The sequence below is a fragment of the Phalacrocorax carbo genome, chromosome 2 (assembly GCF_963921805.1).
Source record: "Phalacrocorax carbo chromosome 2, bPhaCar2.1, whole genome shotgun sequence".
Classification (NCBI taxonomy): Eukaryota; Metazoa; Chordata; class Aves; order Suliformes; family Phalacrocoracidae; genus Phalacrocorax; species Phalacrocorax carbo.
Window position 1 is genome coordinate 48801224 of NC_087514.1, and position 72089 is coordinate 48873312.

At 39.3% G+C, this 72089-nt stretch overlaps 1 protein-coding gene across 2 annotated transcripts; it reads left to right on the top strand.

Moving 5' to 3' along the window:
- Positions 1 to 6416: 6416 nt before the first annotated feature.
- Positions 6417 to 33377, top strand: DSC1 (desmocollin 1). Of its 2 annotated transcripts, XM_064442813.1 has the most exons (17): positions 6417 to 6828; positions 9332 to 9416; positions 12045 to 12247; positions 12720 to 12845; positions 14190 to 14345; positions 15280 to 15424; positions 16669 to 16835; positions 18545 to 18679; positions 19973 to 20158; positions 21601 to 21860; positions 22088 to 22230; positions 23986 to 24201; positions 25819 to 26049; positions 28059 to 28180; positions 29439 to 29675; positions 30311 to 30356; positions 30441 to 30528. In XM_064442813.1, the coding sequence occupies exons 1-16, from the start codon at positions 6790 to 6792 to the stop codon at positions 30344 to 30346; spliced, it is 2487 nt and encodes an 828-aa protein (XP_064298883.1). In that variant the 5' UTR covers positions 6417 to 6789; the 3' UTR covers positions 30347 to 30356; positions 30441 to 30528. The 2 variants fall into 2 exon arrangements, with proteins under 2 accessions (XP_064298883.1, XP_064298881.1); XM_064442811.1 differs by lacking the exon at positions 30311 to 30356 and having other exon boundaries at positions 6418 to 6828; positions 30441 to 33377.
- The last annotated feature ends 38712 nt before the right edge of the window (positions 33378 to 72089 follow it).

Sequence of the window (72089 nt, forward strand, 5' to 3'; positions counted from 1 at the left end):
TTCCATTCTAATTTTTTTCTCCATTTAGATATACTACTTTCTTAAATAATTTTCTTAATATGTAACTAGGAAAACAGAGAAGAAAGCATGATACAGAACTAAATCCAACCTTTAAATGTGCCCTATGAGCTTTTAAAAAAACCAAGAAATTACATTTGTCTCATATCACTTAACACCCTCACCTCTGCTAGATCTTTGGGAATATTCAACAGATGGACTTCATGAGAGAATAAAATTAAACTGCTTTACCACATCCTATTGAAGGTCCATTAAATTCATCCTATCTCTCACAGCAGATAGTAACTGATGTTTAGAAGGAAAGTATAAGGAGCAAAGTATGCGTGGCATGGTCCTTTCCCTATGTACTCTCCAGCTCTGCAATCAGTATTTAGGGACTTCCAAAATCAAGGGTTCAGACCTGTGTCTCTAGCAACTGCTGCTGAGCACACCCTGTGTTATTTTTTTCTTATCCTTTTTCTGATGTATTTATGCTCCCATATGCCTCCGTAATATGACCGCACTAAGTGGCACCATTTGATTATTTACTGTACAAATAAAATTGCCTGCTTTTATTTGCTTTATCTCTATTGCCTGATCATTTCCTTTGATACCTTCTAAATTCTCAGCTTGCAAGAAACTGTGACTAAACATTCCCTATTTTCCTCTATATGTCACTTGTTACATTGCAAATCTCTGTCATAGTCCTTTACTTCACACATCTGAGCTTCCACCTGCCGTCTTCCATTGCTGATACTACATTTAGTTTCATCATATGAAAACCACTCATTTTTATTTCCATTCTCGATAGCTTCTCCGCCTCCCATAGGAGTTTTCTGAGATGACTGGACCAGCATGCAGTATTCCAAGTGTAAATCTGTAGATTAACACAGTGGCATGATTGCATTTTCTATTTTGTGTCCTCTCTTCCTTTCCTAACAATTTTCAAGATTCCACTTTTTTTTTTTTAAATGCCCCTGAGTAATAACTTAAGATTTTCTGAGAAACAACATTAACCTTTCCTGTGAAGGGTTTCTGCATCAAAAGTTATTTATGCTTTTTCCTGTAATTCAGGACTGAGTGTGTACACTTCTAGAAAACAAATACTTACACCTTGATAACAGTGAAGATTAGTTGGTTATAAATACCATTAGTTCTTATCATAGCTACCACTTGACTGTCTAGATCATATCACCTATGGTAGATCTCTCTCTATCCTTTCTCATATTAAAAGAGGAAGAAGCAGCATTTAGAGCACTTGTTAAACACAAAAAAGCTGCACTGCGTTTCTTATTTACAAGATATATTTTGACTCCTACTGCTGAATTTTCTGCATTAGGTTAGTTTATGACACTTTATCACCAACCACCTTCTTTTAAATTCTTTTGTTTTGGACCAAGTTTTTGATCTGATTTTGAAGAAGCTACTTTTAATATGAGCTTTTTGTTTCCTTTTGTTCTTGGTTTTGGCCTGAAGATGGCACGAAAAACTTTAATATTTCCTTCATTGTCACTCAGAGGTAGAATATTCTCTCTATGGTTCCTCACTTCCAAAGAAACTGACTAAATAAACTGACATGGCAGCCACTATCTTCCAGGCATTTCACCTGAAGAGACATTTTTTTATCCTAGTGTTAAATATGTCAGTGCAATATTAAATAATTTCAATTTAATTTAAACATTCATTGTCTGTATTTAAACAGATTTTATTAAAACAAAACCTATTTAATAAAATTTATCAATTTCTAAAAATGTCTTTTTATATAACGATCTGGAGATACACATATGTAAATGGCAAAGAAAAATTATCTAGCATTTGTCAGATATAGCACAATGAAATATCTCACTATTTCCCAGTTCCTAAAAAGCACATGAAAATCAAGATCTGCTGTCACAACAGGTACACTTAGATCACGAAAACTGCACCTTTTGCTAGGGAAATAGTGCTTTTCATATAAGAATAATAATGAGAATTACTAAGTTCAAACAAGAACAGCTAGCTTAAGTACCAAAGGTGCATTTTATGATTCTGTGATGTAAACCTGATATAACTTAAAATTTAGACAAACATTTAAATGAATGCAATTTCAAATTTGAGATTTCATCTTAAATTTCAGAGTATGCTTGCATTTTATTTTGAGAAAAAGAGAAGTGCAAAAGCATGAGGCTATAGGCTCCATAGTCTTATTCAATCCAACCCTCGTGTGGGAATGAGTAATGTGTAAAGCTTCAGACCACTGATAATAATTATTCTCTAAATTAAAGATGAGCTTTATCCCATCTTCTTTGATGACTAAGAAAGCCAAATTTTCAAAGCTAATTAGTTTCTCAGTTAGGGTCATTGTTGTTTACTGTTCAGGCACCCTTAAGGTAATTAGTATGCCTGACCAAAATTAGGAATATTTAGCACATTTTATTAACAATGCACAGTAACAGAAACCCCTGACCAAAATATGTGCTGCACCTCTGTCTTCTGAGGTGGTCCACCAAGGTAGCAAATTTCACATCCAAGGATGCTTCCAACATAAACATCTGGCTGCAGGTTCTTGATTACTCGACTAGCAAAGAAGGTTGCGCCATCCTGCTGCACAGGGAAAAGTGGCCTCCGTGATTTCCCAATCCTTTGTCAGTGTTGTATTGCTCCACGTGTTGTGAGGAGTTGAGCACAGCCAGCCAGGAAAGTACTCTGAGCTACCTAAGGAAGCAGTTTGCTCTTCTAGCTCAATAGTCTGCTGCCCTCAGCAGTAGAAAGTACCTGATTTTTAAAGAAAAAGAGTAGAAATCAGAAAACACTGAATATTCCTTCTTGTCATATACCCTGCCAGCTTCCAACAATAAGCATTTTACAACTTTCTGCACCAAAGGTGGCACTGCTTTTAATATCCATGGTCTAACTGTTCTGGTACTTGGATTACAGGAAACTCTAAGTGGCCCTTCCCAACTTGTCTTCTCTGTATCATTACAAATTGTGTAGACCTCTGCCATACCACTCCTTTTTGCCAAGCTCAAGAATCCTGCTCCACTTAGCCTTCATAACCACAATCTTTTCTTGCTGCTTTTTTGTACCATTTTTGCATCTACTACTCCTTCTATGAAATGGGGTAATGGAATTGCAAACTGTTTTCAATATATGGAGGTATCTGCGGTTACAGAGGAGTATATAAAACTAAACAGGAAGAGGTTTATGTTGTTTCTTTCCAAATAATTACTCCTCTCTTATTTCCCTTTCATCAACTTTGGACACTGAGCTCACAATATGCCCAGAGAACTATCCCAAATCTATTCTCAGTGAGGTAACGGCAAGGCTAGAGCCTGTCATTCTGTTCTTATCTTAGTTAATCTTTCCATTATTATATTAAGGCAAAATTTCAGTTATCAGTTTAGGACCTGTTCACTCAATACAGTAATATTCTTGTGTAACTTTGGGTAGTCAGCCTTAGATTTGGCTGTCATGAATATGACTAATTCTCCACTGTTATTGTGTTACTATTAATCTCCTTTCCCACATCTTTTATGAATATATGGACAAGTTCCAGCTGTCACCCTCTTCTACAGCAGAACTTCCATAATTCTTCTTTTCCCTATTTTAAACCACCTATGATCACAGTAAAACCTCTCCTCCTATTGCAATTTTCACTAGGATTTTTTTGGAGATGGGCTTTATCAAACTTTTTGAACTGTACTGCACTGATTAGGTAAAACTTAGCAATATGCTTATTGAGTCCAGCATTACCCTGCAGTTGATTTGTGAGATATAATTTCCCTCAGTAAATATATGAATACTCCCTGAGTAGTCATGTGCTCACTGAGCCTACGCTTTAATAATCCCATATACTACACTGGCTCCAAGTTATCCAAATTAAAAGTAAATTTTTTAAAATGTTATTTTTTCCAAGTCTATGATGCATAAGGTTGTCAAAGTTTGACTTAACACTGTTGGAGGATTTATTCTGCAATAATGTGACTCTGTTGTGGACATTTGTAGGGTCTCTGTGCCCAAAGCAGCACAAAACAAAGGATTGCTTTTCCCCTCACATTCTTGTTCCTTGACTCTAGCCCAAAGAATGCCTGCACAGGAACTTTAAATACAAGCATATCCATGCACACCTGTGGTCAAGAACACTGCAAAGGAAGAAAGTGAATTCAGAGCTCCAGCTATGAGAGATTCCTCACCTTCAAACAAAAGTCTTGAAATGTGTCCATGAGCTCATGGATACATAGCAAATAGGGCAGGGATTTACTGCAGTTACACAACATAACTCTTCTGATGGGCAGGCCAGCTCATTTTCAAATACCTCTCTGCTGCACAAACGCTTCCTGGTAATGAAGAAGGCGTGAATGACTCTAAAAAGTGCTGCAACAAAAAGGCATTTACTCACTCATGTGGAATTTCCAATTGGATTTTTAAACAGCAGAGCAACTTTGACGCTACTGACACTAAGGAAGGCTCCCGATTTTCTGGGAGAAGCTCATGGAAGCACAGGAGCACATGAGCGACCAACCATGTTGTGTCAGACCGAACGGCCTAGCCGGCCCTGTGTTACTTTCTCCAGCCGTGGCCGTAAGCTGATGCCCAGTAAGAAAGTAAGAAAAAAGGCTTCCAGCTATGACTCTTCCAACAGCCTTGAGCTGAGGGATACCATGACCCCATCCTGTTGCTATTCCTACCTATCTCTCTCAGTATTTGCTCAGTCTCCCCTTGAACTCCTGCAGGCTTCTTGCAACCACAGGAGCCTCACATTCAGTGTAGGGGTCCAGCGTGTTACTGCAAGGACTGAATGGCATGTAGGAGGAGGAAAACACAAGGAAAAGGAGGAAAAACCAGGCCAGAGTTTTAAGATTGTTAATTAGGCCTTCAGAATAGACAGTCTGGGTCAACTGACTCCAGGCACCTATTCTGACAGATGTGGGTTTGTCCCACACTGACACTAAACAAAAAATTAAAAAGCTCAAAAAATGAAGTCCTGACCACAAGGTTAGTATCCCGGGTTATTACATTTGGAAATGATTGCAGGTCCAGACAAATACATTCCCTTTCTATGTCCACAATTACTTGAATGAAGCACAATGAATAAAATATCTAGAAATTAGGCCCCATGCTTTCTCACCTAGCTGCAAAACCGACTACGGAAAGGCAAAGGGCTGGGTTCAGATGCAGGGGACTGCAGGCTCTCACTGTGTGCTTATGTGACCGCCTGAGGTGGGACACGCCAGGTGACACTAACTGGAGACCAGGGATAGGAAATTGCTTCTTAAGACAAATTGGGCCTTACCAATTGGAATAAAAAAATAAAACATTGCAGCCATTTTTCTTCTGCTCCCACTGAGCCTGTATGGTGGAGCCTGGTGCAATGTTGTATGTTTATGGTGCAACCATCAGCAGAGCCAGCCTGCAACACCAACAAGCCATGGGGTACTGCAGCACACAGCTGTGAATGTTATCACAGGTTATCACGGGTTACCACAGTGCCCTGTGCCCAAGGAACTCTTGCAATCCACCTCTGGCTTTCCCAGCACACCGTGCCCAGGATGCGCTTGTCTGTAGCGCATACGACTAGAGGGGCACATGTCTGTGGTTTCAGCCGTTCCAGCATTTCTCATGCCCACACAAACGTGCAAGCATCCCACTGCAACTGTTTCACGGTTACATCCCCTCTATCTTCTTGCCACCCACAATACTGGTGACCTCAAGGAGTAAGCGAATGCCTTATGCTTCCAGACGCAACCAGATCATTGATCCCCCTTATTAGCTTAAAAGAGTGGAAACCGTGAGGTGCAAAGGCTGTGTAAAGTTCTTTTCTTTTAGGATTTTTGCTTCTTAATGGTGCATTTGAATGTAAATAAATATTGAAATATAGCTACCGATCCACTTCGTCTCCTTTTTGACGTGCTTTATAATCAGCAGATAAAAAAAATCAGTAATAATTGTTTTTGAAACAAAGAGTGAATAAAACCCCTGTATCGACTCGCTCGCAATAGAAACGCCACTCCCCACTCAGGCTGAAAGGTCCTCCATCGCAGGGTGTTTCCTTCGAAAGCCCACCTCCTATACATGCAAGCACATTTCTGGTTTTATTATTATTGTTTCTGCTTTTATTCATCTGAAACCACTCTGGAACCCGGAAGACGAGGAGACATAGGTGTGCACACGCAGCCCGAAAAAAAAAACACCCCAAAACAGCAACACCGCCGACAGCCCGAAGGTTTCGCTCCGCGTAACCACCCGCACCCCCCCGACCGGCTTAGTGCCCTTCCCCTTTTCCCCCTTTCCCCCCTTCCCCCCGGCCCGGCCCGGCCCCGCCTGTGCGGAGCCTGCGCGCTTTGCGCCCCGCTCCGCGCCCCGCCGGCGCCGCGGACGGTCGGGGCGGGGCGGGGCGGGGCGGGGCGGGGCGGGGCGGGGCGGGGCAGGGCAGCGAAGGGCGGGGACGGGCAGCGCCTCGCCGCGAAGGTAGGCGGGCAGGGCCGGGCCGGGCCGGGTCGTGCCGTGCCGTGCCGGGCGGGGTGTCCCAGCGCCGTGCCCGGGACGGGCATTAGTCAAAAGGAGGGGAGGGGAAAAAAAAAAAAAAAGTAATTAAAGTCGCCGCTGCTGCGCCCGGTCCCACCCTCCCCACCGGCCGGCTCCTCTGGCAGACAGGAGGGGACAGAGCGAGACGGCCCGCCGCCGGGACGCGCCACCTCCGCCCGCCTCCTCCCGCACCGCCACCGCGCACTCGCTCGCTCGTCGCGGCAGCACCGACGGCGGCGGCGGCGGCGGCTCCCCCTTCCCGCGTAGCCCCGCGCAGCCCCGCGCACCATGGCCCCCGCAGCCCCGCGCCTCGTCCTCGGCCTCCTGGTGAGTGAGTGGGGGTGAGTGGGTGGGCGCGGGGGGACGCGGAGACGGGCCCGCTCACGCACCTGGCCGTGCCGCGGCGCTTTCCCTCCGCGCTGTTACTTGCACCACCGCGGGTGCGCAGCGCAGAGAATCTTCTGAGGGGTCGATCTCCGCCTTTTTATTCCCGAGAAGCTTTGGCCTCAGTGGGGGTCCTTGTGGGGGGCGCGCTTGGGTGCGGGCGCAGGAGCGAGCGGCAGCCCGCGCCCCGCGCAGGGGAGCGCGGTGGTTGCGCGTCCCCGGGGCGCATCCCTGGGGCGCATCTCGGGGTGGGGGTGGGGGGTGTCGGGTCGCGTGGGGGGGCTTTCGGCGAAGGCAGAAAACCGGTTGGTGGCCGGGTTAGGTTTCGGACTTGTGGTCGGGTGGCTTTTGGAGCGTGACGTGAGGTTACGCGGCGGACACACGCTCTGGTCTGGTCGATAACGCTGCCTCTGGTTATTCATTGAAAAAATGTTAAGGTGCAGTTCATTTTCTTTAGATCTGCCCCCTCTGCCCGCCGACGGTTGTCCCTATTCCATGCGAAGCGTTTGTGTGTATGGTGTGAAGCGTGTTAAGCTCCGCTGGAGGAGTTAGTTGTGCATTGAACAACTTCAGCGATTTAATTTACCTTCAATTTACTGTATTTGTACATAATTATCAGCTGCAGAAAGGCCATTGTCGGGGAGAGCAGGGGAGTTCCCTTTCTTGTTTGTTTTTTTTTTTTCCTTCTTTTTTCCTTTTTTTTTCCTTTTTTTTTTTTTTAGTGGATGAGTGAAAGTGATTTGTCTTTTGTTTCTTACCCTCTTTCTTCCCTATTATCACTGGCTTCGCAAAAAAAGGGCAGATGATCGTTTGAGCTTGAAAGAAAAATACTCGGTAGTGCTGAAGCACTGAATTTATTGTTTTCATATTCATTAGATACGTGCATTTTAATGGAAGCGTTACTACTCCAGACATTATGTGTGTCTGCCTTTGCTAGGGTATTCATAATAAAACCCAAGCGAGTTTACTCATACATCTAATTAAATAAAGTAAAAGAAATTCCCCTGACAATTAGAAAAAAACAACACCTAAACTCAAGAAACTGCTGAAGTGGCTTCTTTGTACGAAGTGGAAGGGCATCACAGCTTTTTTTTTTACCCGGTGTTTCCTTATATCTTGATCTCCACGAATAACTACGATATTTACATTTTTTTAACTCTTCGGTAGTTCTTTGTACTGGCATCAGTCTGGCTTGGCATTACTGTTTCAAAATTGGATGTCATTGATTCTTAAAATATCCTAGAACAATGTAGTAAGATGGTGTGATTTTAATAATAATTCATAAGACGACTATCGGGAGAGAGTGTTTTTTTAAGCACTGCTAATAAGTGCCTACAAATACATAAACAGGGATGTTTAAATTGTTTTACATATACATATTTTTATATCTCTATATATAAGGAGGAGTATGAAGAGCTTTTGTGTTGCAGTGCAGACACAGCATTTAAATTGCTTTAACGCAATGATTAAATTCCATGTTTTGACTTTGTTTTTTAGCTGATCATAGTTTTTCTAAAAGTTCCTAATGTCTTAAAGATTTTAAAGTATTTTTATTTAAGTATTTTCTTAATAAGAATTACAGGTCATTTTCAGAATTTCCATTAGCTATTTACTGCTTTATACCTTTAATCGTAAGGGAATGTGCCAAATAAAGATGACTTTCCTTGTAGCTAGACTTTCATTCTGAAAGAATAAATGACTTCAAAGGGTGAATACATTTATTTACTTTTCTCTATTTCTTCGTTTAATTGTATGTGTGATTTTTGGATTACAATTTTAAACATCTGGATAGAAACTAGGCAAGATATATATACACATGCACACACATATATATAATCTGAGGTCAGGACTAAACTGCTCTATGCTGAGGATGATCTTGGTACCTCCATATGATTCTTTTTATAAAAACATCTGGTTACTTACTACTCATTTGAATTTTGAGGAGGACTCCATTTTGTAACTGGTTATATGGGAGTGGACTGCTGTGATACACAACATTTTGTTTATGCCATATCTAATTGCTGGAGCTAGATCTAATTAGTTTGTTGAGAATGTACTTTGAAGATGCAAAGTGATATGTAAGTGCAAGTGTCGTCATGTGGTTTTAATAAGACACTTGCTCCTTTAATGTTAAGCATCACCACAGTTCTGCCGAACTGAGTTCTGACAGGTTGAACCTTAATACTTAGAGATCTTGGATATAAACTGGCCAGGAATGCTATTGGAGGGAGTGCACTGTGAAGCTGTATTTTGCCTTTCTGCTGCTGAAGTAATGGTGTAGGTGACAACTATGTGCTGCATAGTACTTGTCCTTTTGGCTGAAGAGTGCTTTCTGTGCCTTTTCACTGGGTTGTCTTAAAAAACAAATGAAAGGCAGCTTCAGTAACTGCAGTTATTATTCAAAATAGCATGTAATTGTTTCCTGATTTCTTAATTTGTTTTCTAGGTACTGAGTTTCTGCTGTGAAGCTTGCAAGAAAGTAACTTTTCATGTTCCTTCTGAACTAGAGGCTGACACCTTAGTCGGCAGAGGTGAGAAACTGCGAGATGCCCACCTTAACAATACAACATTGCACCTTTGCTGGAGATGCTGTTAACAGTGCAGGAGTTTATTTTTTTTTAAATGGAATGAATGGATGACTGGACAGCCAGTTAAACAGCTGGATCAGCTTTTTTATGAAGGATACGCCCTATGTTTGTTACGGATTTGAACTCTGGCTCCATGCATCCATTTGACTTCTGCGTAAACAGCTATTGTCAGCTTTCAGTATTTATTTTAAAACAAGAATGGCAGAGTTTAATGGTTTCAAAATTTGGAGTCTAGGGCTTAGTATTTAAATAAGTGGCTTAATATTCCAGAGTGCACACATAACCCACAGAGTCACATGAAGAAGTCAGTAAGTCATTCGGATAATGGAAGGAAAACAAAAAAAGAAGACAAAACGCACAGAAGCAAAGCACCCAGAAGCTGCTGCTCTGTCTAACACAGATGTGACTTCTCGGCAGTGCTGGGGCAGTCAGGGCGTGCAAGGAGAGGAATTACAAAGGTGTCCTGCAAGCACTTTCAGTGGGGCGAGCACTCCTGTCTGACTGGATGGTCTGTCTTGGTTTAGGGCAGTGTGCAAGTAACTGAGAGGAATAAGGAAGACAAGAAAACACCCCACTCCTTTTTTTTTTTTTTTTTTTTTTTTTCAGACCAGTCTTTGAAAGGCAGCTTTTAAAGGTGTGGCATAGGAGCTGCTACAGGGTTCTGTGCTGCGTGAGACTGATGTTGAGGGTTCAGAGGTGACCTGTTTGACTCCTAGGACAACAGAGGATTATGCTCCAAATCTGCAATCCTAATCCACGTTCCTACAGAAGGAACAAATAAAGTGGACTGGTAGTTCTTCATCACAATAGAAGTACTCAGAATACATAGCTTTAAAAATGAAATTTTAAAATGAAAGGTTGCTACAGCTGTTTAAGTATTTAGCATGTTCTCAGAGACTTTAGCATTCCTGTGTGTAAATAAACCTGATTTATATAAAAAAAAAAAAACCCCTTCATGTTATTACAGTGCTGTTGAAGAAATTGCATAACATTGAACTTAATTTTATTTTCCCAAATGTTTAACAAAACCTTTATAGCTGGCATGTCATTACTTAAACATTTATTGAGAAAGCATAATATATTTTGCATTGGTAAAAGGACCATACCTTCACAATAAGTCAGGATTTTCCTGGCTGTTGTAAAGTTTTTTATCTTTCTGATTTACACAGTGTACACTAGAGGCTGTAAGAAAAACGATCCCACAAAGCTGTGGCTGACTGAGCATATTGTTGATTCACATAACCGTCAGAAACAAAATCTCCAGTCTGATATTTTTGGAAATGCAGTGCTGTAATATGCAGCAGTATGAGACACCTTTAAGTAAGGCAATGATATTCTCTTCAATACTAAATTTTCATTGTCCAGATTGACAAGGGAGAGGAGTCACTACTGCAGTACTATAGCAAGTCTAATGAATGTTTAATTGAGCAGGGAAAATAAAGACTTAAGAAAAGGAAGGAAGAAATAATGTAATATTTAAAATTATGCTTCCTATCTGTTCTTGCGTTCTCGAAAGAGAAATGAAATCTAGTTTCTTGAAAATCTACATAGATTGGGTGAAATTCTGAATCTACTCTGCTCTGGGAATTTTGCAGTCAGCTTTCACGGTCAGTTTTCCCATCCACTATGAAGTCGTTGAAGGAGTATTGAACAGTTTTGATTTTGAGAACATGACACTGACACCTCTTATTATCTGCAAGGGTCATTTGTCTAGAGTTTAGGTCTCTGGCCTTCATCTTTATCAGGGTGCCAAATCATTCTTGGTTACTGCTGTGGTCCTACTGCCGTTCATTATGATTATCCCGATTTTGCTTTTTCTCCAGCTGTAGTGCTGAATTACTCACTGATAAATCAAGTTTATTGGAGTGCATTAAAGTTTATTTTAGCCACAAGTGATAGCAAATGCAGTAATAATACCTGAGAATTATGCTGAATTTACCTGGTACTTCCTAGAGACTACATGGGATTCTATCACGTACATGTTAAAAAATTGCCAATCATTTGTTCTAGAGTTAGTCTTTATCTCTCCCATCTGTCTGCCTCATAATTTAAAGGCCTTTGTCCTCCCAAGACTATTAAATCACATAGTACCAGTCAGTGCTTTCCTCCTGAGGGCAAAACTTCCAGATGTCATGTCTCCATTGGGCATTTGCATTAATTAACCATCTTCACTGATTTTGGGGGGCATGGAGCACACGGCAAATGTAATAGCTACTGATCCAATAATGAGCATGTCTACAATGTTTTTTGCATTTAAATGTATTAGTTCATCTCTGATGCTTCAGTAATTTTACCAGTGTAATAGTGTCTTGTTGAAAGATACCCATGAAGCACCCGTGTCCTTTAGGAAACACTTATGAACACAAGAGTGGAAATTCATGTAAACTTGGTCAAATCTGAGTGCATAAATGGGTTCTAGAATCTATATTTGTGATGCTGAAATATTGAACGATCAAATTTTGAAGACTCCATCGGTCAGTAAATATAACCTTTACTTAGGGAATATTTTTTGTTTTACGAGGAATGTTACTATTTCACTGTGAGTTACTGTCTGATTATTTTTTCTTACAGTTGATTTGAGAGAATGCCTTCCGTCTGTAGAGTTCATCAGTTCCAGTGACGGGAACTTCAAAATTCTAGAGGATGGCTCTGTGTACACAACATCTGCTGTTTCTTTGTCAGCTGAGAAAAAGACTTTTACCATATTACTTAAAGACATTCAAGAACATGTACAAAAGAAAATACATGTTAGTTTAGTGGAAGAAGAAAAACGGGTGAGCTTCTAATTTCAAGATACCTTACTTATTTGTAATACTGTTTTACAGAGTACAGCTTCATGTTGGATAACTTTAGGTGAATTTTGGAATTCAAACAATCAGGCAAAGCACTCTGGTGTAGAGTGTATTTTTATTTAGCAGTTGTTGATTACTGTGTCACTTAAGTCAGCAGACTTTCTTTCTGAAATGGGGGATGCTAGCAAGGAGCTTGATCAGGAATGTCATGAATCTTAAAAGCCAGGTTTGAGCAATCAAAGCAGATTTTATTTGTGGAAAGTATTACAATGAATGAAAAAACTCTTGGAATACTATCATGGGTATAATCAGAAATGAAGACTGGAAAAACAAATGGTCAGTGGGGAAACTGGAGCAGAGGGAAAAAAGATAGAAATGCAGGACAGTAGTTAAGCAAAAATATACACAGTTAAGAATATGCAGTTATTGTCTTACCTGTCTTTTTATCTTCTAGACCCAGACACACAAGACCAGGCATGCTAGAGATACAGTTCTCAAGCGAACCAAAAGAAATTGGGGGCCTATCCCATCCGTTATGATAGAGAACTCACTGGGACCTTTTCCGCTACAAATTCAGCAGGTATATTTTATATGGATCCTAATTTTGTGACACAAGCTAGTTTTGTATGTGACTTTTGTGATAGAAAAAGAACAAAAGTGAGCTCACTTGTATTCCCTACTGATCCCATTCCTGCTATTATTTCTATCTCGTCTGTCCTGTTCATTGTGTATCTTGTGATCTTGTAGCTGAAATAACATGTGATCATAGTTGTTGGGATGAACTGGAAATGTGCAAAAGTTGTAAAAAGGGATAGAGGTATGCTATCAGAGGAGAGCTCTTTGGCCTGGGAATCAGTGAATTGTGTAATTAAAAAAAAAAACCACAAACAAACCAACCCCCACAAAACGTTGCCTAGAAAAAGATTTTTGTAGACACAGAGTGGGGGAAATCTTACCTGGATGTCTACATTGTTTCTGGGGCTCGAGGTGTATACCTGTAGCATTGAAGACTGAGTGTGGCCTATATTATTAGGAAAAGTACTTACTGTAAGAAAACAAGTAGGCGTGACAGAGAAATGCAAGAACTAAAGTTATCATAGATCCATCTAGCCTGCACTAGATTACAGAGTGGCTGGTAGCAGATGTGTAGAGGCAAGTGTAATAACAGAGTCTGTGCAGAGCAATCATTCTTCTACTAATCTTACCTTCCTAACTTCTGGCATTCAGTAGGTAGGGAAAGTATTTGGGGAGGAGAGTGTTTTATAAATAAATAACTGCTAATATTACCTCCTTGGTGCTTGTAATGAGATGCAGAGAGGCTGTCTGAATTGGTGTGTCTCTGGGCTATAGGTAGTCTGCCCTCCTTCCTGCCCTCCTTCCTGCCCTCCTTCCTGCCCTCCTTCCTGCCCTCCTTCCTGCCCTCCTTCCTGCCCTCCTTCCTGCCCTCCTTCCTGCCCTCCTTCCTGCCCTAGTTGCAAATCACATTCACAATGAGTGCATTAAACCCAAAATATCTTGAACAGACAGACATAATAACCCATCTGTATCTGAATGTGTCTTGTATGTTCAGTATTCTAGAGACATTAGATTTCAAAATAATTTTTTATATGCACACTGTCATTTCTTTAATTGTTCAATAGCCCTCAACACTTCTGAGTTTGAATTAACTACCCCTTCTCGTGCACACACCTTGTAAAGGAAGGCAGTTACATGGCAAGCTGCTTTCCTATTCCATGAAGTTTACGCTGGTAAAGAAGTAGAAGTAAATAAAGTTTTGGTTTCTTTTTTTTTTTGTGGGCTTTTTGTTTGTTTGTTTTTGTTTTTCAAGAGTTGCTTCTTGTGCTAAATGTGGTCAAGAAATGGGAAAAATGTACTAGAATGATGCTGGTGTTCTTCCTTGGGCTTAAAACCATGTTCTTTATAGGTCCAGTCAGACACAGCTCAGAACTACACCATTTATTATTCCGCAAGTGGGCCTGGAATTGATCAAGATCCAAAGGGGTTTTTTTACATAGAAAAAGAAACTGGAAATATCTTTGCTACTCGCGCAGTTGACCGTGAACAATATCCAAGCTTTCAGGTACAGACCTAAATTATGTAAATATAATTAAATCTTTTTTTTTTTTTTTTTTCTGTCATGCATATATTTGAAAGCTGGGTTACAGGGGAAACAAGGAACAGACGAGATCTGGAATCAGCTCTCTTTTCAGAGTAATATCTTCGGTGTTGTAGGGTTGAAATCAGTGACAAATGAGGAAATAGCTGTTCACCTAGATCTTGAGAGTAGTTTTGATTTTCACTGCTTAGACTCTAATTACAGCATAAATGTAGCGAGCTATTGGATTTACATCACTTTTGGGAAGAGTTTGAAGCTATCCCAGAGTTTTTCAGGGAAGGCTGAAAAGGTCTGCGTGAAAACAAAATAACAAGAAACTCTAGATGGCTGTGGTTTTTTTGAGCCTCTCTTTCTCAAGCTGTTCAGTTTTGGTGTTTTGTTCACAAGGTACATTGCTCTCTCTGCCGGCCGAGAAGTGTAAGAAGGCAGTTAGTAGAAACAAACAGCTTCTAAATAGGTAATTTCCAGTACCTGTTACTGCATCTTATTAGGTTATGTTGTAATGGGCAAATAGTTTTTCTGTTGTTGATTTTGCTCTGAATAGCAATATTTACATCTAAATTTTTGGTAAGGCTGAGATTGCCTCATAGACACCTGGAAAAATGTGTTCAAGAGACTTGTAAAAAGTGTTTGACAGAGTTGGGGTGGGGGTGGGAAGAAAGTGATTCAAATACTTGTAGTGCGAGGAATGGAAAGGGGAAAGATTGGAAAGCGGTTTTGTGTTGCTGTCATAAGATACGAGTCACTTCCCATTTCATGTGGCTGTAGAGCCTGGGCTTGAGAAGGGTATGCTTGGCATGCTGTATTTATTTTTATTGACTCCTCTGTTGAACTAAAAGTGTAGTAATACTTCACGTTGCATAAGCATGAAGTGAATTAGTGAATTTATGTCTTACAGATCATTTGCTTTGCAACCACTCCAGATGGTTATTCACCAGAGGTACCACTTGTGCATACAATCAGGATAGAGGATGATAATGATAATGCTCCATATTTTACACAGAACCCTTTTGAGTTTTTTGTGTCTGAAAATTCCAGAACTGGTAAGAATTGTTTTAAATCAGTGAACACAGTTACCACTACTCAGCTCAGTTACGTACCAGTATGACTAGGTGTAATCCTGCCTTTTAATCAGTTTCAGTGGGATTTCCTAAGGAGTATTCCTATACAACAAAGGCTAAATTTGCAAAGAGCAGCTCAAGATTTCTTAATGATTAGAAATTCCAAAATGTCATCTCAATCATAGTGAAAAGTATTTTGTAAAAAAAGAAGTTTTTAAAAGCTGAGATGATTCAGTGCTCCTAAAATGGTGTAACAACTTGAAAACATTATTCTTTTCATTTTATCCAAAATCGCCTGTTTCCATAAAACATTTTGATTAACAGAACAGCTGTTTTTAACAGGCTGTTTTCCGAAACAACTAAGTTGGTGGTGTTCTAAGGCCTAAAATACCAAAATACCTTTGATTAAGCTTACAGTGTTTGTCCGAGCTGATAAACTGAGGTAGGGTTTTTCTGTGGGAAAGGGAGGGGAGAATGTCTTGCTTTTGGCCATACCTGTAAAAGGCAGGGATTTGACTGTTACTGACTTCACGTGTCTGTGTGACAGAGGACAGGGAGAAAGGTAGACCCCCAGAGAATGAGGTATGAAAAAGCCATGGCTTGCCATTTCTCGCTCATCTCCCAGGTTGAGGGGTGTAGAGTGGGGAAAGTCTAACTTGTTTCACAAAAAAGGAAGCAAAGCGTCTTCTCCTTCACCCCAAAACACCAGCTACATTTCATTCTCTGAGCTGTTCTACTTATTAATGGGTGAATTACTGATTTTAAATGAAGTTCTGAAACCACTCCGGCTATAGGGACGAAGTACAGCAGCGCTCCCTGAGAGGCAGTACTGCAGTTTGAACCATGTCAGAAAGCACTGCACCTCCCCTTCATCCCCCCTGGCAACTCCTTCAGCCATGTTTGGGATGGTCAATTAAGAGTCACTGTGAAAACCACTAACTGAAATGTAGACTTTTAGTATTTCTTTCGATTATACTTTGTGACAGCTGCAATAATTACAACTTTGTCTAAGAAGGAGAAAAAATAGCCAGAGGATTAAAATAGACAGTTTTACACTGTTACTGTATTTTCACTACTGTGTTACTGTGTTTTCAATATTGTTTTCATTTAGAGCTAAATGACAGAATTGCTATTTTCATGTATCTAAAGTAGAAGTATCTGCTCAAATAATTTTTCATTATTTATAGATTTTTCTGGAACTAAAAATTGATGTAATGTGTTCACAGGTGCAGTTGTTGGAAAAGTGACTGCAGAGGACAGAGATGAGCCTTTTACTCTGCATACTATGCTGAAATACCTCATTTTGTCACAAGACCCACCAGGCGACAGAGCATTTTATGTCAATAGTGAGACCGGTGAAATTCATGTAGCATCACCACGGCTGGATAGAGAGGTGATCTTTCCTGAAGCATCTTTAACTGTCATCTAGGGCACACAGATAGATTCTTAACTCTGAATTGCTGGCACGGGAATCAGCAGATAAATAGTTTCTGTTATCCTTTTTTTGTTTCCCTGTCTAAGGAGCTTCCAAAGTTTTCCAGAGACCTATAATTGGTCCAAAGAGTTTCTGCGTAGATCTACCGTGTTCTAGCTAATCTCAGCAGGGGACCTCCTGCTGCTCTCTTATTCAACCTATGGATTGAAAATCCTATGGATTTTTTTTTTTTTTCTCTGTTCATTCATCCAATGAGTCACTGTTTCCTCCTAATCAAGCTCTACGTGAAGTGCTTCTTGCTTCTTTGCAGGGTAGATGAACCAACTTTTCCAGAAGTAGTCAGTTAGTCAGTCATCCCCTACTCAACAGAAATATCTCCAATACCTGAAACCTAAACAGTAATATAATAGTTCCCAAATTTAAGGTGCAAACCATTTATTCTTACCAGCTAGCTTTCAAGTAAATTAGATACAGGAGGTTTTAGTTTGTATTTTATTTGGTTGCGTTTTTTTATTCATAAAATGCTGCATGAGAGAGATTGTTTACGCTAGAACAGCTGACAGGCATGTGTATTCCAAAATAATATTTCTAGCATGAGACAGTCATTCTAGGAAAAAACACTGCTACAGGCACATCTTTTCTGAGGAGAGAGTTATATTCTGGCATACTTATGTCACTTCATGGCTCAAAATCTGCCTTAGCAGTGTGTTGCAAAATTGTGCACTTGCAGCTACACTGCTTAACTTCTTTAGCAAGAGAAAAATGGAGTGACTGTGAGCATCACCATGCCTACTAAGGAAACAATCACAGTGACTACTAAGGGAAGGGAAGCTTGAAAAATTAATCCACTACCTATCTTTTAAAGGTAAACTTATAAAATTGAACAGGAGATTTCTTTCCTCCACCTGAGAAACCTAATGCTACTTCCAGGCATTCAGAACTGGAGTTACTGTCTTGATTTACAGACACCCACATTTTGTGCCCAGTCATCCCACCTGCCCTGCCCCCAGCCCCTCCCGGGTTGCCCTTCCCTGGGCTGTTCAGTTATTAGTAAGTCTAAAAAAAGCCTTCTGCTGTGGTGACTCAATTCAGGGATTTAAGTGGACTGCTTATCAGTGATCCCCTAGGAACTGATAAGGGCACTGACTCCTTCAGTGCCAGACCATGCCAAATGGGAGGCATTACCTTGTCATGTATAGCCCAAACAAAGGCTGATTGCAGCACCATTTCTGGTCATCCTCACTGAAATAGGAGACATGCACTGAACACTTTACCAGCTGGGAACCTATGGGAATGCTCTGCTGCTCCAAAGTGGAGGCATAGATAGCAGATGGAAGTGCATCGTTTGCATCTTCCAAAACATCAGATATCGGAAGATAAAGCTGACATTGTGAGAATCTTGATTTGATATGGGGTATAGTCTACACATTGCTAACAGATGCTCACCTCAGTGCTGCTTGGCCACTGAAAAATTTTTTACTTGTTTTCCTTTTGGAACGATAGGGAAAAAGCCCCAAAGCTAATTGCCTTATTTTGTAGAGGGAGCAATGAATTTAGAGCACAGTTGGGGAATGGGAGTAAAATATTTAGTTCTACTCTTGTACATAACTATGTGATTCAAAAAATGAGTATGTCAAACTTCTGTATGCTTTTATTCATCTTTTCAGCGGACAGCCCTTTACAATTTGGCAATGGAAGTGAGAGATATGAATGGTCAGTCTTTTGGTTTGTGCAGCACAGGAACAGTCGTCATTAGGATCCAAGATACAAATGACAATGCACCATGCTTTAAACAGACACAAGTAAGTCTTCATAAATGAAATGTCTGTAAAAAGGTAAAAAACCAAAAAGGCTATTTTTATCCCTTTACTAATTTTCTGGTGGTTAGTCCCCCAAATATGAAGTGTAATGCCCTGAGATAGTTAATGCCAATATAGGCATTTTAGAATGCCCTGTTGGTTGTTGTGGTGTTTGGTAATTAGACTTATTGGTCTATTAGTTGTTGTGAGTCATTTGCCTTAAGTCCATTTGGAGAAAGCTGATATGACTCATTCATCCACTTCTGCTGCAATGCATAGTCTTAGAAATCGTGTAATTTAACCATTTTCGGGGAGGGGACAAAAGCACTCCTAAGCATTGTCGTGACCTTATTACCATTTGACCAGCTTTGAATACTTCTGTGTTGCAAATGAAAACGTTAGTGTCAGTGAAGTAGATGCAAGGATTTTCACTGAGATTTTCTATGCTTTTCCACCTTTTTTTTTGCCTTCTACAGAAGTATTATTTAAACTGCTTCCTGTTTACCAATAGCTATAACTCAGCATTAAGTCTTTGCTTGTTGTAGCCACCTGAATTATTGAGGGGAGATAGTATGTGTCAATAACCACGTGTACAGCTCAAATACCACAGGAGTTTTTGTAATGCAAAATTCATGAAAAATAATTCATTATCCATGAGGAATACACATATACCTTATCCATTCCACTCACTACTGTAGAATATCATCGGTAATACTAATTCAGAATCACTGTTACCTGTGCTTCTTGAGCTTGTCCAGAATAACTCTTTAAAAAGTTAAAAAAGTAAGAAAAATCCTTCCATCTTTTGCCATCCAAGTAGAGATGTATTTCATCCTTCTTGGGTTTTCTTCACGTTCTTGTGGTTTATTTATATATATTTTTAATTTACCCCGATACCTCTTCCAATACTCAGCTTGATCATGTTGTACACAAATTAGCACCTGTAGCTGATGTAACTGAGGGGAACTGTGCTGATTTACCTTTCCTGGAAGGAAAATTCCAGACTTACTTGTGAGAGTGATAGTTTGAGTATATGAAGGAGCTGAGGTATGAACTGTGTTGGCAGGAAAGGTTTACTGTTTCACTTAGGGTGTAAGGGAGGAGTGGGGGAAATATGCTAATGCATGAAAACAGAATAAATCATTACAGCAGCTTGGTAAATTGACCCCTTGGGTTTAAGTGGAATATTTAATTACAGTGTTCTTCAGTCCTGCATCGTGGAACAGTATTCTCTGATTTAAATGGAGGTTTGTTTTGTGTTTTGTTTTGTGGTTGTTTTTTTTTGGATATCTCAAGTATGAAACACGAGTGGAGGAAAACAGAGTGAATGTAGAAATACTGAGAGTCTCTGTTGTTGATCCTGATGAACCTAATTCGCCTAGCTCAGTAGCAGTGTATGAAATTATAAGAGGAAATGATGACCGGTCCTTTGAAATTACAACAGACAAAAACACAAATGAAGGAATACTGTGTGTTGTTAAGGTAAGTAAAAATGGAACCGCTAGAGGAAAATTTGTGTGTCTTCAGGTGTTGCTTTGAAAACCAGTAATCTAGAACTGATTTTTATGCAAAGAATTTCTGTAACTATCAGGCAAATCATGCTTTCTTCCCGATCTGAACTCTCTTCTAGAGCAGATTGTGTAATGCACTGCAAACAAGGCTTGGTGGTACCTAATCTAGAAAATTTATCTTCCAGAGAACTCCTCAGTTTTGTGTGCACAGAATTCAAGGAATTCCCTTTGTTTTGTTGTTCAGAAGAGCTTGTGCTTTGCCTGGTTCCATCTTTGGGGTTGTTTAGACTTAGGGATGTAACTGAGGAATGCTTCCTGACTGGGTTTTTAACAGAAATGGGAGTGTGGCAGAAGAGTGGGAGGGATGAGCACCTCCTCCAGTCTTGTTGTCTCTGGGAGTTGATTAAACTTAGTCACTCAGCATAAAATTCTCCAGGTTTTATTTTGCAGGGCAGTGACTTCAGGTTTGCTTTTCTAGGGTGTGAGGGAGTCCACATAGAGATAAGTCTGTGTTAGTTTAGTTACCTGTTACACCCAGCACTTTACAGATGTGAGGTAGAAGGACCCCTGTACCTGTAGTCCAGCATGTTCCTTTGCTTCCTCATGCCTCTTTTTCATTATCTGTTAAAACTGCAATAACAGGTAACTTCTAAGGAGCAGAGAAGATTAATATTAAAAATTTGAAGCTGTAAATCATAAGGGTAGAGACGCCAGTTAAATTTGGGAGTTTTATTTATTATATTTTTGTCACCAGTAATCATTAGAGCTTTTTTCTAAAGCTATGTCCCTGGTATACTAACCCAGTTGAAATTTCTTGTATTTAGTGTAATGCTGTAGTAGACTGGAGAGTATTATGACTTTGGCATATAAATAGCTCTATGAAAGGCATATGATATCCTTGGAGAAGGTGACTAAAGTGTGTAAAGTATGGTAGATACTGATCCAACCCCACAAATTCAGGTGTATTTGCAATGGGGGAAGTCTTAATAGGAAGTAAATGTAGGTGCTAGCAAGAAGCGTGGTTGACTTGTGCTGGAAAAGAAATACATGTAACCTAAAATAATGGCCAGCTAGGTGTGGGAGGAGAAAATCCTCCACCGCATTTAATTCTTATCTCAGTTCTGTTAGTAACTGACTACCAGAGTACTCGTCTGAGATTTTACAGTGGTGCTGCTTACCTTATTAGGGGTAGGTCCTCAGGTTCTTTTTTTTTCACTAACTTAGAACTTAACTTTTTTTAAAAAAAATCATGTCCCTTTATTGCATCTCAAGCTGGATGTTCCAGAAGGATAGCTGACTTCTTTTGTAAATAAATCTGGTACAGTTTTATCTATGTAATAATTGGACAGTGGAAACAATACCAAGTTTGTATTGGTTTGAAGGAAAAAAGCCAACACCCCACCTTTGTTACAGGGCTTGGACTATGAAACCACCAAGCAAAGGAGTCTTGTGATTACAGTCCGCAACGAGGCACCCTACGCACTGGCACCACATTCACAACAACTTTCCCAGAGCACTAGCTCTGTTATAGTGCATGTCCTGGATGTGGATGAGGGGCCCGTGTTTAAACCCTGTCACTTACGCATAGACGTTAAAGAATGTGAGGAGATTGGGACAGCTATTGGGAGATACGTAGCAGAAGACCCAGAAACTGGAAATAGTGAAGGCATATGGTATGAAACAATGTTATCTACTAGTTAATTTGGAGTACAGCATGGGTGGGATACGGGAAGAGGGGAAATAGTTGTTGATGCTGTGTATATATATATATGTGTGTGTGTGTGTGTGTGCGCGCACAAATCTCAGTGTACATGAATGCATGCATCTATATGTGTATGTATGTACATATATACGTGTACATATATTTGAGATCTTTAACTAAACAACTTATTCTTGACAGCTACCGTATACCGCCTAGCCAATGTAATTGGATCAGCATAGATGAAAAATCAGGTGAAGTCAGAACCATTAAAGTCTTGGATCGAGATGTAGGAGAGATGAGACAAGGTCAATGCAATATCACAGTCCTCGCAATAGACAGAAGTGAGTACTAAAGCTGTCAGTATTCTTTGGTCTATAACAGATGTTTATGTGCAAATTTAGTGTGGGGACAGCTATACTGGTTCAGACCAGAGGCCCACTTAGTCCATGCTTTTGTCTTTGAGGTAGCTCTGTTAAATGCTTAGGGAATATAATACAGCAGGGAAAGCATTTAAGAAATTGGGGCAAATTCTCAATGTTTTCAAAAGTTATCTTCTGCTCCCATGTGAAATCCTTTGTTAAGTTTAAATTCAGATATTTTCTTGTAGATTGTATTTCTTTTATTTCCTGACTATTTTGTAAAGTGATGGCACCTGGCAGCCATGAAGCTGACAACAGAGAAAGTGGAGAGAGAGAGAATGTCTTTGTGAAAAAAAGTTGTTGACCTTGCAACTCTTACTGTTTCTTTCTCTATCTGACTTCTTGGTGTCTTGCTTTTGGAAACCCTTAGTTTAAAAGGACCTCTAAGAATAGCTGTATTCATTGCTGTATGTTATTGCGCTCTTACTCTTACTCGCAGTCATCTAGGTTCTGTAACAGTGTTCACACTGTGTTGCTCAGGTGATGAGCTCTTAGAAATTACTCTGATTGCAAAGGAAGGGTTGTACACTCAGATTCTCATTCTAAAACAGGTTCTGATTCTGATTTAATGTGAGTGATCGTCTATTCTTTCTGATTAATTTGGGTGTATGCATTTATTGTAGGAAAAGACGTAGTTTTGCCTCAACGTCATCAAGCCAAGAAGATTATATACACCTTTCACTTCCCAAATGCTAAATGTAGCAAATGGATTATCAAAGAGAAATGTTAGGCTTATAGGTCACACTTTTAATTCCAAAATATATACATTACATTAAAAAGGAAAAAGGGACTGCCTTTCTAAATCCAACAGCAGGATTTAGTCTGAGCCCTTAAACAGCAGCGAGAGTAAAGAACAGACTTTTGGAAGTTGCTTTACAGCTAAAAATTCTAATTCTGTCCAAAGCTTGCATATTAAAATTAAATGGAAATAATATGAATTTAAAATGTTTAGAACTTCTGTTGCATATAAAGCAAACATTATATATGCATCTGGAATTGAGTGGCTCTAGAGAAGGCTTTAAAAAGCAGACTTGATGTAATTTCACTGGAATGCATATCCAAGCATTGACCATCCCTGTACTGGAAAAAATGTAATTAGGAGGGAGAGCTCATTCACTTCTTGCATGTAGGCTTTGGTGACATAATATGTGTCACTGCTGAATCCTGCTGCTGCACGGTAGCTCAGAGGGAAGAGGACAGAAAGAAGCCACCGTTTTTGAAAGTGTTTGTGTTCCCAGGGGAAGTGAGGGTAGGGAAAGTGTAATTTTTTTTTCTCCTTCCAGAATAAAAAGGCTGGAGAGCTTCACCTGCTGCTTTTGACTCTCAATTTAGCTTTGCATCCTTTACCCCTGAGCTATGGGCTCTTTCTTCTCTCATCCTCCTGTTAGAACAGTATCTGTCCCCACACAGATACAACAAAATACATTGCACATGAGAATATGGAGCTCTGGGAGCTGTTGAACTATGTAGCTGGAGTTCTACAACCAGCTAAGCAAAGACAAGCAGCCAAGACAGAGCTGTGAGAAGTCCCTCTCTTTTTGGCTAAATCAGCAGCTACTTTCCACCTTACTTCTAAACTTGGATATTAAAGTTGATGATATTTCATTGTGAAAGTTTGGACTAGGAATAAATATGGGAATGTTAGAAGTGCTAAAAATAGTTGTTTTAATCTCATAGATGGCAAAACAGGCACTGGAACGATTCAGGTTGTCATCCAGCCTGGGAACAAGAATTACCCACGAATTATTAAAACTGACTATATAATATGCAGAGACAGAAAACCGATCTGCCTTACTGCACAAGATGCTGATGAGGATCCTTACAGCGCACCCTTCGTATATCACATAACTGACCGAAGCTTGGCTTCGTCATGGAAGATAATTCGACAGAATGGTATGTTAAGACTTCCTTCTCTTCACTTAGCGGTAGGTTGCAAGAGGAGGCTTTGCTACTTCTACCTTGGGTGGACTGTAAGAATAGATTGGATGAATATATGTTTGGAACTGGTGTAGTAGGTGGGGCTAACAAGGTAACCCTGATATCTCCAGCAGCTCCTTCGTTTCATTTGCTGTACCGGACATCAAGAGTATGCCAGAAATAAAGGGGAGCAGCTAAAGTATTCTTTTTCTTAAATGTCCTGGGTTTGAAACAGTTTGCAGAAGTTAAGAAGGTGGCATTGCTGGCATCACAAAGGCAAGGAGAAGGATATTACATTCTGCCTCTTGAAGCATGAACAAGAATCTATCCCTAGAATCCTTGGGTCATCAATAAGCTGCTGCCTGAAATTATGATGTAAAAAGATTAGATGGGAGAACAAAAACTGGTGCAATGCTTTGCATCAGCATCTCTGGAAAAGGCAGTATACATTCATAATTCATAAGGAAATTAAGAATGAAATGGCTAATACTCTGAAGAAGAATACAACTTTTCTTAGGGTGCTTGTACAGTGGAGAGCTGGAAAACTGAAACTTTGCCAAAAATTGATTAGAGGCTGAATAAAAGCCTGGCAGGTTTTTTTTTTTATTTATTAGTACTGCAGTCAGCCAGCACATCTTTGGTAAAGCTGAGCTGGGTGAAAGAAGACATTACTAGCTCCCTTAATATAGTTACGTCAATTTTTATAACTTTGATAGAAGTAGATAAACAGTTTATTACCAATGGAATCACTGTTTCCTAAAATTTGCTGATATAAAAATTTATAGCTGATGGTGGTTTCCTGGTGGGTGCCAGGTGATGGCAACAAGAGCAGCATGTACATTTGCTACCATGTTGTCATGAGTTAGACTCAAAAAGGTCTGATTCTGAAGTGGTCAGACACTAATGAAATGTAAATACCAGCAAAGTCTAAGAGCAAAGGCATCTAAGAGTTTCAAGGTTTATATTAGACAAATTGAAAAAACATTTTAGATGTCACATGTAGTTTCATATACCTCATCATAAAGCAACCATTATGTGTATCAGTGTCTATCTTGTATGTATTTTTTACAAATTATTTCTTTTGCCCTTTAAAACATGTGGTCGCTAATCATTGCCAGTCCACAGGGCAGCAGGCTAAGTGTATTTTACCTCCCTCTGAATACAGCAATAGAGCTGAAGAGTGGAGAAGGTATAAATTAAGTTTATCATTTATTATTCCAATCACACTACTGGAAGTCCTTTTAATAAATGTCAGTTCCGTTGATGGTCTTTACTAGTAAGACCAAATAGTGTCATTTACTATAATGAACTGAATAAACTTTAGAGTTTCAAATCATATGTTGTCAGAAGTCTGTATAAGGCTTTCTTTTTCAATTCTAACATTTAAAAGGTACTGAAAGTATAAATCCTTCCAAGATGTAGTTTTGTGTCAACACATTTAAGCTAGCTGTAAACTAGGAAATGCAGATCATGTAGCAGCACAGCTAGAAGTTATAGTATAGAAGGGAAGATTGTGATTATGGTTGCATTTGTGACAACAGAGTTTCACGTATTGTTAACACTAGATCTGGTTTTGTCTTTCTTTTTTTACAGATAATTCTGTGTGTCTTTCACTAATGGGTGATATGCCATTTGGAATATACAATATTCCTGTAAGTGTGACTGATAATGGAGGAAAGGTAGGAGAGTGCAACATAAAAGTTAACTACTGTGATTGTGCTACTCCAACCGAATGCAATAAGTTCCGTCAACTTGCTAATGGAAATGTTACTCTTGGTGTATGGGCCATCCTTGCAATGATCTTAGGATCACTATTATTGCTGCGTAAGTACACTTCGTTTTTTAACATGACGTGCAAAACACTTAATTTTAAAATTAGCTGAGAGAATCTGATTCAAACTTGATTCAAACATGTCTTTTTTTCATTTGGGTGGTGGTATAGCCCTCGTCAATGACTTAATGTACCTGCTCTATTTCTATCAGTATCACAGTCTTCTTGCTCTCATATTGTTCTGTCATTACTGTGAGTGGATTTCTGTTTATTCCTTTAAGTACATTTTATGTAAGATGTTCTGTGTGTTCATGTTAGCAAGGCCAAAAAATACTACATTCAGCACTTGAACTGAAAGAAGACAGAATTTGTAGTGCTTATCAGATCTTGCCTTGAGGCAAATACAGTTTGTTGGTGAGTTTAGTGATGGTTTGGGGATGCACGTTTCTGTTTGTAGGAATGCTAAAATCAGTTTCCCAGGGCTTTCTGTGACCTTTCTTGTGTCATGGATTAACACATGGAGTGTCTGAGACACTGGCTTTCACAAGGAGTTTTACAAGACCCAGCACAGCATTGAAGGACAGGTTGGATACTTCCACAGCAGACCAAACTGTTGAACACATGTTGTGTTACTGGAGTTCTCAAAGACTAACAGATTCTTAGCAGGTTGATATTGCTGTTAACCAGTGAGGTGGTGACAGTGATATATAATAGCAAAGCCAGGTCATTTTCCATTTTTACCCGAATCAGACATAGCCTGACTAATAACATCTTGAAGAATCACCAGAGGACACGCTACAGCAACAAATACTTCAGAGTTTGGGTTCTATTTCTTTCTTCTCTTCTTTTTTTTCAATTTTTTTTTGTGGTAACAATCAACCTGTCTTGGCCCCATTCAGTCTCAGTTAGCTGTTCTTACGCTGGGACTTGCACATGTTTTGAAGGTTAGATTGATCCCTGTTTTATCTAAACAGGGCAGGTACCCAAATTTGCGATAGAGCCTGGAGGTGGAACTTTCAGATGTGGGGATGGTCAGTAGGGGGACTGTGTGAAACAGGTTTTTTGTCACTACCCCTTTACTGCATTCCTCCCAGATAGACCCATTGTTGAGGCTAGGTTTTAGCCTGTGTATCCTCTACTCAGTGCTGTCAGGGATGTCTTCTTCCCATCTGTCAGCATCAGGAGGTGACCCGCTGGAACCACTGATGCAGATCTCACTGACAGCTGATAGCTACAGAAGCTAAATGAGCTTGAAAATGGCTCTTGGCCAATTTCCACACAAGTTTATAAGTGAAGCGATCAGTTTGCTCAATGGGCAGTTAGACAGAACTGCACTATTTCTCATGGGCTTCTTTATTTTTAAGCTATCAACTTGAAAAGAGAAGGAAAGAGTGGTTCTCTGAACTAAATATTTAGTCCTATGTTTGGGAGAGGTATTAGTTGCTCATGATTCTTTTATACAAAGTAATTTCTGGCTAAGTCTCCATGACAAAACAAAGAACTAATATTTGGGAGAAATAAGATGAATACCAGGAATTAAATAAGAATGTTTTGTAACGTAATACTTGAAGACCTCCAGGGTCTGGTGACCTGTTCTGTGAAGCAGAAGTTTCTGGTATTGGGACCTTTATCTTGCATATTAGTTCCTTATGACATAATTTGACATCTGCATGTTCATACATGAAAAATGTCTTATATACAACCTTGTTGTAGTCATAAGACATGATTTTTCACCTGGATTTGGTCTTAACTTTTTATTACTGTGAAATTTTGCAGTCACTGTGTTTTCATAAGGGATGCTTGCGTTTCTTTTGGGGAAACCAAGATGCATTTTAGAAGAATGAAATAGTTCAACAGTGTGGTGAAAACTTTATGTACTGTTGGAAAAATGTATATATGCAGTTTAGCATATGGGCTTTTTTGGAAATAAATACTTTTTAAACCATACTTGATGTTTAGGTACTTAAAAAGGCTAATAAAACAAACTTCATTATCAAACAGAAGTAGATACCATTATGAGGTAAAGTTCATAGTATGTTCCTCACTTATTTCCTTTCCATAGTAATCCTGATCACAATTTGTGGCTGCTGTGGCTCTGGGGTGATGCACAGGCATGTGACTGATGATTGTGCTAATCACAACTTAATAATTTCAAATACAGAAGCTCCAGGAGAAGAAGTTATGGTAAGTTGTGTATTTACTTCAGTGTAGAAACATGTGATTAAGATATCCACAGGGTTTCAGTTTGAGAACAAGATCACCTGCGAGTGATTTACTAAAGCAAATAAACAGTAAACACGAGGATCATTAGATGTGCTTTGCTATTTAACACGAATTTGAAAATCCTTACTTTAGGCAGACTTGGTAGTACCATACATATTTAAACATATCCTGCGGTTGTTAGCCTGGCTGCCTTATAATTCTTCCAGACTTTAACTGGTTTTTTTGGAACTTTCACGAGAACATTTTAATCCCTTCAGTAATTTTCAACAATGGGATTAGATTGAAATTTACTATTTTGCCTGTGTTGAGTGTGTGTTTATGGCAAAACATTATTGCTTTTCCTTGGAGAAGGATTTTTAAATTTAGAGGATAGTCATTATAGATCAAAGGTGGAATTTCTGCCCTTCCCCTGAGAAATGACTCCAAATACAGTTGATTTGTGAGCCAGAGGGAAAAATACGATTGAACAGTCCATGTTCATGAAATATGTTCCTGCTTTTGGCATCTAAGCTTTTTAAAGATTCAGTTTGCCATGAACATAGTCCAGCCCAGGACTGCATTGATACACAAGGACTTGGCTCTTCAGACTCTTCCCCTTCTCTGTCCATCACCCCCTTACTTTGCCTTCCTCAAGAAAAAGAGCTTACTTTAAAAAACATTAAGTTTGCCTCACCTTCAAAACCAGGAAATCCTAATGGTGACAAGCATCAAATTTCTCATTGCCTATGAAGCATAATGTAGTGCCATTATAAACTGCTAATGTAGTCTTTAATTTGTGAACCCATACGAGTTTTTCCATATTTTACTCAGTATACAGACTTAATGTGTGAAGAAACAGAATGAAATTTATGGATATGACTATATCTGGCTTAATGGATTACATGTTGTTGAATCTGAAAACCAAGTGTTATTTTTACATGATAATTCAAGAAACTAGCATGTGGAATATAGTACAGCTTTCACTGGGATAAAGATTCAGTTTTTGGATCTCATATTTAAATGCAGACTTTTTCCCCTCCTTGTCATAGTACCCTTTCCAAATTATTAATTAGTAATCTTTTACACTAAGTACTAAGGATAGCTTTTTGTTCAAAAGATCACAGTGCAAAGCTGGAGACTTTTCAGTTTTCAGTATTGACAGTTCCGGATTGCTCTTTCATCTTTTGAAGTAAATTAAAAAACCCCATAAAGGTATCCCCACTGCTGCATCTTTTTTTAGGATCACAATATAATTCCTCTACAAAATACATGTGATCAAGGAGGCTATGGAATAAAAACAGGAGATCAACAAACATTTGAAATGGTAAAAGGAAGAGGGCATACCTTGGAATCAGTCAAGGGAGGTGGACATCAGACTCTGGGATCAGTCAAAGAAGGAGGAGGACAGACTATGATGGATACATGTAGATACTCCTACTCAGAGTGGCATAATTTCACACATCCTCGTTTAGGTGAAGTAAGTATTCTGAAACTTTTTTTTGGAGTGTAGATGATGATCAATATACACAGACTTTGCAAGGAAGACACATATTTGTGCTAGAAAGGTGGCTTTCTGTTTTTGGTTTGGTTTTGTTTTCCTCTCCTTTGCTTCCCTGTCTCCTTTGGAATATTGCCCTTTCAAAAAGTCATCCTTTATATATTTTAGACATAAATGCAAATGACTTTCTTTTTTTTGCCTTAAACTATAGGCAGGATGCTATTTTTCATTTAGAATATTTACTCATTTAGAATAATTGCTTTACTCAAGCTTTTGTGAGTTTTTCTGACAGTCTGTTTTTATTCTAACTGCTTGCTTTGTACTAATTTAAACCTGATACTTACCTTAGCAATGGTGCAGGAATGAATGTACAACATTAGAAATGTAGCTACGCCATGCTTTGGAGATCAAAAACTCTCACTTCTTGACTAACTAGTTACATGTAAAACAGTCTTTTAATTTCAAGTGGATTTTAGTTGCTTGACAGGTTATTTAAACAGGTTCTTCCTCTTTTACTGTTACATACATAATTACTAGAAATGATTTCTTTATTAAATACTTATATTTTGTAGTCTTAATGATATAGACCAATCATGTGCATTTTTTGTATGTAGGAATCCATTAGAGGACACACTCTGATTAAAAATTAATCAATGAAAGGTAAATCAAAAGAAATTATTTTTATGCAATACGTTTAGGATAACAATTTAAGAAAATAATAAGGTGTGTTCTCTTCCCATGCAGAAGGTGCACCTATGCAGACAGGATGAAGAACAGAAGCATTCTGAAGATTATCTCCTTTCATATAACTATGAAGGAAAAGGATCCTTGGCTGGCTCTGTAGGCTGCTGCAGTGATCAGCATGAAGAAGAGGCACTTGACTTCTTAGATCAGCTGGAACCCAAGTTTAGGACATTAGCAGAAACATGTGTAAAAAGATAAACGTGCCTTTCACAGTGCTGAGAAAAACTGTAAATAAGTGGCTGTCGTACTTTTGTGATATTAGGTATTTTGGAATGGGGGGGAGAGGTTTATCCAAATTAGTGTAGACTGGTGAGAGTGTAACTAACTCTTACTTTAAATTTACAACAATTTTTTTTCTCTCTGCTAGACACACTCCATCAAAAATAAGGGGTTAAAAATATTTTTTTCTTTAGACTATGTTAATATAGTAATGCTAGTTTCTACTTAGATTCCACTTCCTATTCTTTATGATTCCTTAAAATGCAAAACTTGGTGTTGTCCTTTTAATTAATTATTCAGCTTTAAAATTTTATTGTATTTGGCTTTGGAGAAGGAAAGCTTTTTAATTCACTGTTTCTCTGTTTTCTTTTAATTCTGTAGAAATAAAACTAAAAACATTACTGGTGGATATCAAATACCTTGTTAATTTTTAACTTATGCAAACTGAGATACAAAACACTTTTTCATTTTTCACATTAAAATACTGATTAATACATTATAAAACTTTATATTTTGATCTAAAATTAAATATATATATTGTATATATGTAAAATAATATTCAAAAATATATTTTTCTCCTAATGGGTTACCACCCATCAAACTTGCTATCCTAAGGGATTTATGGCATCACCACATAGGGTATCAGCATTGTATGCGAGTATATATTTTTCTTTTAAGGAAATAAAAGATTAAAAAAAAAAATCAGGAAATAGGGGTAACTATCGTACTTCAAATGAATGCAAGACAAATCTCATGTTTACGTGGCATAAGTTTGTACCTCAGTTTCTTGTGACTTTTAGCATAGTATCATTGCAGAAATGATGAACGTTGCCAAGAGTCTTGTCCAGTGTAGCTACCACTACCTTTTTTACTTGCCTTAGTATGGACTTCATGAAACTGTTTCCTTCTCTAAGTAGAACTTGACAGAAGATAGAGCTCAAATGGACTGAGGATATATCACATTAATAACGAGTTTTAAAGATGGCTTTATTTAAGATGCAAAATTACACTGGGATAAACTGTCTGTTTTGAGTGTATTATGTGGCGGTTGTAGAGGTAAGCATTTACACAGATCTCTGGCAGAAATCATCTGAATCCCATTTGTTATTTTACTAGATTAAGCATACATATACACTATATATATATACCAAAGCCTGAAATTCCTTTGGCAGATGGCAGTAGTGAAACTTGAATGCTGCCATAAGCTATTTCTGGAATTCAACCTCTGTTTCCCAGGTTTTATATGCTTTTAATATCTACGCTCCTGGTTAAGTAATCTGTCCTCTGCCCTCCAGGAATTCTCTTGTGCCTTAAAAGAATACCTTCCTGCCTGTGAGAAAGAGAAGCTTGTGCAATTACTTCTGTTGCTGTAATTCTGCTTTTAGGATTTGCTCTGTAAACATATGCCTTAGGGAGATATTTTTAAAAATTTACTATAGCTAATGGTCTGTAAAAGGAGTTATTAGTAACAACAGAGAGTGACGCTGCTCTAAAGTTCAGTGCACAGCGACTGCTGACTTCCAGTGGTTGCAGTTCATTCCACGCAGATTATGGTCACTGAAACCCGTAACAGTATAAAAACGTACTAAAGTTATAAAATAGTACTTTTAAAACCTTCCCTTTCACACTGTAAATGGGCTTCAGAATATTTCTGGTAAGAATTAGTTGTGGTTAATAACTTCATAGACCAATGTTAAATGTATTTTAGTCTGTCATTTGAAAGTGGTCATGAATTCATCCTGAACTAGATACGCTGCCAGTGGTAAGAGTGACAGTCACCAGCCTCAAAATACTAGATGAGAACCAAGGTGTTACAAACTTACTTTATTTAAAAAACGCATGCCAGCACTACTCTTCTGAACACTACTCTTCTTTATCACTAACATAAATGAGTTTTGCTGTACATGGATAGGCAGATCTATAGCTGATACAAGTCAGGATAGCTCTGCTGTTGCCAGTGGAGTTATGCTGATTTTATGCCAGATGAAGATCTGTCCCCTAGTGATTTCCTTGCTTCTTTGTGTCTTGCATCTTTATCTTCAGTTATTGGCTATTCACTTTTTAAGGAAGTGTTAAACTCTTCCCCCCCTCTTTAATGTTTGTTTTTGGTTGTTTTTTTTTAATTATATAAAAATCCTATAGTTCAAAAGGACCTAGGGTAAATAACAATGCACTCTTTTGAAAGTTACTTGGGGGGTGGTGTAGAGAAACCTCTGGAAATATGGTTTCTTTCCCTAGGAAATATAATAGTAGTACTGTTCTAAAAGAAGAGACCAAATCTGGATGAGCTTCAATTGAATTGGCATTGGCTATTTTAAGTAGATGGTTGCCAACTTTCCAGTCTGGAGTTAAAATAATAACTTACTGAAATCAGAATAATGTTTTCTAGTCTAATTTACCTTAATGTTTTAGTATTTTTCTTTTACATTTCAAAAAACATAGATAATTAGTTACTTGCATTTTTGTCTGTTTTCAAACAGAGCACAAATTTGGAATCACTTCTACCTGTTGGTCTCTCTTAAAAATTAAAGTTCTGAACCGAACCAGCTATTTGTGTAAAACCAAGAGTAGAAAGGTAATTGAGATGCTTTACAAATGAAATGTAAAAGATTATTTTCATTGTATCTTCTAATCATGTGAATGCAAACTTTGTGTAAAGCATTAAGGTTTACAAATGCTAAATATCAAATAAAATTTGTGTAAAGCTTACAAATGAAATATTTCAAAATGTATCATTCACTTGTTGTTACTGTCTTGAATTACCTTAAAATTGTGGAGATTTATTCTCTTCAACTAGGTAGTTTGCAAACTATCTAGTTGTGTCAATATTATCTTAACATCATGTTTTAGGTATATTTTGTGCAACAGTGAGTAACAAATTTTTTTGCGAAATAAAAAACTTCTACAAAAACTGTTTATTTCTTGTACATGAACTAGTTTATGAAGATAAGCATGCCTATTTCTGAAGGGGATTGGATTTTTAAATTTTAATGGAAGTGGTTTTTGTGATGTTACACTGCTGTAACACTAGTAGTACTTGTCCTTGCAGAGTTCTGCTGAAGTTTTATAGCACAAGCTGGTATTGACTGTGGGGCTTCCTTAGTGCTTCTAAAATGATCACAGAACACTTGGTGAGTTCAAGGTCTTAAAAGGACAAAGCGTTACTCTTGTCATCTCATTGATAAATTGCAAAAAATGCAAAAGTGCCTATTTTAAAACCTCTAAAGGAAAACCAATGCCAGCAAATAACCCAGACTTTCACATTTTTGGCAGTCGTAAAGCTGCAGGATATTAGTATCATAGGGGGACTGTACAATCTGTACGATACTATGATCGAGAGACCAATGGATATCAGTTTTGGTTATCTGGCTTCAAGGGAAGAGGCAAATTCACAGAATGGCTGAAGTTGGAAGGGATCCCTGGAGGTCGTCGGCTCCAACCTCCCTGCTCAAGCAGGACCACCTACAGCTGGTTGTCCAGGATCAGATGGCTTTTGAGTATCTCCAAGGATTGAGACTCTACAACCTCCCTGGTAAACTTGTTCTAGTGCTCAGTCACCTTAACAGTAAAAATGTGTTTCCTGGTCTTCAGATGGCTCCTCCTGTGGTTCAGTTTGTGCCCATTGCCTTTTGTCCTGTTACTGGACACCACTGAAAAGAGCCTGTCTCTGTCATCTATACACCCTCTCTCCAGGTATTTGTATACATTAATAATCCCCCCTGAGCCTTCTCTTCTCCAGGCTAAACAGGCCCACGTGCATCAGCCTTTCCTCATAGGAGAGATGCTCTAGTCCCTTCATCATTTTCATGGCCCTTCACTGGACTTTCTCCAGTATGTCCATGTCCCTCTGGAGGGCAGCACGACCCTCTGGTATATCAGCTCCTTACGCTGGTTTTGTGTCATCAGCAGACTTGCTGAGGGTATGCTCTGCCCCATCATCCAGATCATTAATGAAGGTGCTAAACGGGACTGGACCCAACATTGACCCCTGAGGTATACTGCTAGTTACTGGCCTCCAACGAGACTTTGCGCTGCTGATCACCACCCTGTGGCCCTGGTCAGTCAGTCAGTTTCTGACCCACCTCAGTGTTTGCTCATCCAGCCTGTATGTCAACAGCTTGTCTACAGGGATCTTCTGGGAGGCAGTATCAAAGGCCTTACTGAAGTCCAGGTAGACAATATCCACTGCTCTCTCCTCACCTACCAGGCCAGTTATTTCACTGTAGAAGGATATCAAATTGGTCAAGTATAACTTCCCCTTGGCGAAGCCATGCTTGGCTATTCCTGATTATTTTCTTGTTCATGTACCTGAAAAACGGTTTCCAGGATTAACTGATCTATCACCTTCCCAGAGATTGAGGTGAGGCTGGCTAGCCTGTATGTTCCAGAGTCCTCCTCCTTCCCCGTCTTGAAGATAGGAGTGACATGTCCTTTCCTCCAATCCTCTCCCAGTCACCATGATTGATCACAGGTTGTTGAGAGTGGCCTCGCAATGACATCTGCCAGCTCCCTCAGCACATGTGGTGCATCCCATCAAGGCCCATGGACTTAGGTATGTCCAGTTTGCCTAAGTATTCCCTGACCTGATCATCTTCCACCAAGGGTACATCTTCCTTACTCCATCCTTTCCCCCGATCTCTGAGACCTGGGATTCCTGAAGGCCAGCCTTGCTTGTAAAGACTGAGGCAAAGGTGGCATCCAGTGCTGCAGCCTTTTCCACGTCCTGTGTAACCAGGCCCCCATCTCATTGATCAATGGGCCCACATTTTCCCTAGTCATCTTTTTGTTGCCTGTGTACTTACAGAAAGCTTCCTTGTTGTCTTTGTCATCCCTGGCCAGATTAATTTCCATTTGGGATTTAGCTTTCCTAACTGCATTCCTGGATGCTTGGACAGCATTTCTGTATTCTTCCCATATTACTTGTCCTTGCTTCCACCTTCTGTATGCTTTTTGTTTTATTTTTTTCTAGGAGCTCCTTGTTCATCAACGTAGGCCTCCTAGCATTTTCGCCTGACTTCATATTCATTGGGATGGAGCTCTCTTGATCTTGGAGCTGGTGATCTTTGAATATTATCCATCTTTCCAGGACCCTTTCCCCTTCAGGTCCTTATCCCATGGGACTCCACAAAGCAGATATCTGAACAGGCCAAAGTTTGCTTTCCTGAAGCCCAGCACTGTGATCTTGCTTTTTGCCCTGCACCATCCACTCAGGATCCTGAGCTCCACTGTTTTATGGTCACTGCAGCTAAGGCTGCCTTTGACCTTCACATCCCTGATAAGCTCCTTCTTGGTGAGTATGAAGTCCAGCAGAGTACATCCCTCGCTCCTCCATCAGTTGTGTCAAGAAGTTGTCAGTGATGCTCTCCAGGAACCTCTTAGATTCCTTATTCCCTTCTCTGTTGCCCTTCCAGCAGCTATCAGGGTAGTTCAAGCACCCCATGAAGACCATGGCCCATAAATGGGAGGATCCTTCTAGCTGTCCATAGAAGGCCTCATTCACTTATTCTTCCTGGTCAGGGGAAGCAGAACATAACTGACACTCACTACCTTGTCACCCATATGGTCTGCTCTTTAATCCTTACCCATAAGCTCTCAGTTCGCAAGCAGTAAACTTCTCTAGAAAACAGGTTGGGTTGGCAGATGGGTGTGCCCATCCCTTGCAGCATGAAGTCACCCACTGCTGTTGCTCTCTGCTTCCTCCCAGTGCTTCTGCACGCTCAAGGTCAGTTGGCCCAGATGCTTCTCTTGACTGCACACCTGGCTCCTCCTCAGCTTTGAGGGCAGTGAACCTGCCTCCATATTCACCTGCCATCAACGTTCAGGCAATTTATGTGTTTCAGCTATAGCTCATACAAGGGGTGCCACTCCTTCCAGCTCTGTTACCTGATGCTCTGGGGCCTGTAAGGGGAAGCCTCCTCATACTATTTTAGGACTTGCCCTCTTTAGCTCTAAGCCTCCAGATCCCTCTCCTACATTAGTTCTCTCTTCCCCTTTGATTTCTTTGTTCTCAGCCCTGATCCCAGGACATGCCTCTGGGTAAATACTGGTATCATCCCTTACCTCCCAAAAGGTCTATTTTTTTTTCACATGACAAACATCTTCATTGCAATTTACCCTCTCTTCTTCCAGTTCAGCTCCTGTGCCATCTGCATTTGAGTGGGCTGTCTGCACATCAGGAGAGGCAGTACAGGGTATGTGAGAAAAAACCCAAATAACCTAGCATAAGCACTTAAAAATGTAGACATCTACAAATGAGGTAATCATCCTGCAGTGAATTTATAGTTAGCAATGATTTAGACAATGGAGTTTTGGGTCATGATTCATTTAATCTGATGATAAAGGTCTCTATTTGGTCAAACGAATCTCACCTATGTATCTAATTTCCGTTATAAGGCCCACAGTTACAGTGACAACTGAAAGGAAAGCCTTGGTCAACCTCAAAGATTCTTAAATGAAACACGCTTCTGAAAGGTCATCCTTTCCATATGAGCCAACAAACACTAATGAGTTATCTGCAGAGTGCAAGTTAGACTCACAATTTGATCAAGTGTGACAGACACGACCATGTTTTTTCCCAGGAATACCAGTACACATATACCTGACAGTAGATTAATCCCTGGCAATTAGTCAAGCTTTTATTTAAAAACCTAGAGACACTGGAACTTTTGAACAGGTTGGTTGTGTGTGGGTGTGTGCGCTTTTTATTTTTTTCACGTTCTAAGAAGGCATTACATTTTTGAGCTAAAGGTAAATATGCTGTTGAGAAAAAAAATCAGCCTCCACCTGATACCCAAAAACTTAGATTTTCAATGCAAAGCATCTTCATCTGTTTAAATCATTATGAGTGACTGAAAGTAGTGTTGGGCAAACAAGGAAGCGTTGTGCAACTCTTTAAATACAGGTAGCTTTGCCAGATCAACCTATAATTAAGCCATCCCGTAGCTACAACCAAACCACTACAGACTTATCACATAAATGTTTAAACAGATCAAATAGGCCCATAAAGACCCATGTCTTTCCTCCCACTTTAAGGAGGCTATAATTTGACCAGATCAAAGAGTATATGATGAGGTTTTATGCTCTACCTGTGCTCCAGAACACAAAAGCAGTTGGCACCTTTTCCTTGCCACCCTAACACATGCTTTTAAGATCACCTTATAACTTGGGTTTTGTTTTATACACAGCTCAAGCAGTCACTACATCAGTAACAAAACTAAAGGGAAGATGTTAAATGTGTAACACTAACATAAAGCAAATACAGGAAGCCTTTAGATAATATTCAAAGGATACATGATTTTCTCATGCTACTGCTGAATTCTGTAGTAACACAAAAGAGCCTTCACTGAATATCAATGGCTGTATATGTTACTGAAAGTAAAATTTTAGTCATTTACTTGCAACTTGAACTAGCCAGATGATAGCTGGAACTCCAGATTCATAGTGCTTTCGACAGCCAGCAAGCATTTACACAACATATAATCTTTTACACTTAAAAGTTATGAAGGTAATAACAATACAAAAATGAAAATTCAAAGATCATACCATTATGTGAGGCTGCACTACAGACAATTATAACCTCTGCAGTGTTAGATTTATCAGTAATTCTTTCTGTTACAGAAATTGTATGGGAGAAAAAATTGTTCAACAAAATGTTAAGCCTAGTGTGCAGTATAGATTCAGGACAAAAAAACCCAAAACTTTTTCTCTAACTAGTGGTGGTTTAGATAATGAGATTGTCTCTTAGGATAGCTGTCTCATTTGTGTACTGGTGACAGTATAGCCTGGACCACACCGGTCTGTAACATAATTATCAGGAAAAAAGAAAGCCTGGTTCACTCACCAGAAAAATGGTGACAGGAAAATATTAGAAATAGTTGTTCATTGTAAGGCTCACTTATCTTTGAATGAAGTCAGGTGTAAACACTGATGAAAGTCTATCTCCCTCACCATTCTTATTAAAATTATTTCATTTTGCCAAAATCTACTCTGATTTCTGTTACATGTTTGCATTGACACCCTCTTTTGGTACTGCATTTTCAAGTATCAGAATAAGGTATAACACATGACAGGAAAGATCTCTGAGCCACTGCTTTTGGAAGAATATGCATTTCTTTCTAAGTACCCCACTTGAAAAAAAGTGTCTTCTGTTCTCAGTACTCCTTTTGTAGTATTGACCCATTAAAATAAGAAGCGTGAGAGAGGACAGGTCAACCGAAATGCTTACTCAAGTACAACCTGTTGGCAGGAACGAGAGTTTCTGGCAGCAATATCCGCTTCATTTCTTGCAACCTTCCCTGTAGCAAGGGAGCAGGTCTCCACACCGCTCTCAGCTCTGCATCCTGGCGAGGCAGCCCTTGCTGCTGAGCCACGGGCAGGCATCACAGGAGGTGCCAAACCTGGGAGAATATGCTGTGACTGCTCTGCTCTGCATTGTATTTCTGCAAATGTGTTTTCAGGAAAGAGGAGAGTCCTGAATATTCCTGAATACCATTGACCCTAATGTTTTCTGTGACAGTTTGCTGAAATAAACTGCAGTGCCACCCTTCTGACAAATAAAAATTTTGGAACTCATTTTCTGGACCTTTAAATGCTTTCTATCTTTTTTGTTTTTGGAAGATATACATGCACATGATAATACATATGTAAAAGAAGAGGAAAATATGTAGACAGGATGAAGAATCTGTTTGATGTGATTTTAACAGGGAGGGTGAACCTTGCAAGCTGTTGGACAGTTAAGCAGTTCGAAGGCAGTTACATCATCTTGAAAGATAAGAGAAGGTTTAATTGGTCAAAGCAAGGTAGGTGTTGTAATAAAATAAACTACAGTTTGATTAGTTGTTATTGCAGCTGAAAAGCACAGTTTGATTTAAGCAGGAGATAGCCTGTGTAGTCAGCTGGTCCTGGAAGCAGTGCTTATGTTTTCAACTTCAGACTTGTAGCAAGGTGTTGGATGGTGACATACATTTATGTACAGAAAGATCTGACAGACCTGACTGACAGAATACTCCTTTCCCTACCATTTGGGCATAAAGCTATTAGTGCTGCACTATTACTGTTAGCAAAGACCACAGCTATGACTGAAAGTTGGTTTCATTAATGACAGGAGCACGAGTAGGGTAGAAAAAGAAACTGCAAAAGGCAGTCAACAAGAACGGGAACAGAACATTATTTAGCCATTGGTATAATGATAGAGTAAAAATGTACTATGATGCATGTAAATTCAGATAAAAAGTGGAAGTATTAATTGACTCTCTTCAACGTTAGAATAGCAGACCAATAGTCAGGACATCCATCCCAGGCAATGTAGAGCATGTATTTCCTTTCTATGGCCCATGCCGTGATGGACATTGCAACAAAAAATGGGCAAATCATTCAACATTTATGCCTACATATAATCTGGTTTAGAGAAAATGAGTTAGAGAGAACATTGATCAGTAAATATCATGAGAACAGACTTAACTTTGAAACCATGGTTTACTCCTTTACTGACAGTAACCTGAAACATTTCTCCACAAGTAAAATGTGAAATAAGTTACTTAGTGCGAGGCAAGACTGAAGTGGAGTAAAAACTGAGTTTGGAAATGATTTGTTGTTTGTGTAGATCGGTTTGGTTACAAGGGAGCAATTGCTCCCTTTTTAAATATTTAAAATCCACCAGCCGGTCCATTGCAAGATATTGTTGGAAATTGCTAGCACAAGGTGGGTTTTCTAGAATCTCCCTGCACACTCTATAAAAGGGTGACCAGAGCCCCAGAATCTAATCCAGTGGGGGCTGTAGGAATCTCAGGCTAACATTAGCAAACAGTCTGGCACACCAACACTGGATTGGTAGGTTAAAACACCTGGTGCCAAGGCCTTTGCTTATACACTACTTATACAGGGCAATTTCAGGTGGCCTCAGTCAAGATTTAGCCTGTTTCCCTGACCTGAATATTCCCTTCCTGTGATTAGAGGCTATTCAAAGGGCTGTTCACTGGCTGAAGCTTTACATCTTCCTTAGGGGTGATAAGTGTGTTTGATGAACACACAGAGCAGAGCTTTTGACTGAGTTTCCTCCTAAGCAAGTTTTAGTTTGTTGGTACAAAAACTGGTCTGAGAACTGCACTGCCATGCAGTAAGTGGGGATGACTGGGACATTCACTTCAATATGCTCTAGAGAAAAATGTCAAAGGAGACGCTGCTCTGATGACTGGGACACTCTTGCCCAATGCAGGGATTGTATGACCCAGCAGCTTGTCAAAGGAATGTGAGATCTGGGATCTGCTATAAACCTCTCTTCCCTCTGACACAATAAGAAGCCATCCCTAAATTAATATTGCATGAGGTCCTTCAGGGCCTTATCAAATTTCCCTAAATTTAGAGATACATGGGGATAAAATGTTTTTCTAGTTGCCTTCAGCAACAGCTACTATATTGACCTGTGGCATGTCACATGGAAATACATGTTCATTGAAATAAAAGCAGAAAGGAGACAAATTTCTTTACATTATTTAAGTCAAACTCATATGCACCCCAGGCTGTGAAACTCAAATGCACAAGGAAAACTGGGTTTGTTTGTCTGGACCAACTAGTAAGTCTATAGCTGTGCAGGAACTGGTGAACATCTTGCTAGTGAAGCACAGAAAACTTTTGATGACATAGTAGGTGCAGAATCTGGGACAACAGATAGCATCATACTAAGAATGAAGAGAATATTAAAAGTAGTTAAGAACAAGGCAGAAGGTACATATCAAAACTAGTTAGCTTATATGTAGATAATGGCTGTGTAAATATGAGTTGTTCAAAACAATTTTCAAGCCAAGTTTCAAAAAAAAAAAAAGGGGTTAAAGTATTACACCAACCACATCTTTGAGCTTACATTAAAAAATATTAAAATCTTAATGCACTGAGAAAGTAATTCTTCACATTTACAGAAGGAATACCATCTTCATCTCCTGATGTTCTGAAATGAATATTTTCCATTTTTCAAAATGGTATTTCTGATTTGTTTGTCTTTGAGATCTGCATCCAATTCTTCTTTCCCTTCCAGGCGAACACAGGAAAGAGAAAGGCTATGAGAGTAAATGGGCAGAGACAACATGTATTCCAGCAACCTCTTCAAAATGCTAAAATGCCTAGTTGCTCATTGAATAAAATTTCTGATGAGAAGAGGAGAAGAGAGAAGAGAAAGAGGACCTAAATAGATTTAAAAGTATTGATTCCACCTATGCATGCATCTGCAGATGTACAAATATCTGATTTACATCAACTTGCTTCTTTGCCTCTATTTTGGTCATGCAACCTGCTTTAAAAAGCAAGCTGAAACTCATATATCTGTTTGTGAGGTTTGCCGCTTGATGTGATTTGACACTGAGTACTGTTCTGCTGCTACAAGGCAGCCTCCTCTTACTGTCCAAACATGTCTTACCAACATGCTTTAATTGGTTCTCAACAAAATTACTACGATAATAAAATTTCTCAGAGAACAACAATTGCAAAATTTCCCACAACAATGACTCAGTCATGGACAAGATCAAACATAAATGCAATAGAAGAAGAGAGAAGTTGAGCAACTAAAGTTGACTCCTGCCACATGAGACACTCAGTAAAGCTAATTTTGTGAAAAGACATAAGACTATTTTACTCTCCTGGAAAATAACATTAAAATACAATGCCCTGTGAGGAAACTGGGCCAGCATAATTGTTAGAAAAATCATATTTGGAAGGAAGATTAAACTATAAGGATGATTAAACTCTTCAAAGTGAATAACCTATTACAGAACACCAAACTACAAACGTGATCAGTGAACACCCGGAAGCAGGAGTTCAGAAGCTTGGGTGGTGGATCTTTTTCTTAGTTTGCTTGGGTACATGTCATCAACATAATCTCTATTTCTTGCTTGTGAAAGTTCTTTGTTCTTCCATTGTATCTTCTTTTTCATTGTCCTGGTTTTGGCCATCGCCTTGAAGACTGAGACACAGGAACACACAGTCTAGGGAGCCGAATAGCTGTAGCTGAGTATAAATGCCCCTGAAACCCAGGCAGTGTGGACACTGCTCCTCAACATTGACTGGTTTGTTCTACAGATTTGTTCCTATTTGTCTGCACTGTGCTATGCAGATGGAACTGCTATATCACTTTTATTTTTCCACTGCTGTTCCTATCAAGTACATTCCCAAATGCTTTTTGATGTTCATATGTAAAATAATAATGCAGTATAGTAGCTGTCAGAGGAAATGCAGACTAGAGGCAAAAGAAACAGTGGCAAAAATGCCTCTTGGGGATAAGTAATAACCCTTGAGGTTCACAGGAAAAGTGAACCGGGATGGAGTGCATAGGCTTCACTGCTATCTAAGACACAAATGCAGGGAAGAGCGAGTTGGCAGTGCTTCTTAATTTTTGTGCCCTTTCAAACTTGCAGCATTCATCTCTCAGGCTGATTCCCAATAAATCTGCATCAATAAGAACAGCAGGGTAAAGCACTAGGACTTACTTTGCTGCGTGCAGAGCACGTATCTTGTCACAGACCAGGCAGGTGTCAGTCCTGCTCTTGGCTGTGGGTGAAGACCTTTTTTGCAGTGACAAACATATGGGCTGTTTTGACCTAAAATGTCACCTGCTTCATGGATCTAATGGTAAGTGAGGTTTAGTTATACAGCTGCCAGTCACCTTTTCACAGACACATACCAATCTTAAACAGCAAAGCCACAAGTGGCTGTGCAGTATGAGCACATAAAAATGTGTCTCAGGAGCAGGTTTTTACTGGGGTATGAACAGCTAAACCTTCTGAAAGTAAGAAATGGAAACACTTTGCAAATGCACAAAAAACATTTATGCTGTGAAAAGCGAGTAAGATTTTAGCTAAAACCAAAGACAGCTTTGTATTTATTCCTGTAAGAGGGCTGGTACCAACCTTGTAGTCAAAGACTTCAGTGTCTTAAGTTAGCCCAGTTAACAGTGAGACTCATAGGTCAGAGGTTCACTGTGACTACTATACACAAGCAGATAGCAAACAAGAAGAGCCTACACTACAAAATGTATGTCTTAAAAAAGTTGTAATGGTTTTTGCTGGGGTACAGTAGCTTGTATGGTATTAGGATTTTTGATGAAAACGGTCAATAGGTTGGCAGCATTTTAGTTATTGCTGAGCAGGGCTTACACAGTCTCAAGGCCTTTTCTGCCTCTCATCCCACCCCACCAGTGAGCAGGCTGGGGGTGCGCAAGAACCTGGGAGGGGACACAGCTGGGACAGCTGACCCCAACTGGACCCACACCATATGACATCATGCTCAGCAATAAAAGCTGGGGGAAAAAGAAGGAAGGGGGGACATTTGGAGTGATGTCGTTTGTCTTCCCAAGTAACCGTTACGCATGATGGAGCCCTGCTTTCCTGGAGATGGCTGAACATGTACCTGCCCATGGGAAGCAGTGAATGAATTCCTTGTTTTGCTCTGTTTGCATGTGTACGGCTTTTGCTTTACCTTTTAAACTGTCTTTATCTGAACCCACAAGTTTTCTCACTTATACTCTTCTGATTCTCTCCCCCATCCCACTGCGGGGGAAGGAGCGAGTGGCTGCGTGAGCTGCCAGCCAGGGTGAAACCATGACAGAAGTGAACAAAGAAGTGTTTGATTGAAAGGTGAAGGACAGCATTATCAGATGTACACCACTGCCTAATGCAGTTGGCTGCTTCTTCAGTCAAGAGATGTAACAGCACCACAGTATTCTACCTGACTTCTATCGCATGGTGCTATTTTTTACGCTGTTTCTCTTGTGTACTCGTAGAAGTATAAATATTTGCATTCATCTTACAATGCAAAACATGATTTTTTCTCAAAATGACAATTATAGTTTTTGTAAAACACATTCACAAACATGTTTCTTCATTTATCTCATGATACTGTAAAAAGGCAGAATTTTTCTGTATTTCATCTGAATTAATCTGTACTTCTCTTTTCCTAATATTTATGATAACTGAGTGCCTTTACTGCACTGATTTTCATAATTATACAAGTTTTAAGAAGCTACTAATATTTTAAATATAATATTCTCACAAATCTGTTATAAGCTGTTTTTCTCCAAGCTTACTTCTCAACTGATTACCTAAGAAATCTTCTATAGGCAAGAATTGATCAAATCACAAATTTGCTTTAAAGAAAAAAAATTGTTAATGCAAATCTATCTACATGTACTTACAGAGATAAAAAATCCTTATACCAATTCATGCTTAAAGAGGATGTAGTATTTCCGGAACTGACTTCCACTGGATCTAGCCGTTCAAGTTTTCCCAAAGAAACCCCTGCAGAAAACCATTAGTATTCCATATTTAATGTATTTGTGTTTGTAAGAAGCACTAAAAAGAGCATATAGCTAGAGGCTGTATGTATTCTTCGTTTAACTTAAAATCACAGCATAAAGATACTGAATCAATTTTACAGCTCAATGTACTCCACGACAGTAAGTAGGGAGAGCTTGGAAGTTTTCTTTCTCCTGTCCCACACTTCCACCTCCTACATTTCTGTCTCCCAAGCTGTCAAACCCCTGGGAAGAAGTTTAGCTGAGCTTTTTCAGCGTTTCTTGAAGATCATGATAGCAGCTGTTTCAGACTAATTGAAAGAGACCCTGGGAAACTTGGATGTTCCCGCAGAAAGTGCATGTCCTGAAGATCTATCCTGTGCTTCTTGTCAGAAGAGCTCCATCCTGAACATATCCACTGGTCTTAAATATTGCAGTAGGCCACATGAAGACAAACACCTATGCAATTAGTTCTAAAGCATTTAATGTTATATACAAAGAAGACAACACTGCAGTTGCATTAGGGAGGATGGCAGAGATAACAATAAAAGCTATCATGTTTCAGACTGTAAGACCAACAGTAGTTGAAAACAAGCAATTTCATTGCTAATAGTAAGGAGTTTTATGATTCATCATTTAAAATATTTGCAGCTGATTTTAGAAATGTGATACAGGACTACATTAACTATTAGTCCAGTCTATAACATGACTCGGTTGACATTTTGACTCCCATTCTGCCTATCAGGCCAAAGCAGAGGATCTCCTTGGCACACAGGAATCCACAGCTGAACAGGGGAGCAAATCTCCTGCTAGGAGTTGCTGATGCAGTAATTGAGACAGAGTAGATTAATATTGAATCTTACACCAAGTCTTTCATTAGTTCAGCCATGGCTGGTTGTGGAAGAAACTTGTGGGACCCTGTTTCTACACAGGGAAATTCTTAATTGCATTCCTTGAGAAACAGGGGGAAAATAAAAAAGGAGAGCAGGTGCAAGAATGAGTACCTAGATGACCATTTCCATGAAAAAGATGTGATATAGGTTCAGCACACTCCATGATTCAATCGATGAAAGTAAATGAGGAAGATGCTGCATGTGGATTCACAAAGGAAAGAACCTATAAAGGTTCTTACTAGTTCAGTTAAGCATTTAAGCTTTTTGAATAATCATAAAAATATATCTTCCCAGTTTAATTCCCTCCATATTTCATTGCTTAACTTTAATATTAAGTTTCATTTCAGGGCTTTTTTTCTGGCTGAAAACATACATTAGAAATAGCATGCAGCTATGAAGATAACATACTCATCCCTTGAATTCTAGGACAGCATTTAGGACTCAAAGATAACAGGTCATAGGTTATACACCACTTGCAGATTAATAATCTATGATCTGCAAAAAGGAAAAAATAATTGTATCTGGCAGCATTATATTCACCTAGGGAAGGAGAACATCAAATTAGGCTTCAATCGTACAATAGTAATTAGCACAATTTCAAACTAAAAATATGAACTGAAAGTACAATAGAAGCTTGTGTGCTTATTAAAAATGTAATTTAATTTACCTGCTTGGAATGCAAATAAAAAATTATCTTGAGCTACCTCTGAAACTGCACTGGTTTTAAACAGACCGAAATGGTGAGCTGGAGTTATATTTCGGTAAGCAGCGAAGCACCGCGTTTGTGCAGTCAGGCCCAGTTTGCACGGTTTAATATGCGCTGCAAGAACTGGCCTCAGGATGGCAGCATACGATGGCAGTTTAAAATACGTGTTCCAACCCAAAACTGCATCCTGGGCTACTGCAAACAAGCAAAAAGCAGACTGAGCACTGCAGTAACTCTCAAACCACAGAAATCTTCCACAAATCACTTTAGGATGAAATAGAACTAAAAGGCACAACTATCCCATATCCAGATAAAGTGATTTAACCGTTCTTGTTTCTAGACTGCTGTTTCAGTTTGTAAGCATTATGGTTTTCATATTTTAATTTACTGCATGTTTGTCTGCTATATACTTAATAGTCAACAGATTAAAAATGAGCATGAAGTCAGAGGGTCAGGATTAAGCTTGAATGGAAAGGAAGCTGAAAAAACCAAAAGGGAGGTTAAAAAGGCAGCAGAGAAGGGCACCTTGCTCAGCTTTCAAAGTCAAGCCTTCTCTACCACAGCTCCCAAGCCTGCTTTCAGTCAGGTAGCAAAATTACAGCCTATTTTCCTTCCTGTGGTTCATTTTGCTTTTCCTTTTGAAACCTGAAATTTTTGAAATGGTGCCAGAGACAGCTGTACGTGGAAAGCAAAGATTTCTGCTAGAACCAGTCTCTCCCTTCAAGCATGCCCTGCCCTGCTAAGCTGTAACCTTAAGCTTGTGTGGGTGGAGCAGGTCCCAGAGTGCAGCAAGTGCATCATGAGCTGGAGCAATTACTGTTTAAAGAAAGCACAGAAAATTTTGGGTGGTGAGAAAGTAAAAGAAGGCCAATAGAGACAATAACTTCTTATAATTCTGATCAGAAATACCTACACGTTCTCAGGAAGAGGGTCTTTACTGGGAAAGTCCTCTCTAGAAATGTGAGTAACGTACAGGAAAAGCTCAGGTTTGCATTTTGCCTCTGGTTACGTTCAGCAGTACCCTACCCCTCAGAAGTGTTTGCAAGACAGGAGAGTCAACATTAGTGTCCCTTTGTTTCTCCTGGTTACTGTGTACAGCAACTCCTTTGTATTTTGCAGCTTGTGCTGCCATCATGTGGCACATTAGGTGTTCATTCATTGACACGGAAAAGAAAAAATAATCATGTATTTTCCACCATTTCTTTCCTCCTCTTCCATTTCCTGCTGCCCCAGCACTGCCTGTCAGGAGAGAGGCTGAAGACCTGAATCCCCTGTAGCGCCTTGGGCTTGTCTTCAGATTCTTTCCTGGTTTTGTCCATTGCTTGCAAAAGCAGCAGAAAATCCAGTGTGCCGTGCTGGTCAGCACTTGCTAACAGTAAAAGTCACGGAAGCCACTGAGCCTTTGACGTTGCGGGTCCTTCTCAGCTTCACTAGTCTTATAGACTAGGGACAAGAAGCTAATGAAAAGAAAGTTCAAGACTTCTACTGATCAACTTTTGTTCACCTGTAATGAAGGAAACTTCTGCCTTTATTTGGTAGTAGAGTTTCACTTTCTACCTCAGTTTACATAAACAGTATGTCCTTTTCACTGTTATCACAGGAGAAAACAGGAGAAATTGGAAAAAAGTCCTCTCTCGACCCCCCACCCCCCCCCCACCCCAAACCACAAAGGACAATTGCCTACAGTGGTTTGTCTCATGCTTCAGTAGTAAAATGAGAGGACATCATATTTGTAGAAAAATAGCCACCTAAGAAAACTATTTCTAGAGGATTTTAGCAATTCATTCCAACCACAACCAGTTAAACTAATGCAACTCCAGTATTTTTTTTTTATCTTGCTATGTTCCATGCATATTACTAAGTACAAAATTTAATGCGAATTCTACTAAATGCAGTGAGCAGATCACATAAATTGCAGTAAGCTTTGGATCATATCCCCTGTGGTCAGGCAATTTCTTTGCTGGTTAGGCAACAGTTGTTGCTAAAATTAATTTCTTCATTGGAAAAAAAGAAAACCCAAACCGTACATTGTGCATGGGCTGTGATCAAAATGCAGCTTTCACTTTTCTATTAAAATAATAAATAAACAGCAGAGCACTGTTTATTAAAACCCCCAAATTTCTAAGCAGTGATGAGAAGCCAACTACAGAACAGAACTCCAATTTTTTTGTAGTTTTATCAATATGATGACATATGCTTCCACTTTACATTTACAGCCTGAAGAATCCTCCAAGTGCTCAATGAACCGGCACTTCTGGGAGTCTGACTAGAAGTCTGTAATATTTTCACTCTCACATCTTCCTTTCACCTAACACTGATAAAACAACATTTCTTTTCCAGGGAAGGAACCAAACCAAACCAAAACAAAAATCCTACTGCCCATGGGGAAACTCTTAAAGGAAGTGTTGTGTTGGTATTTTTGGTTTGGTTTATTTTCTTTCTTGGCTGTCCATTATTAGGTAAGTGACACTTGGCTCCAGTCAGCTGCATCCCTCCAGGCAAACTTTGTTTTTGCTGCCAACAAGACTACTGAATGATACTGGCTGCTATTTAACCTAAAATCACTTTCATGACAGGTTTCAATTAAAAATTAATTTTATCAGCTAAGGGGTAGCTTCAGCAAAGAGCTAAGACTCCTTTAAAAGTAGGAATTACATACTGAGACTGTATTTGCCGTATTTACAGAATAGGGCCAGCACCTGAGATGAGCACTTATGCTCCCTGCATAAGTGTCTACCTTCTCCAAAAACCTAGTTGTTTCATGAAGAAATAGCACAGAATGCTCACTTGGGGAACAGGAGTACCTTCATTGGCTCAGTCCACATCTTCCCCTGACAAGTGCCCTACTGAATGGTTTCTTGGCTCATGCTTTCCTTCCACTGAAACTGATCTGCCATGAACATAAAGTAAAAGGACCTGCATGCTTAACCATGAACCTAGAACAAAAAGGAGAGAAAAAAATTCTGTCCAGCATTTTTGTTGGCTTGGTCTAGCTTGCATTTTTGGACCACCTTATGGGGTGTTTAATTTACATACCACAATGGTTGGGATGGATGTGGGAACCATCCATGGATGGATGGACGGACATGGGAATCTCACAACATTTCCCTCCTCTGGGGTTTATGGCAAACCCCAGTACCCTTGACACACCAGTTTCCACCTTCCCTTTCTTTCCATCATGATCTGATTCCGATGCTAATGAAACTGACCCACTGCACATGTGAAAGCTGCAGAATACTTTGACCAAATCCTGATCTGGGTAACCAGCAGACCAAGACCTTGATTGGTCCCTAGTTCTGGATGCTAGAAGCCAAAAAAGATTAAGTACTGCAATGTCTCACCTATAATTGTTTGGGTTGGATTTAGCTTCCGTCAGACCCAATCCCATAGGATTAAAACATATGTGAGGGAAAGGGGCTTAGGCTGCAGCTATTACTCCTTGTTTTTTGTAGGGACTTATGTCTTAATTTAGGTCTAGCTCTACCTAAAGTTTTAGGTCCATTGAAACAAAATTTCTAGAAGATGCCTTCGTTGTCTTAATATTAAGATCTTATGGGAAGTTCTCACATATTTCTTAATGGAACTTAGCAAAAAGAAAATATGCCCCAGAAGTTATTTTCTACTTATTAGAAAGTTATAGCTGAGCCAACGCGTCCATCTCTGTCATCCCCTGGTGTCAGGAACTAGAAACTTGTCTCAATGTTGTTGGCAGGCAAGTTTTCACTACTAAAGCCTGATCACTATGGCAGCTGAGTGGAACAGTTTAATCACCAAGGTGGAGCCAGCAGGAATGTGCACCCCGTTATGTCAGAGTACTCGTCCTCTGCACATACGCCCGGGCCCAAGGCTGACTGGCAACATATGGGGGGGCTCAGACCCTCTAGAACTTTCAAGCGCTTTCTAGTGACAGTACTGGGCATTTGCCCCACCGTGGAGTGGGAGGCAGGGGTGTGCAGGACAGTTACTGACTATGCAAGAGAGCAACCTTATAAAAGGCAAAACCAGCAGAGACAATGGGGGGTGTGTTCTGGAACATCCACCTCTCCACCGGCTTCAAAGATGCACTGACGCCCGGACCAGACGGACTGCTGCAGATCCGTGGTGATAGCTATCGCAACAGTCCCACTCTCTCCCTCCCTTTCTCCCTCTAGTTCCCTTTTTAAACTTTTTTTTTTTTTTTCGCTCTCTTTCTTTGCTTTTCTTGTCCTGTACCTATTTCTGGCCAAATAAAGTGACTTGGCACTTGACTCCTTTTTAAGCCTTAATTCTGTTTCCAAGAATGTAAAAGGAACCTAGTCATGATAATACATTGGAGTTAACCAGAAGTTAAGCCCAGCTGCCCCCAACCTCCCAGGATTATCTGAGGTCGGTTGGAAAGCAAGGGGGTTTAACTTCTGCCGAACTGTTCAGCCCAACAGTGGATCGTGACAACTGGAACTGGTAAATTAGCACTTGCAAAGGTCTTTCCTGACTTCATACATTCGTCTTAGACAAATTTTCTCATCTTTCCAATAGATGCTGAATGTAGCAAGCATCATGTTAACAGCTTGAGTGTAAAAACACAGTCAGCCTATCAATTATAAATACTTAGCTACGATCACCATTTCAAAGTGTGTTTAATTTCTTTCTGCAAGAAAAATATACTATCAGCATAACGAAATCAATGTGAAATGAAAGGAGTAAACAACAGCTTGCAAAACAAATATCATGAAGTAATTCCCCGCCAAAGCTTCAGTAATTACTATATGGAGTAGGCTGCCCTTAATACAACAATTAATTAATTTTTCCAAATGAATTATGCAAGCCAATATTTTTTCTTCATTAATGTTTTGTTGAAGTCATTAAGTTCCATTAATGAATAACAAAGAAGCAATTGGAATTTTATTCTAGCTGATGTGTGCTAATGTGCTTAACTTGAACTAAATGTGTTTCCAGTATGTAATCAAATTTGAATCAATCAAATCAATTTACCACTGAAAGTCCTTTTGGAGCTGCAGCTGTTTTGTATGGATGTGTCTTCTCAGAGAAAAATACAGACAAAACCCAAAAGACTACACGGCTCTGGAACATATAACATTGTAATTAGGAACCAATCTGTCTGATTTTTGTTAGGAGGATAATGTTTTACCCACTTCAGGCTCTATTATAAGTTAAAGTGGTTAAATTATTTCCCAGGAATAAATCATGTTATGAATTTAGATTTCATAAAGCTTTGAAAGCTTTATGAATTCTAGCTTATTTCTTACATTTTTTTTTATTTTCCAGAAATTAGCAGAGAGTAAATAAATCAGCTGATGAAATAATTGGAACTTAGGCAGCCTATATATTTTTGCCTAGACAGTATTGTTTTCAGGGATGACCAACTCTTTTAAAAATTGGTCAACAATGAGCGGTGGATATTATATTATTGGTAATTTTCATTGATGTTCTAAGTTCTAAGGAAGGATATAATTACCTGATCAGAGGATACAGAGAAGATGCTTTCAGACTTTTATTGGAGGTGCACAATGGTAAAACAAGATGCAATGGACACAAATTGGAAAACAGGAAATTCTGATTATTTTTTATTATTATTAAAAACATTAAAAAAACCCCAAACCCAAACAAAACAACTCATGAGGGTGGTGAAACATGAGGATGCCAAGAGAGGCTGGGAACCTTAGAGATGTTTAAGGTGCAACTGGACACCACCTGAATCAACCTGATCTGATTTGACTGGCTTTAAGCAGGAGTTGGAATAGATGGTCTTCAGAGATCCCTTCCAACCTAATTATTCTGTTATTATAAACTTTGTTTAAACAAATATGTATTAGCCAGCAATCTAATACAAACAATAAGGAATTGATAATATGATACTGCAGGCTTGTCTTTGTTAAAAATAAGCTATTTTGACAACTCTACAGACTAGACGTTGGCAAAAACATAGAAATATGTGAACTTTGCATCATTACCTCTTCTGAGGCACCTTAGACTTGAGGTACCGAAGGGCCACCTATAACTAAAGAGAAATACGACATTTGTAAGACACCTGTGAAAAAAAGGTGAAAAGTCTTCTCAAAAGCAGTCATACTACACTTCTGACTTATGGACATCCTCATAATGACCACTGAGGGGAAAAAAAATAATTACAGATTTTCTTTACATATTCTTGTGCCAAGGTTCCTAATAAGAGTCTTTCTGAGGTCTTCAGTCACACCTCCAAAACTTAGTTTTAAAGGAAATCTATGTTCTTATCAAACATCATTTGAATTAGCTTGTCACAGTCATACTGGTTTTGTAAAAATAATTCAGTATACTTTGTTAGAGGTCCATTTTACTGAACAATGTATGTATGTTTGTATGCACAAAACATACAAACCCTCCCAAAGATACTTGATAAATAATTGAGTAGAAAATTGTGTGTGTGTTTTTCATTTAAAAAAGCTCTTCTCTAAATAAACTGTTTCTGACTTCTTCCTGTCCTGATTGGTAAGAAATATTAGAATAAGTCTCAAAGGAATTAACCAAAAAACTTTAATCCCAAACAGTGTCAAATAGTATGTGAGAGTAAAATATTATTACGTTAATGCTTGTGTAGCATTCCTTCACTGGCTATGTTGGACTGTTCTGGAAAGCTCAGGCAAAGGCCCTGGCAGACATCTCTTAAAACAGCTTGTGAAGAGACCCTGCACAATCCTTTGGAATAGGTACGAAGATAGAAAGAGAAATTCCTGTTTCAAAATTGCTGCAGTGCTTCAGAGCACTGCTACTGCTTGCAGGCTTTTACAGAGACTATCGGCAAGAACCAAAGGTTGTCAGACACTTAGCTTCCCATAACAATGCCAGGCATAATCAGGTTAAAAGGAAAGACTAGGGAACAGAGTAAAAATGAAAGTAATAGCATGCGCTTTCTCAAGTCTTTTCTATGCCCAAAAGTATTGGTGTTCTCTTTTTAACTATCTGATGTTATTTATTTATGGCACTCAGAAGGATAAAGTATGAAATTTGTTTCCCCTGGCGCTGTGAGCAGAACCTAAACAGTTGATTGTGTCTATGTCTTGAAAGGGAGAAAACGATTATATACAGCAGTGCTTTACAGATTAACTACAGACTGGCAAATGAGAAAAGAAAAAAATAATTGAGAACAGAAATAGCGGCACTGAAGAACACTAAAAATAACGTCCCTTGTTTCTGAATGTGCCTAATGTTTTAAAACCATGTTTCAGCATTGTATGCTATTAAAAGAGTTAATATGAAGAAAATGGTTTATACTTTGAGATCCCTTAAGTGATTTTACCTTAAACCAAACTGTATGTTAATAAGCTTTTTTTCAGTTACTTCACACAGTTTGGACTAATCAAGCAATATTATTGCATTTACTGTTGCATAAATTTGACTATAAATGCCATATAGTATCTATTGGTAATAGTTAGAGTTTAAAGTTAGTTCTAATGCTAAAGCAGTGATAAGGAAAATTAGGTTTTTTATTAAAATATCCTTTGGCATATGTTTGTGGACGGTTAATAGACAGTGATCATAATGAACTGAATCAGTGTTATAATCTGAAACTTGAATTTCTGTTGGAGGTAGAGACTGACCAACCAAGGCCCATCGACTTCAGTGGACTTTCTAGAAAGCCTAGACTGCCCAGGGTCTGGCAAACCTGCCAGTGCAAAACTAGAGAAAAACCTTAATTGCTTTTGCTGATCCATCTGCTGGAATACATTCACGTATTCACAAAAACTTTGGGTAGCCTTGGATGAAGTACAATGCACAAGGAGAGTATAAAGTAAAATCTCACCACACGCAAAGTTAGTTGAAGTTCTAAGAAAAACATTTCTCCCCCCCCCAGCTCAGTCCTGTATGCTAGCATAGAACTCTTCTTAAGTGTAGTTCCATGGTCAAAAAGGATTCCTTTCTTGCCATTATGTGGGAAAGTAGCCCCCTGACAAATAAAGCAGTTTGAATTCCCTTCATCTGACAGCAGGAACTCCACTACTGGACCTGCAGGAAGGGTCCCCTTCAATGCCTACAGTCCGCCAGCCCTGGAGTAAGCTGAATATATTTCCCTTTTTTTTTTGCCTCTGTCAAGGGCCTTTTGTGGACATTTGTTTCTCTCATGCCCATCAGATAGCAGTGAAAAGGTGCCATACCTAAGCACCGTTTTTGTTAAATTGTGTGACTGTAGTTCTCTAATCCTAGTGGAAGAGTAATTTTTATGGAAGGGTAATTAGTATTATGTAAGGATGTTGTTTTGAAACTGTGAACAGAGACCTTCAGATCATTATTATACCAGAAAAAAGCTGTATTTAGACACTCATGTGTTACTCTACTGTTGCTTCAAGAGTGGGAAGAGTAGAACAAATGTGTAAGACAGTAAGAAAAATTCCTAGCTTTATCTGTTGCCTATCTCTACCCGAGGCAAATGTGCATCAAATCTGACAAGTGATCACTTGCTATTCAAACTGCAAGAAGAGCTTTTCTCAAAACTTTTTACAGAATTTACTGCTAGCTAGAAAATATCCCTTTTACGTGAAGGTAACAGTACAGAAAAAAAGCAATAAATGATGGAATTTAAATCTCTACACAGATTTGCATTGCAACTATGGCGATGGGAAAGATTATTTGTAAGCTTGTGAAAGCAATGCTCAGGGATAGAGAAAAAAAGAAACCAGGCTTCTTAGCTTCCCAAACCAATGGTCCATGACATAATGTGAATAGGAAACAGCTCGTCTGAGTCTCTGCTAGTCAACACAGGTCTAGAGAAGAGCTGAATCATCATGAAAATGTCTAAGGGTAGTGAGGAAAAAATAATTTGAAGTCAAAGTAGTAACTGTTCCTTCACAGTGTGTGTGTGTGTGATCCAAGCCAAATGAAGTATAGGAAGTGTTGAGGGAATATACGTAAACATAAAAAGTTTCCTTATACCATTGCATCAAATAACAATTACTTTGGGAACCTCCTTTTATAAAGGTTGCAAAAGTTCAGAGGGGAGCACACAGTAAAGTCTCAGTCTTTCCAGAGCAATGTTTGCCATTCTCCCTTCATGTGAAGCTCTCAGTTTGCAGCCAGTTTGTACATCACTTCTTACATGAGGGTCAGGTTTGTACAAACGTCAAGTCATATGAGGAGCCACAGTATCTGTTTCAAAATTGACTAAGAGAATGCTTTCATAAAATGAGAAAGATGCAACTAAGAAATATTTGCTAATTGGATATTTCCACTTCTCACTTACTCAGATGCTGAAAAGTGAGTAGAGCAGGGAAGCACATTAGAATGACATGATTAATTAGAAGCATCAGGAAAAAAATTAAGTAAGCAATGATGATTTTGCAGGAGAAAAATAATTCCTTCCACTAAATTCAAGTCAACAGCTTACTGTGTGTAAAGGGACTGTATAATCTTTATAGTACTGGGCCAGATTGCTTATATGCACCTGACTAATCTTTGCATTACCCAGATAAGACACAAGCAAGCAGATAGACATTGACAACATGCAAAAAGTTGGCTATGAATATGTGACCTCCTGGATGGTAAGGCCACCTAGGCCTCTGGGTATTTTGATTTGACACCAGCTTGCACCCTGGGAACCATTCATGCTTTTGACAGTGGCCTGGATTTGGAAATTAGTCTCCTACTCAGTAGAGACAGAGAGTTCCAGAGGACAACTCAGGGCACGATTTCAACTCTAGAGCTCTGCATAAGCCTCTCTCTTCATGGAGAACAGAAGAGCTCAGGAGAACTTCAGATACCTGTAGTTTCCTTGTGTGAATACTGCTACCTTTTCTTGTTATCTACCCTGTGCTATGCAGAAGCTCATCAAGGAAAGGAGACCCAGGGAAAAGTGAGAGCAGAAACACAGTATGTAACATTCTGGAGCTGTGTCGTACATTTTACTCCTGCATTTTAAAGCAGCAGTTGATCAAAACCCTCACGGACCTTGTGAATGCAGTGGACTGATTCCTAAGGAACATGGGAGAAACAAAAAAATCCTCATGTGGATTGTCCTGGTTTTGGCTGGGATAGAGTTAAATTTCTTCGCAGTAGTAGCTGGTATGGGGAATGTTTTGGATTTGTGCTGGAAACAGTGCTGATAATGTGGAGATGTTTTGGCTGTTGCTAAGTAGCACTTACACTGGTCAAGGACTTGTTCAGCTCCCCGTGCTCTCCCGGGCGCACAAGAAACTGGGAGGGGGCACAGCCAGGACAGCTGACCCCAACTGACCAACAGGATGTTCCATACCATATGACGCCATGCTCAGTATATAAAGCTGGGGGAAGAAGAAGGAAGGGAGGGACATTTGGAGTGATGGCGTTTGATTTCCCAAGTAACCGTTACGCGTGATGGAGCCCTGCTTTCCTGGAGATGGCTGAACTCCTGCCTGCCCATGGGAAGTGGTGAATGAATTCCTTGTTTTGCTTTGCTTCTGCACGCAGCTTTTGCTTTACCTATTAAACTGCCTTTCTCTCAACCCATGAGCTGCCTCACTTTTACTCTTCTGATTCTCTCCCCCGTCCCACCAGGGGGGAGTGAGCGAGCAGCTGCGTGGTGCTTGGTTGCTGACTGGGGCTAAACCATGACAGAATCTTCCTCACTGTCTTGCCAGGATGTACTTTGAATTATGTTTGGAATGAGCAGCCTGGTGTAACTTAAAAGTTGCCCCCGCTTTGGCTGAAGGTCCCTTCCAACCTAATTTTTCTGAGTTTCTAATAAAAGTGTTAGTCTAATTTTTCAGGATAATTCTCCCTTTTATCACATGCTATTAATGCTGAATCCTGTAGCACACTCACTTTCACAGTTACCATTCCCATTTAAAAAACGGCCACCTGGACTTCTCTCCACCTTCTCCATTTGATGATATACCGTTACTAACATTATATTTAAGAAGACTGGCTTAATTAAAGAATAAGGTACTGGGTGGAAGCAAGTGCTAATCAGCAGGAAGTCTGGAGTCTCCTGCACTGCATTTACTGACTAGGGTCAGCATACGGGCTCAAGCTATGGTGAGTCACTGAACCTGTTTTGGTGTTGACAAGTATTTCAACTGCTGCTAAACCACTGTGGTACTCCCATGTACTACTAGGACTTGAACTGTTTGCTCTTCATAGAGCAAAGTAAACCACAGTGAAGGATAACCCTGTTTTTCAGTTTTTAGCTCTTTTAGACTATAGAAATCTGTTGAGTCACTCAAAAACTCTGCATTTTGCTGCATAACTGAAAAGGCATTCACTTTTTGTGAATGTACTTTGTGTGCACACCGGCCCACACTCATTCCTCAGTTATCCACCTGACACAGAATGCATGGAATTCTTGGTGCTTCCCAGTTTTGCAGCTCCTGTCCCAGGGCTGTTGGTGGAGTTAAATAACACCAATAACAGCACTGGAAAATGATCATGTCTTGTCTCAAAAACCAGTTGAAATATGTGAAATTTTCTTATGGCTAGCCTCTTCCTTCCACCTTTTCAAATATAGGAGAACAAATCCCTTGGCCATGTCTTGCTTTTCAATAGATTTTTACAGATGTCTTACAGCACTTCACCTGGATTGGACTTGCGGGTTACTTGAATAAATAATTCCTAGAAAAGTAGAATTTCTGCAGTACTTCTTTACTGATATTCAGTGCAAGAGCATTTATAAATTTAAAAACCAAACCCAGAGAATGTTCATTGTATTGATGGACATTAGAAAGTTATTGTGTTACTATGTAGTCCTACAGTGCAAAAAGCATTTAATCCTGTCTTTGTGTACTTCAAGGGTCGCTAAATGATTTTTGGGAAAAATGGCTGGGCTTGTAGGTTGTTTTATAGAGTTTTCAGGAGTCAAGGGATTGCATTTTGTAACATCTAGAGAATTTGAAGGGGTCACCCTCTGGATATACACAACTTCTGAAAAATCTCCTCAGGGTCAAATACAACCCTAGGAGGGGCAATTGGAATAATATATTGTACTAAAGGCACTTCTCAAGTTCTCTTTGGAATTGAAAACTACATCATGAAGTATCAAAACATTTGCAAACACATCCTAAAAGGGGTCAGATTGTCTTGTGTTTCTTATGAACATCACCACAGTGAGTTTCGTGGGGGAAGGAATGAAGGAAGAACCAAAAAATGATGCTATTCACATCCTCTAGAGTGCAGATAACTTTTTCATGGAACAGATGTTTATGTGTTAGGATTCAAGGGGCCTGAATTTTTGTGACATATTTGAAAGGTTGATAAGGTAGAGGAGTAAGAGAATATCACAAAATTAGTTGTTAGCTCTTGATCCAGGTACAGCTTACATACTTTTTATTGAATAAGTGAAATATCACCATTCCTTGGAGAGGTTACATCCTAGTCCTCGGGGTACTGTTCAGGATATGAATCATTCTTTCCACTGCCTTGTGGGTGAGTTGAGGGCTCTGTCCCTGTTTTACTATGCACAGAATAGTCCCAGTCTAAAAAGTTTTGCTGAAAGGCATAGGCTGTAGAAGCTTCATGAAGGACAGGTTTCAGGTACCTGGGTCTTCTGTGTTTCCTATTGTCCCATGTGGTAACTGTTGTGAATCAGTGTGAGAGGTTTCACTCTGTCCATGTTAGATGAAGGCTAGATCCTTAAGATGATGTACGTTATGAACCTGCCCTCTCAGCAGCAGCAGAGGTAGTCATGATAGAAATCTTATCCCACTTTAGACACCTTCCCTGGCCTTTGCACCCTTTGCAAGGCAATGGCAAACACCCAACTGTCCTCCATGCTGGGCACTCTAAGCACAACACTTGCGTGGGCCAAACATGTGTAGGCTCCTTGGAAGCCTTCCTGGTAAAAGTATATTCCACAAGCTATTGTATGCCTCTAGGGCGCTATATCAGATGGAGGTTTTGAGGTCCTACCCTGCGGACACAGCCTGGAGTAACAACTAGAGAGGGCTAGATCTCATCAGGCTACAAACATAAAATAGTACAATTTTTGTTGCATCAGGGGAGTTTAACCACCCATCAGGCTGAAGTAGAGGAGAAAATCTGGCCTTTCCCTTATCTTAGCAGGGGCATAGCTGGCTACTTAAACCAAATCAAACCAAAACATCCTCCGCCCCCAGGCATTAACATTATACAGTACCTAAACCGCAAGATAAAAATCTGCAAGAAATACTGTCAAAGTTATTTCAACACATGGCAGGGACATTGGTTCAGGAATTAAAATCGTACATATCTACCAGAATAAACTTGGACTTTCAGAGACTATTAGCTGAGGTACAGTACCACAATAACTACCCTTGGTCCAGAGCTAAGTTTCTTCTCAGGTCTGCTTTACGCAGTGCAGTCAAGGTTCCCAGGAGGACATGGCCTTCTAAAGATGTTGTGAGTTGTTTGGAATGTGGTGAAAATTAAAAAGAGTTTACTATTTATTTTGGCAGATTGCTTAGGTATGAGCAGAAGAAAGATATAGCCATGGCACAGATTGTGGGAGAGATTTAGGAATACAGCCAAAATAATTTTGGTAGACTAAAAAACAAGTAAGGAAATAGTATAAACTAAGCAGCGTTATTACAGTGATTTGCAAATAAAATAGAACAAATATTAAAATACCAAAACACCTCAGCCAATCAAGATGTGTGTGGAGGTGGTTTTTTTTTGTTTGGTTGTTTTTTCTTTTAACAGGTGAAACATTTCCTGCTGCACCCGTAGCTTGGTTGACTATTTCTGTATCAGGCTATAATGGTTGTTACAGTCATTCCTAAGAATTAACCTGGTTATGCCACAGGAAGACCAAGAGCAGCACTAAACTCTGGTCGGCATTGAAGAAAACCTATCTCAGAGGTCATTTGATGCCTAATAAGGAGAGGGCACCTCTTAACAGAGCATAGTCAGTCTCTCTTCTGGTTCAGGAATTGCTTGGATTAAGCTCACAGGTTTTCTTTTGCAAGGTCTATGCAGTAATCTAACATACTTAATGCATATTGACTTTGAAGGCGTGCCTGAACTGCTTGGTGCTTCACCTTGTGCCCTTAGTTAATGTACTGAAGATGAGAACTTCTTGTGGAAAGTTGTCATTTTACTCATCTAAACACATAGTTAGAAAAAGAAAACCAAACTCAAAAAATATTTTTATCATAGTAGTACTTACCTCAGTAGAGTAGAACACTGAAATCCTTTTAGCTCATTGTCATGGAACCCATATAGTTCTTAAATCCATTCTTTAGACAATTCTTACACATCTTCCTTGAGATAAATGAACATAGAACAGAAACTTAGGTAGTAACCTGATGAATTAACAGAAAGTCTTATTTATTCATCTCAGTAAACTGCCAGTAAACTATTAACCACATCACTATTGATGACTGGTTCATAAAATATAGACAAACAATCCAAACATTGTGTATCACCTTAATTCATGTGCTTCCATTTTTCCATTATTCTCATTTCCTTTGCTTTCCACTGGAGAATACTTGCTACAGATTTTTTTTGCAAATGAATTCCTCCCCTCCCCCGCCCCACTTTCTGAACTTCTAAAAATGAGAATGTAATTTGAAATGTAGACTTATTTAGAAGTATATTATTTTATGGGCAGCTAAATACTAATTCTATATATAATTTAGCAGTAGGTATTCATATTTGGAGTTTATTACAAGTCAGATGAAAACTAGAAGCACAGATTCACCTATAGTAGAAATAATCGTTTTGATCTGTCATGACCCCAGAGACAGAGATTAAAGTTCTATAGGAAGAATATTCAATAATGGCTGTGTTTTACAGGTATCAGAAACACACACTGCAGAAGCACTGCATGCCATGCAATTTAACATGATTGAAATGCCTCTTCAGGAAAATCACAGACTTCACATTCCCTCCAGAAACAATGAGGCTGTTGATGGAAATATTTAAAGAAACTCGTAGGAAAAATAACTGCATGATACCTAACCTGCTATTAAAACTGAAAGCTGAATCTCACAGGAGTGAATGCGATTCATTGTGCTACGTCATTAATCTTTATGAGCAAGATGATTAGAAAATTCTATGGGGAGGGGAAAGCAATTACCTAATGATGTATAAAAATATTCCCATAGATATTTCAGAAAGCACTGTGCATAAAGCTGTCTGCATAAAGCCCTTGGATGGTACAAATAGCCCAGTCAGTGGCGTACTTTTAAACTGTAGGAGAGTTATTTTTAAAATTTTAACTCTGTCCCAGTCACTGTTTAACATTCCATGTTCACATACTATCTACATTGTTAAATTGCCCGCAACTGCAGAGCAGTCAGGCAGTACTCAAATTAAGCCACAAAGTAATTAGGTTTCAATCACTGAATATTCACAGCTCAATTAAATTATTTACAGAGATGTAGACAATTCTGCAGCAAAGGCAAACATTTCTATTGACAGTCCCCCAAACTGTAAAATAAATATATCTTGATGCAAAAATAAAACAGAACTTAGATGTCTCTTCTCGAAAGAACCATTTCCTGCCTCTCCTATTCACTTTAGAGGTCAGTTGTCTGTAAGTTTGGATATGCATACTCATACCTTTACAGTAAAAGGGGGTTTTGTTTTAGGATGGTGAGGTGAAAGGGGAAACCACCCCCAAAAAAAAAATCAATGCTTTTAAAGAGGATTTTGTTTTTTGCAATCTGCTATTCTATTACTTGTTAAACAATTTTGGTAGCAAAAATAAAAAGCATGCCTTACATTTATAATAGGAAGAATCGATCAGTGTCAGCCAATTCAATCTACTGAACAAGTCAGAAAACATAAGAATATTGCTCTACTGGACAGAAAAACCTGTTACTTGGTTGTATTGCCCATACTCAAGGGAAAATCAGAATAAGAAATATTTTTTGGCAAAATAATGATACTGAGGTCAATGCATGCATGTTGTTCTCTACTTTGTGGCTGCTGAAAAGTACAAGGACACAGGTAAGTGAGGTGTTCAGAGCTTGTAGTTTTCAAAGCAGTACTGAAAGAAGAATTTTACCTGAAATTTTGTCTGAGAACAACAAAAATATTCATTTCAGACAAATAAGAAAGAGTAGGCAAGAAAAGAATCAGCCTAATTCTAGTTCAAGTCCACCAGCTTTAATAAAGCTAGCTCCAAATGAAGTGGGAAGCCCGTCATGTTTTGTTTTTCGTTTACCTGTTTTATATAGCATCACCAGAGAACTTTCCTTGTTAGAGAATGGCAGTTAAGGCCCAGTTCTTCAGAATTACCTGTCAGCTCTTAGCTCTATCAGTACATTTAATACTTTGCAAAGGGTTACAAGTGTAGGGATACACCAATAAGTAGACATGAGGCCATTAGTCCACAAGGCACTGTGTGTACGAAGAGCAGTGGCTCTTCATTCTCTGGCTGAATTGTCTAGACCAGTAAGGCAGAATTTATGTCCCACTGACCACCGAATACGTGGCGTCATGCAGCAGCCCAAGGGAAATATTCCTCGTTGTACAGGTAATTAATACATAAATAGTTTTAAAACCACAACATGATGCAGCCAATGACACTGGGCAGTTATGAAAGAGGAGACAAAACCACACAAAATGAAGCAACACTCTGGAGGTTTTCTAGAGCTCTGGACTATCTGAGTGGGTTCCCCTGGGAAGACAGGGAACACTATTACATACCAGAGTGTTTGCCTTCAACAAACTCAAGTTGCCACAAATAAATTAGAACCATAATGGCATAATCAACCTGGGTGGAGACTTTGATAGACTGAAATGAGGATATCACACCCCACACATAGGCCTATTCATAATAGCTGTGCCAGTGGAAAGTTGTGTTTAGTCTCCATCAGTTCAATCATCAGATGCACAGAGTGAAACTAGCCTTTAGTCTGCATCTTTCCAGGCCACATCATTCAGAGAGATATCAGTCAGACCAAACCAAAATATGCCTTTGGTATTCATCATGCTTAAATCAAGTGATAGCAAGGAACCCTGACACAACTTTTGATAGATTACACTCCAAAATCCCAGCAGCAACAGTGGTGAAGTCTATCATATGTTAGTATTAATATTAGTGGATGAAAAGCTACGTAACATAGTCCACAATCTGTGGCCAGGATTTAAAGCCATCTGGCTTTCTCCCCCTTTTCCTATATGACAAAAGTCTCAGGTTTAAAAGATGACATGCTATTCTAGGAGACATGGTATTGTTGCATTGATGGTTGGACTTGATGATCATAGAGGTCTTTTCCAGCCTTAATGATTCTATGATTCTTTTGCTGCTGTACCTTTCTGCTGACACGGGGATTCTGTGGCACAGTAAAGACTTCCCCACTGCCCCACAGTGGGATCAAGTTGACCATGTTCTCTCTACCCGTTTCTGCTCTTTTCAGCCTTTGAGATGGAAAGTGCATAGAGCAAATGCTGGCAAATCATTGCTTTCTGAAAATATCTAGCTGTTCTAAGAACGCTTGGACTGCTCTATTTTAGCGTCAGGTGATGAGCAAGTACATAACAGTTATGCATGTGGGAAATGGGTGAATGGTAGAAAGTTCACTATTTGGTCATATATTAAACAAAAACACCCCCTTGTTTTAGAAACACAGATTCTCAATAATTGAGAAGCTGGAATTCAGCAATTCTATTTCTTGTTAAGAAACAAAATACTTCAGAAAATAGTGTGGGTTTAGACAGCTAAGTAAATCAGGTCAAACCTCAGTTAGAATGACTACCTGGAGATAAAACCACAGCCAAAAAATACTGAAACACACAAACAGAAGCCCAATTCTGCAGACATGAGTCATAGTTGAACATAAAATACGTTGCTTTACACAGCTTAACATTTAGACCTAAAAAGCCAGTTACTGCTGAAGTAGAGGCCGGGAAGAAAGTTAACAGGAGTTTTGAGTTGATGTGTAAGGAAGGAATATTTGAGCACTCATTCAGAATTAAAAACCAAATGGTAACCAGAAATACAGAAGACAAAGCCCCAGATAATAGCATACATATATGCCTGTACACATGCATAATAAAGAAATAAGACAGTAATGAGGTTAACAGGTTATTATAGACTAAAATTTATTGCAGTCTTTTGTTCCAAATACATATCAGAGCATTTCATAAATTAAGAGAGACAGAACAAATATGGCCATCACTCTGCTCAACACAAATGAGCAAATAGTCCCTGAAGTCAGAATCTCTTTTACAGAGAGAAAGTACAGCTAGACTTATGGCAATCATATTAGATTTTCTTCTTTCAGAAGGCACTCCAAGATCTGCCCTTTGGTGGAAGGACAGAGAGAGAGACAGAAAAAAGACTAGACTCTTTTTATGCACCGCATTCAAGAGAGTGCTTCTTTCCAGCACTTGTCCTACTATGGGGTATGTGCTAGAAAAGATCCAAAGTCTCGGTGGGGAACTTGAATGCATGTTCTTTCATCCCTCAGGCATTTAGCACTACATCCTATCAAACTGTACTCTAGTGTAGCAAGAATGTCTTGCTGTCACATTTATTGACACTGCCAAGAGTATTTGTAATCTGTTAGTCAAAGCACGGCAACTCATCTACCCGTAACACAACTGTTGCTTTTACCGACACGTGTCAACAGCAGAAACAACATCTCTTTAAGACTAAAAGCCATAGTCTCCTCCTTGCTCCCTTAAATTACATTAAAAACAGAACACATTTTATTTTTCTTGTAATAAGTCCAAGAATTTATTTACAAAGGAAATCAAATGGAGCAGATAACACAAACTAATGCTACAGAATTTGGGAATTAAAGCATTGTTGCTCTTTCAGGATGGTCCAGGGAAACAACTTTTTATGGTATCCAGCATTTGGTCTTTTAAAGAATTTAAAAGAGGGAGTGCAAGTCACCTCTTTTCCAGCTACCACCAAAATAATCTACTACATCATATTGATGACTCACGTATACACCAAGTCACATATTATGAAGACCCAAAATACTTTCAAAGCTCAGTTTGAAGTCCCCCCTTTTTTTTTCCTGTTTCACCAGCTCCAGTTAAAATTCAAGGCTGAGAAACACAAGCTATTCCTGTAATTTAATGGATGAAGACAGAATCATTTACTGTGGGACTCAGTGGGCACATTAGTGTATGTAAGGCATATTTTGCTGTTAATTAACCTCATGGAGAGATGAGAGAAAATGACCCAGCAGCACAGATTTGACTTTTACTTATTTTTGCCTTGGTACATTCCCTCACTTATGTTTCCTCTCCCTTGCCCACCACCATATGCTGCCATTTCTCACTACTATTTTATTGTAAATAGCTAACCAAAATAAATGAAGAAAAGGGCATGGAAAGATAGTAGTTAGCACCTCCCAGCTAATAATTATAGACCTATTATTTCTGTTGTTATTCTGATTTAAAAAACCCAACCAACCCCTAACACCCTAATTCTCTTGTTTCAGGGGGAAAATTGAAGCCTTCTTGCTCCGACAGCAGTGGTTTCTTACGACTGGCAATGCTGATGCATTCATTACCACTAATGCAGGCAGTTAAAGGTCAACATATTGGAACACTAACATTACTTAGGCTTAATTTAAAAGAAAGAATTTGAACAGAAGATCTAAAAAAGAGATCAGGTGTTTTGATAAATAAACACTGAGGAGTTCAGAAGTAATTAAATATTAGCACAGATATGACAAAGACAACGCATCTACAGGCAACCAATAAGCAAGAACTAGCATAACAGACATCTTCCAATAGGTGAGCATCTGCCTTTATCCTTCAAAGTGCCTGAGAATTTCTGGTCTCTGTTTATTTTTGTCTGTTCCTTATTGAGTATGCATCTCAGGTCAAATAATGTGTTCCCAGGGAGAGAAAATTATCATATAGAAAACATTACTTCAGGGAGTAAAGCAAAATGTGAACTACGGCCAGTGTATAGAACCTTTTAATTTGCAAAAACGTAAGTGCACATCACTTGATTTCAAAGACTGTTGAAGGACAACAATTATCAACATTTTTTTTATATCAAATGCCTTCTGTTCTGCCTATTAACGTTCATGCCATTTTCTAAAATATTATATTTGACTTAATTAAAAACAAGACAAAAAGAAAGAAACGGCAATAGCTAGATGCATTTTTTAACTACTCTCGAGTTCTATCACGCGTAATATGAGCAAAAGCATGTATGCTTTGAGGGCTTTCTGGAGGGAGCCCCCTGGCTGGATGCCTACCATTGCTCTCTAACTTGCTGCAGCCTTGAGTCATTAACCAACCTGTCACAGCTTTTTATTCCTCCATCACACTGTTGGGTGCAACTATATGAACAGCAAAAATTATAGAATCATTGCATTGTTTATGTTGGAAAGACCCTTAAGATCATCAAGTCCAATTGTAAACCTAACACTGCCAAGTCCACCACTAAACCATGACCCTAAGAGCCACATGTACATGTCTTTTAAATACCTCCAGGGATGGTGACTCAATCACCTCTCTGGGCACCCTGTTCCAATGCTTGACAATACTTTTGGTGAAGATATTTTTCCAGTCTAAACCTCCCCTGGTGCAACTTGAGGCCATTTACTCTTGCCCTATCACTTATTACCTGGGAAAAGAGACCAACACCCACCTCACTACAACCTCTTTCAGGAAGTTGTAGAGGGCAATAAGGTCTCCCCTCAGCCTCCTCTTCTCCAGGCTAAACAATCCCAGTTCCCTCAGTCACTCCTCATAAGTCTTATGCTTTACACTTTTCACCAGCTTTGTTGCCCTTCTTTGGACGCGCTCCAGCACCTCAATGTCTTTCTTGTAGTGATGGACCCAAAACTGCACACAGTACTCGAGGTGCGGCCTCACCAGTGCCAAGTACAGGGGCACAATCACTTCCCTGCTCCTGCTGGCCACACTATTCCTGATACAAGCCAGGATGCTGTTGGCCGCCATGGCCACCTGGGCACACTGCTGGCTCACGTTCAGCTGGCTGTCAACCAACACCCCCAGGTCCTTCTCTGCTGGGCAGCTTTCCAGCCACTCTTCTCCAAACCTGTAGCATTGCATGGGATTGTTGTGACCCAAGTGCAGGACTTGGCACTTGCCTTGTTCAGCCTCACGCAATTGAGCTCTGCCTGTCCAGATCCCCCTGTAGAGCCTTTCTACCCTCAAGTAGTTCAACACTCCCACCCAGCTTGGTGTCACCTGCAAACTTATTGAGGGTGAACTCAATCCCCTCATCCAGATCATTAGTAAAGATATTAAACAGAACTGGCCCCAATACTGAGCACTGGGGAATGGTGTGAAGGTTGCTCCCATTTGCTAATTTCTTAGGTTAGTAGCAAGAGGTGGCTAAAGCAGTTCACTTTTCCTCTAAAGACCCTAATTCCCTAGTCTTTTCCTTTATATACATACTTTGTTTCCTTCTTGCTTCATTGTCTTTGCATTTCTTCCCTCTTTTCCACTTTCAACCTGCCCAAGTTCTCATCTGTTACTAGCTGTGTACGGTTACCTAATGGTGAAGAGGCAAGAGAGAAGGCACTAGGAAGAAAAAGGTATCAGAACAATAATTTTGTGTCATACCAAAAATTTTCCCTGCTGTCCTCCAGAACCTATTAGGCAGCACTTGAACACACACTTAGTATTTTATATGTACATGTGTCTGCTTGTTGCCTCAAAGCTTCAGTAATCATAACTTCTGGGCAGAGATCTCAAAAATGTCAACATTAAGAGGAAAGAAAAAAACACTGTACAGAACCCAAAGTCAGGAACCTGGAGATTAAAAACATGTGCTTCATTAATAGGTAAAAAAGTCCATTGCAGCTAGCCAGAAGAAAGTAAAAGCTTCTGAAAAAGAGAGATTTTTAAACAAACTGTTTAATAAATAAATAATAAATGCAATACAGACACCCTAGACAAAGGTACTTAAAAAGAGGCTTGCCAGACTGATTCCATGTCTGTCTTACAGGAGAATATGTTAGTTGATAAAAGGCTGGAAAGCCTGTTAGCTACAAGATCTGGATACAGTTTTTTAGAAATAGAATGCTCTTTGCTAAGAAATTTTCCATGCAGGCCTAGTTCACAGATTTTGTAAATGCACCTTCAAAAGGGTTTATTGCTTGAAACAAACTGAGTAGCTAAGACCCCACTTGGGAAGTCAATGCAAACTGTATCTCTACAGATTTCTCTTAAGAAATCTTAACCAAAGCCTTGCTGCCGCAATACTGTCCTCCAAGGCAGCTAATTCAATAGCTTTCCCTTTTCCAGAAGCCTTTACCTCTGTCTCTGGGTACTGACCCTCCTAAGCAGAAACAGGGACAAAAGTCACTGAATTTCCTTTTCAAGCATCTCACTAATTAAGAGTTCAACAGACCAAAAGAAAGACCCTCCTCCTGGCTTCCTGTCCAAAACCTATACATTTTAGCTGCAAACACTTACATCCTTGGTTTTTTTTGTACAACTGTGTTGAAGCACAACTTTGGAATCGGAGTATAACTCCTACTCATGGAGCAAGTGACTGAATCTTTTCTTAAGGTTACCCCTCTCTGTTTCATTAAAGCTTCCCCTTCCAGGATTAGCTCTACCAGCAAGTAACCTTTTATAAGCCAGATGCTCCCTATCTGCTGTGGAGGCTGCTAGGCAACTAATTACAGGGGTCCAGCACAGATTTATGAAATAAAGCTTTTATAGACCTTGGCTGCCCTTAAAGGAACCTGTTATCCCCTGACAACCTGTAAAAGAAATCAGGTACCCTTTTTCTCTGCATGAATGCCTTCCTATATGAACAAGATCAGAGCAGCTGTTGTAGGAGACACTGCTAGTCTTCAGGCAGGATTTAATTATTATGGCAGATGTTACCAGGTAATACTATTTAACATATGTCTGCTCAGCCATTCACAGGCAGACTTGTGCCCTTAGTCTACCAGAGCCATATAGCCACATACATATGGCACAGAACCAATAGATCTGACTTTTTAACAGAGATTATTAGTCAGTTCAGGTTTGTACTCTCTGTAGTCACATGGCTGCTATCAACTTGGAGAATGAACAGGAAAAGCTTCTTTCTGCTTGCATCCTTCCCTCTCCAAAAATGCAAAACCCAAAAAGCACTAACAAAATGAAAAATCCTTTCCCCTTGTCTCCCGTAATTAATTTTATTGTGAATGATGCTTAAGGATGTTGATAGATCATTTCAGTTATGAGAGGTTTGGGGTAGGGAACTCTATACAAGCAGAGGAAGAGTTTAATCTTTAAAATCGGAAGGGGTTTTTGTTTTGTTTTAGCTAAAGACCAAGATTCTTGAAAGAAAAAATTGTTGCTGTGCTATTTAACTCCCTTTGTGGCAGTGGTGGTGTCTGGGAAACATAAACAGGCAGTGATTTGAAAATACACAGATGCCATGTTACTTAAATCTCCCAGAGAAGCTGATGCTTCCAGGCTGTGCGAGTTTTTCAGGCCTGAAGGAAGGGTAATCATCTTAACATTTGTCATGTGTGTTCTCATTGGAGGCATGCACCTGTGCCAGACTGTGATGCTTATCTTCATGGACTGCTTTTAGTTTTACATCCTTTATATGTGCTGATTTTGCATTTTCAAAATAGAGGAAAGCATTGATTGGTGAAGATACAGTCATGTGACTATGAATGAAGTTGCCTATAAACTTGTATATGAGGTTTCAGTTGGGTTGGAGTACTACAAAACAAGGTTTTGGGGTTTGTTTCAAAAACATGCAAACATCTGCATTTTGACATTGATACCTCTGCTTAAAATAACTTCTACTATTTACTCCTGATTAAAACGATCTTGTTGAAAAGGCTATGAACAGTATAATAACTAGTATAGAGGCAAAGTGCAGGTCTGTTGTTTGTTCAGATCTTCTTACTGTGATTTGGAGGCTGGATGTAAACCTAAATCTGTTTTCTGTATTCTAGCAAAAATACCACCCCCAAACACTACTACTTAAGTTCATGTTTTTATCAAACATGGTCCTCATCTGAACGTAGGCCAGTGCTTCAGCAATGAAGACATAAACAGCTGAACGCTTTTCTAAAGTTTTTTTAACTTAGAGGTGTACAATATCTTACATGAATTAACTGCACCTCTTACTTTTCATCATCAACAGGTGCAAAAAACATACTCACGTACTCTTCCAATCTAGCCAATTTGCACACTACCTTTTTTTCATAGTGGTTAACATAGAAGTTACCATGCACCTAATTAGATATGCTGTAAAAAGGAGCAACTACTCAGAATGACCCTGTTACTTCTACACTCGATTTTACTGATCTTCTGTTGATCTGCTAACACTTTTTTCTGGATCACATAGGGTCAGCAGGGTTGCAGCTGTTGGACCTTTCTCTCTTTTGTGTACCACTGGTTGCCTAGGTCTTAAAGCTGAGGTCTAAGGCATGGAAATCAACCTTTTAGAGGGACACCAGCATCAGTTCTCTGCTGGCTGGTTTAGTGAGTTATTTACAGGAAATACAGAAAGCAGCATGACGTAACTTTCCTCAAATAAGGATCAAGGTCAGCTTGATAAAACTATAAGAGCAGGAAGAGTTGGTAGGAGTGCCCAAACTAACCTCAAAGGTAGTTCTACCTTCATTGCAGGGATTTGTGTTCTGACACCCAAGTTTATTTGGAGTCCTGCTTCATCCTTTTGGTTGTAAACTTGCCCTTGAAAACCTATATGTGCTTAACATTTTAATATAATGGACCTAATCTTAAGGTCTTAGCCCTACCCTGTTCAGGTAAGGTCCTGGCCAGAACAAATTATATATGTTTACCTCCACACTCAAATAATAGAACATATCACATCTGCCCACTATAGAGAATAATGATAATTTGACTAATTCAGTAAATGACAGTGTGTTCTCTAAGTAACAGACTATGCTGCAGGCTGTCAGCATTGCACTGCCTCCTGTGCCCTGTAGGCAAAGACAGTATTTTTGTTCCAAAAGCTTTGTTGAAGATGATGTTTTCTTTTTCTGCTTCCCTTTCTTATAATGCTCCATCAATTTCTGGAACAATGCAATTAGCAGTAATTATAAGGAGGCTGGCAGAATGAATAGTTTTCAGATGATTGTCTCAAAATTTCCTCTTCTAAATGACAACAGATCTGCCTCATATAAAGAAGGGTACAGAACAACTGCAGTAGCTCCCTTTCTAGAAGCAACTTCATTTATCGTTTCAGGAAGCTGATAGAAGAAAAAAGAAGGAAAGAAAAAAAAAAAGAAAAATTAATTATCTTCCAGCCATATTTATAATAGAGAAAGAATAGAAAATAGTTATTATGACAATTATTTTTGTTAAGATTATCACTGTGCATGGTGAGTATAATATAAATACCACTAAGACGAATATCCAAGTTTTCCATCTGATTAGCTGAAAAGGACTACTTGTGTAATTTTTTCAATTGTGCTGGTAGTCCAGAGGCTTTAAAATATATTTTCAAGACTTAGATGTAGGCTACTGCATGACCACTGAATGATTATTGCTGACTGTTGTCTCGTTTCTCTCCAAGAGACATGTGACACTCTCTCCAAAGAAAAACAGCAATAGAAAAACAGATTTCTAGTTACACATTAACCCAAGAGCAATATACAATCTTTTGTTATTTTTGGCGACATTTTAGATGTGAATATTAATCATATATATAAACGTCTATTCATAAAAAGGTGACATGCTGCATCATGATGCCCTGC

Bases quoted from the DNA above. Each gene is read 5' to 3' on its own strand.
- DSC1 (XM_064442811.1), top strand. From the start codon at position 6,790: ATGGCCCCCGCAGCCCCGCGCCTCGTCCTCGGCCTCCTG. The intron at 12,248-12,719 runs GTGAGCTTCTAA...TTTATCTTCTAG, and splicing joins TAGTGGAAGAAGAAAAACGG to ACCCAGACACACAAGACCAG. The intron at 21,861-22,087 runs GTATGAAACAAT...TATTCTTGACAG, and splicing joins GGAAATAGTGAAGGCATATG to CTACCGTATACCGCCTAGCC.